The sequence below is a fragment of the Solanum dulcamara genome, chromosome 11, assembly GCF_947179165.1.
Source record: "Solanum dulcamara chromosome 11, daSolDulc1.2, whole genome shotgun sequence".
Classification (NCBI taxonomy): Eukaryota; Viridiplantae; Streptophyta; class Magnoliopsida; order Solanales; family Solanaceae; genus Solanum; species Solanum dulcamara.
The window spans coordinates 33424350-33496438 of record NC_077247.1 but is presented as its reverse complement, the minus strand read 5'-3'; the positions used below and the strand labels follow the sequence as shown (position 1 = coordinate 33496438).

General features: G+C 34.0%; 2 protein-coding genes, 1 non-coding gene and 1 pseudogene across 4 annotated transcripts; all 4 read left to right on the top strand.

The window, feature by feature from the left end:
- Positions 1 to 17536: 17536 nt before the first annotated feature.
- LOC129874311 (phospholipase D delta-like) lies at positions 17537 to 28691 on the top strand. Its single transcript, XM_055949572.1, has 10 exons — positions 17537 to 18702; positions 19612 to 19728; positions 20258 to 20452; positions 23048 to 23350; positions 23432 to 23500; positions 23637 to 23784; positions 24378 to 24526; positions 25057 to 25203; positions 27089 to 27289; positions 28102 to 28691. The coding sequence occupies exons 1-10, from the start codon at positions 17776 to 17778 to the stop codon at positions 28396 to 28398; spliced, it is 2553 nt and encodes an 850-aa protein (XP_055805547.1). The 5' UTR covers positions 17537 to 17775; the 3' UTR covers positions 28399 to 28691.
- LOC129875353 (U6 spliceosomal RNA) lies at positions 28419 to 28519 on the top strand. Its single transcript, XR_008763152.1, has one exon. It is a non-coding gene; the product is annotated as a U6 spliceosomal RNA (small nuclear RNA).
- Positions 28692 to 34664: 5973 nt separating the features above from the next.
- Positions 34665 to 46919, top strand: LOC129872934 (serine/arginine-rich splicing factor SR45a-like; annotated as a pseudogene). Its single transcript, XR_008762619.1, has 7 exons — positions 34665 to 34788; positions 34909 to 34928; positions 44736 to 44870; positions 45187 to 45286; positions 45556 to 45705; positions 46318 to 46387; positions 46474 to 46919. The product of XR_008762619.1 is annotated as a serine/arginine-rich splicing factor SR45a-like (transcript).
- A 6856-nt stretch (positions 46920 to 53775) lies between these two features.
- Positions 53776 to 58488, top strand: LOC129874119 (ankyrin repeat domain-containing protein, chloroplastic). The gene is made up of 7 exons (XM_055949345.1): positions 53776 to 54661; positions 56509 to 56585; positions 56828 to 56926; positions 57093 to 57191; positions 57537 to 57635; positions 57743 to 57841; positions 58081 to 58488. Exons 1-7 carry the CDS (start codon positions 53917 to 53919, stop codon positions 58192 to 58194), a joined length of 1332 nt encoding a protein of 443 aa, XP_055805320.1. The 5' UTR covers positions 53776 to 53916; the 3' UTR covers positions 58195 to 58488.
- Positions 58489 to 72089: the final 13601 nt, after the last annotated feature.

Sequence of the window (72089 nt, the reverse complement as noted above, 5' to 3'; positions counted from 1 at the left end):
ATTTAGTGATGCCATTTGGTCTGTCTTCAGAGAGTATTTGAGGAAATTCACATTGGTGTTTTTTGATGATATTTTGGTGTTCAGTTAGAATTTATCTGAACATTTAATTCATCTTAGGATAACATTTGACTTACTAATGAAGCACCAGCTCTATGTGAGACAGTCTAAGTATTTATTTGGGGCTAGTGGAGTGGAGTACTTAGGGAATGTGATATCTGTTGAATGGGTATCTACTAATTCTAAGAAGGTTGTTGTAGTTAAGGAAGGGCCTAAAACCAAAATTGTGAAAGAGCTAAGGGGATTCTTGGAATTAGCAAGGTACTACAAGAGGTATATCAAATATTATAGAATAATCAGCAAGCCACTAACTGATTTATTAAAGAAGGATATGTTTCAATGGTCTTAAAGGGATACTCAAGCCATGGATGAATTGAAAGAGGCACTAACTTCAGCATCTATCCTTGCTCTACTTAATAAATTATGTTGTTTTTATTGTAGAAACAAATGCTTGAGACTATGAAATTGGAGTTGTTCTAATGCAAGAGGGTCACCCCATTGCTAATCTTAGCAAAGGGTTTTCCATAAGACATCAAGGGTTATCTGTGAATGACAAAGAGTTATTGGCTCTAGTTCTAGCTGTTACTAAATGGGCTCAGTATTTGATGGCAAGAAATTCATTGTGAGAACTGATCAAAGGGCTCTGAAGTTTTTATTGGATCAAAAACTCTATATAGGGTCTCAAATGAAATGGATCTCCAAGCTAATGCAATTCCACTTTGAGATAAAGTACACAAAGGGAAGGGAGAACAAGACAGCAGATTCCTTGTCTAGAGTGCAAATAGGTAAGGTAGAATCAATATTTTTAACTCATGGGGCCAGTGAGTTATTTGAAATTATCAAAGACAGTTGGTGGAAGGATCCTATTACCAAAGCCATCCTAGTTAAGGTGGTATCTCAAGAGGAAGGACACAAGGAATTTACATTTGTGAATCAAAAACTAAGGATGAACGGTAAGTTGGTGGTAGGGGATGAACCAACTTTGAAGAAGAAGGTCCTCTTCATCTTGCATGAAAAGCCCGTGAAAGGACACTCAGGAATTGAGAACACTTACAAAAGGATCTCAAATATTTTTTTACTAGAAGGGACTCAAGAAAGATGTAACTATGTTTGTGAGGCAGTGTGCAACCTGTCAGAGGAGCAAATATGATAGTGTTGCTTATCTAGGCCTTCTCCAACCATTAAAAATACCTGCTGCAGCTTGGAGTAGCATAAGCATGGACTTCATAGATGGGTCGCCAAAATCTAAGGGTAAGACAACTATATTAGTGGTGGTTGACAGACTTAAAAAGTATGGACATTTCCTCAGTGTTAGCCATTCTTACACAACCACTTCTATAGCTCAGTTGTACTTGGATCAAGTCTATAAACTCCATGGAATGCTTGAAAACATCATCAGTGACAATGATCCTATATTCATGAGCAAAGTCTTGCAGGAACTATTTGCAATGCAAAGGGTTACATTGAGCACCTATACTGCTTACCATACTCAAATCGATGGCCAAACAAAAGTGCTCAATAGAACAGTGTAGACATATTTGAGATGTTTATGTATTGATAGTCAGAAGGATTGGGCCAGCTATTTATCCCTGGCATAGTGGTGGTATAACACCACCTTTCACTCAGCAATCCAAACAACTTCTTTTGAGGCTCTTTATGGGCAATTACCACCTCTCCACATTTCATATGTTCCTGGGGATTTTACAGATGAGGAGGTGGATAGAAGTTTGATTACTAGGGAAAGGGGAGATGCTCAAATTGCACATAGCCAGAGCTCAACAAAGAATGGTTTTTATGGCCAATCAACACAGAATTGATAGGCAGTTTGAAGAGGGAGATTGGGTGTACCTAAAGATCCAACCTTATAGGTAACTCACTATCTCCAACCGTACCTTTTTGAGGTTGTCAGCTAAATACTATAGCCCTTATCATATATTACAAAGAATTGGTCCAATTGCCTACAAGTTGTCTCTACCATCTCACGTAGCTGTCCATCATACATTTCATGTATCTCAACTGAAGTCTTGTCATACAGTGCCAACAGATTTTAATCTGTCACGACCCAAAATGAGCCATGAGTGGCACTCACACTTAACCTCCTAGGTTGGAGAACCAATGATACAAAGCCCAACTTATAAAATATAACAATAACGCGAAAGCTCAATTTATGAGAGTAAGAAATAATAAAACCACTAAAATTTATAAGATATGTTTTTCCAAAACCTGAAAGTCATCACATAAAGGACATCTAGATTCTAAAATTAAGTCTGAAATTATCACACACTAGAATAAACAAATAACATAATGTGTCCAAAAACTAAGAATACCATGCCATGACTGAGAGAATCTGACGCGAGCTAGAAGGATATCTCACCCTGTAATCCAATATACTGGAGACTAACTAGAGCTGAGGTCGAGTCAAAGTCGATGAAATACTCGCTGCACTCCACAAAATAAAATAAAGAAAAATACAATTAAGGTTCAGTATAGGACAACATGTACTGAGTAGGTATCATCGACCGACTCAAAATAGAAATCAATATGTATAAAGTAATAGAGGGAAACCAACCATAATACTTAACATGTGACAACCAACAAGATCAAGATCAAGTGACAACACAATGAGCAATTACATAACTAGTCAACAATATCAAGATCACACATAAGAAATCAGGCCTCCACATCACGCTCTTTTGAGAAATGAGTTATTTGAGATTGGGTAGCATTAAGTCATTTTAATTTGTTTCCCTTTAATATTATCGTGCCGAAATATGACACACAATGCAATAATATCATATCGGCTCGTGACACCCGATCCAAATATCCTGTGTTGGAACGTGACACCTGATCTAATAATATCGTGTCGGCTCGTGACACCCAATCCAAATATACTGTATAGGAATGTGACACCCGATTCAAATATAATTAATTTATCATTCTTTATTATTACTTTCTACTTTATTAATAATGTTTCATCAAACCTTCTTTATTCAAGGCATCACTTTTGATGGGGCAAGTTCAAGATTGGATTTCACAGTCTTGGAATTTCAGACCAATCACAACAACATACCAACCATCCAAACCACAATAATTAAATGCATGGTAAACTTCACACATTACTCAATGACTATCAATCGCTATTAAGAATCTATCTATGATATAGAATAAACCATAACCTTAGATACTCATAAGTCGTTATTACCTTACCGAATCTATTTTAATCGAAAATTCTCATCATATAGTTGCATCACAATCACAATCACAATCTATTACTAACTTTTGTTACCATTATGCTTAGTATCCCTTGCCATTAACCCAAGTCAACTTTGTCATCGACATGATACTTCAACCCAGCTATACCAACCAAATCCAAAAGACTAACCCAATTCTATACGCACGTTCTTAGTAAAATCTTCAGTTGACTTTACCTTAATATACTCATTGGGACTTTCTTTACCTATAATCTTGTCGTTTTTATATCGATCCACTCACTTGGAGATTATGATGAAATCACCACTCTTCATTTAAAATTTTCGGAATACGCTCGACAACCTAAACGCATTAATCATATCAAAAATCCACCACTAAAATCTTCTTTATAAACAATGCTTAACCCAAGCGTCAGTAGTAACAAACTAGTTGGTTTCTCAACTTTGAATGCAACATCGAATCCATTATATGAGCATGTGATACAACTAAAAACTCTTTAAGTAGCTAGTATTTACACTTGACAATCAAAGTATCCATTTCCATATGCCACTAATACCATACCATGAAAGTCCATTAGATCCACCACTAAAATGCGTTATACCTATCGAGAATATTGTACCTAAATGGCCCGAACATTTCTACCGATTGATTAGCTGCAAAACATTACCAAATCCAATATGTTTCATCTTTAGCCCAAACAATATGCATTTTTTCATAGATTAGGTCGCTAGAAAAAGTAACATAATCCATAACTCTAACCAAATATGCATGGATATCATTGTAGTAGTTATATCATGACCCTCTTTGATATACACTCAATCTATGAAACCGCAGTAGAGATTCTGACCTCAATCCTTTCACAAAGCGGCAAAATCTGCTCTTCTAGATTGAAGCAAAGTTGAGTAGCATATTTTGGATAAGGCACGAAACATGGCCTCATAAGCTACAATTTCCATCTTCTCTTACTCTATATTCAGGAACTCATCTCTCCTTTTGTCCCTCAAGGTCCGCGGGATATACTTTTCTATAGAAAAGTCAGAAGACACTGCCCAAGCATACAGAACCTCTAACAACACTATAAAAGTGTTAGATCAATACTATGATTGTAAACAACCCTTAAAACTGACAGAGCTAGACTCAATGGTCCCTACATTCAATCACACAAAGTTGGGATGTGACCCTAATGACTAGATAAATCTTAAGACTGTGGGGCAACTATAAGTATTCATGGTAGCTCTTCTATATATTCCCATAAGCAAAGTGGTACTTGTAGAACCATTGGTATACTTCAACTATCCCAAACAACACCAAATGTGTCATTACTCAAATGCCTAAATTTGCCCAAGGATGTCACTTTGCCAAGATGACAATCATAGGATCAGTACACCCGGTCCACCACTAAAGAATCACCAATAAATATGGAAACACATGCGGGCATATGTAGCAAGCCATACTCCAAGTCATATCCAAAATAAAGTAGCATGGTCATATGGAAAGTTATTATTGTTGTTGCTCTAATTCTGAACATTTGCGAAAATAGAGTGAAGAAGGTCAGATATCAATTTGTATCACCTAGATACCAATTGGATTCAAGTAATAGCACGAAACAAGGAAGGAAAGAAGTTTTTCTAAAGTCCTGTAGCCTCTCGAAGAAAATTAAAGGCGTCTCCATATTATTCCTCAAGACTCTATTAGACATGTCCTTGTGTGATGAGATCATCACTGGAATAGAATTGAAAAGATCTAGAGTCATAAATAGAAGGAATTAATGGGATATAGTTTAACCTTCGGAAAGAGGCAAGAACAAAGATCGTTACTCTGATTGCAAGGCCAAAGAAGTATCTTTAAAAAGAGTAGAGAATTGGATTTAGAGACACATGGTTTCATCTGTTTTGCTCTGGTTATGGTGATAGTATTATGTGTCATTTATATGGGTTAAAAATTGTTGGATAAGATTTGAGAAAGAAGTCTACAGGCGTTTGGCTCGAGTGTGGTGATACATTTTTTTTTGTAGTTTCAAGTTTGTAATTGGTACAATTGGATTTTTAACGAAAGATATAGTAATGTCGATGGAGCGACGACCAATGATAAGCTAAGATATGTGAATTCATAAAGATTTTCAAGGTATAAGCTAATGTTGATAAATAAGGGAATGAGGTGACACGGTTAGAATCAGAATTCAAGTTTTTCATTATGAGTTTATGATTGTGGTAGTAGGTTTCACTAAGGTATAGATTGATAAGGTGAGAAATAATCAATCGCATTAGGTATTGGGCAATTAAAAGGACTTGTGCAGGGTTTGGGTCATAGAGTTTGTTACTTTTGATTGTTAAAGGGTCTAAGGAAGTTCTCCACTTAAATTATTGATTTAGAGCATGAGTTAAAATGTCATGGGTTGTTGGTAAAAGGATAAGGTTGATAAGTGAGTTAGCAAAAGGAACAAGAGTCTGGTATATTGCAGATTTCAAGGTATTTGGAAATTATGTCATGAAAAAGATCTAAGAAAGGTGCAGGAATAAGACATCTCGTATAGACCCTTGGTTCAGAATTGAAGGTTGTACGGATTTCTTACCTTTGAGTTCCGATATGACCATGCAATGTGAACTAGTTTAGCACAGACTTACTAGGGGTTTATCAGTGACTTTTATGAAGTTTGGGCTTTGATTTGAGTGACAAGCAGTGATGTATGGAAGATGCTGAGTTTTTATGTTAGTTTGGATTGCTTGAACTATGGTAGATGACTTATGGGGGCGCTACGGTATGGACCTACAATTCTACGTAGTAATTGAGATTTTTGATGGGATTGAAACTACTGTATTGATGGAACTACACAGACTATTGTGATGCATTATAAAGGCACTTGATGGTAAATAGAGGTTTTGTGCTCATAGTATACAGAATTATTGAGGTGACCAAGAATCTCTTTAAGTTTTGGCACGAGGTATATGATGATTTGATTCAGACTATTTTTGTAGAGGCCCTCAACTCGAGGTACTTTATACATATTAGTGCAACCAAGATATATCATCATCTGAGACAACATTATTAGTGAAGTAGAATTAAGCGTGACATTGTTGATTTTGTTGCCCATTGTTCAAATTGTCAGCAGATAAAATATGAGCAATAGAGGTCTGGAGGGACGCTTCAAAAAATGTCCATTCCTGAATGGAAGTGGGAAAGGATTGCAATGGATTTTGTGGTTGGTCTTTCAAAGACATTGGGTAAGTTTGATTTGATATGGGTGATTGTTGACAGGTTAACTAAGTCTTCACACTTTATTCCAGTTAAGGTGACTTATAATGCAGAAAAATTAGCCAAATTCTATATTCACGAGATTGTTCAATTGCATGGAGTTCCGATTTCCATCATATCAGATAGAGGTATGCAATTTACTTCTAACTTTTGGAGGACCTTATAGGAAGAGTTAGGTACTAGATTTTATCTTAGTACCGCATTTCATCCTCAGACTGATGGGTAGTCTGAGCGCACAATTCAACTGTTAGAGAATAGACTTTGTGCGTGCATGATAGATTTTGATTGTCATTGCAATCAGTTCTTACCCTTGATAGATTTTTCGTATAATAATAGCTATCACTCAAGTATTGATATGGCTCCATTTGATTCATTGTATGGTAGGAGATGTAGGTATCCCATTAGTTGGTTTGATGCATTTGAGGTGAGACCTTGGGGAATTGATATTTTAAGGGAATCGTTAGAGAAGGTGAAATTCATTTAGGAGAAACTTCTAGCAGCTCAGAGCAGGCAAAGGAGTATGCGTACCGAAAGGTCAGGGACATAGGTTTATGGTGTTGTTGAAAATTTCACCCATGAAGGGTGTGATGGGATTTGGTAAGCGAGGTAAGCTCAGTCCGAGGTATATTAGACTGTCTGAAGTTCTTAAACGTGTTGGAGAGGTCGCCTATGAATTGGATTTACCTCTAGGTTTGTCCGGAGTGCACCCAGTGTTTCATGTGTCTATGCTAAAGAAATACCATAGTGATGGAAACTATATTATTCGTTGGGATTCGTTCTAACTTGATGAGAATTTTTCCTATGAGGAGGAGCATGTAGCTATTCTAGACAGGGAGGTTCGCAAGTTGAGGTTTAAGGAGATTGCGTATGTGAAGGTCCAATGGAAGAATCCTTCGATTGAGAAGTCCACTTGGGAGACTAAGGTGTAGAGCATTGATGATATCCACGTTTTTCGTCGAGTCAAGTATCCTTTCTACCCTCACTCTTCTTTTGACCGTTCGGAGATGAACAGTGGGTAAATTGGTATCTATTGTAACGACCCATTAGGTCATTTTGAGTACGAAGTTTTTTTTTATTTCATAAAAGACTTATTCCGTAAATTTTGGATGGAATTTTGGACTATTTGATAAATATGGTTATTTAGTTGATGGGTAAATTTAGATATTAATTTAACTAGTGGACTAAATTAATAATTTATTTAATACCCTATACTATTTTATTTATTAAAATAAGTTAGTAGGATTGACACTTTTGGGTCAGAATTTAAAAGAAAAACAAAAAGATAGTTCAGCGAGAACTCTCGACTTAGCTGCGGCGTCGACAAGGAATATTTATGTGCTTCAGGTAAATCTTTAATCTAAATGTGTATTGATTTCTAGGATAGTAGTTCGCTTTATATTGTTGCAAGGTGTTTGTTTGGTTGTTGAAAGAGTTAGTTAGTGAACAGTATGATTATCCAAAGTAATGATTAAGTCATCATGGGGCAAGAGAAAGATTGACATTTTGTTCTATAGTAATGTCTCAAATTTTAGATTATTTTGAATACGTGCAGGGGGTTAGGTTTAAATGTGAGGGTCAATGGATGGTGTTGGTTTAATGGTTGTCGACACTAGTTTCTTGATCAGTTGGTTCAATTTTAATTAAGTATTATTTTGTTATCATAGTATAAGTTAAGTTTTGATATATTGAGATAGGTAATTAAATATTTATTATATTACATTATATGAATACAATTAGAGTTGTGTTATTTGGATGAATTAAGACTTAATCCTATGCTTGAGATTAGAAAATTAATTAAAAATTTTGGTGAGATTTGTGTCTAGGATAGACATATAGTAATATGGGTTATTACGGAATCATTTGCTTACAAATATTGTATATTTCATAGATTGAAAGTGTTTTGAGGCATTGAAGAAATGGAAATCACCGTTGAATTAGCTTTTCTTGACTTTGGTTTTTCGGTGGAGGTAGGTTATGATTTTATTCTATATCATAGATAGACTCTTAATAACAATTGATAGTCATTAAATAATGTGTGAAATTTACCATGCATTTAATTATTGTGGTTTAGATGGTTGGTATGTTGTTGTGATTGGTCTGAAATTCTAAGACCGTGAAATCCACAGTCTTGAACTTGCCCCATCAAAAGTGATGTCTTGAATAAAGAAAGCTTGATAAAGTATTATTAATAAAGTGGAAAGTAATAATAAAGAATGATAAATTAATTATATTTGGATTGGGTGTCACATTCCGACACGGTATATTTGGATCGAGTGTCACGAGTCGATATGATATTATTTAGATGGTTGGTATGTTGTTGTGATTGGTCTGAAATTCTAAGACCGTGAAATCCACAGTCTTGAACTTGCCCCATCAAAAGTGATGTCTTGAATAAAGAAAGCTTGATAAAATATTATTAATAAAGTGGAAAGTAATAATAAAGAATGATAAATTAATTATATTTGGATTGGGTGTCACATTCCGACACGGTATATTTGGATCGAGTGTCACGAGTCGATATGATATTATTGGATCGGGTGTCATATTTCGACACGGGATATTTGGATCGGGTGTCACGTTCTGACACAGTATATTTGGATCGGGTGTCACGAGTCGACACGATATTATTGGATCAGGTGTCACATTCTGACACGGGATATTTAAATAGGGTGTCACGAGCCGACACGATATTATTGCATCGGGTGTCACATTCCGACACGCTAATATTAAAGAAAAACAAATTAAAATGACTTAATTCTACCCAATCGATGTGGTGGCTTGAGTCCTCATGTGTGATCTTGATATTGTTGACTGGTTATGTAATTATTTATTGTGTTGTCACTTGATTTTGATCTTGTTGGTTGTTACCTGTTAAGTGCTATGGTTGATTTCCCTCTATTACTTTATACATATTGATTTCTATTTTGAGTCGGTCGATGATACCTACTCAGTACATGTTGTCCTATACTGACCCCTACTTGTATTTTTCTTTGTTTTATTTTGTGGAGTGCAGCGAGTATTCCATCGACTTCGACTCGACCTCAGCTCTAGTCAGCCTCCAGTACATCAGATTGCAGGGTGAGCTATCCTTATAGCTCGCGTCGGATTCTCTCGGTCATGGCATGGTGTCCTTAGTTTTCGAACACATTATGTTATTTGTTTATTCTAGTATGTGATAATTTCAGACTTAGTTTTAGAATCTAGATGTCCTTTATGTGATGACTTTCAGGTTTTGGGAAAACATATCTAATAAACTTTAGTGGTTTTATTATTTCTTACTCTCATAAATTGAGCTTCCACGTTATTGTTTTATTTTATAAGTTGAGGTTTGTATCGTTGGTTCTCCATCCTAGGAGGTTAAGTGTGGGTGCCACTCATGGCCCATTTTGGATCGTGACATAATCATCCTCAGACCGTTGATTTGTCATCTCCTAACTGTGTGCAGCCTCAAGAAATTCTGGAAAGAAGGATGATAAAAAGGGGAAATAAGGCCATTTCTCAAGTTTTAATTCACTGGGAACAAATGTCAAGAGATGATGCAACCTGGGAAGACTATTCTACCATGAAGCTAAGATTTGAATAATTAAATATATTAAGACTTTGCTTCGATCTCTTCTATTGAACCTACTCAAAAAGACAACAATAACTCTCTGCTAACTTTGTGTTAATTTCTCGCACAATCATCCCATAGTGTGAACATATGTTCATATTCTTATTCGACTTCAATTTAAGGTGTGTTTGGTTGGGAGAAAATTTGAGTAAAAAATGTAGCAGAGGGTAATTTTAGCAAAATAAAAGGATGAAAGTATATTTAGATCTTTTAAGATAATTTAGGGGTACTTTAAACTCCTTTTTAAATAAAAAAATTGTACTCCCTTTTGAAGTTTGACAAACTTAAGACAATTTTTATTTGAAATATGGCTTAGTCAAGACTCAAAATCAAACATCTATCATCTATTTTTACTTGAAGTTTGCATTGACTTGCTAAGGCTAACTTTATACATATTTTTTTACTGAAGTTAAGAACTTAAAAAGACCAAAGTTCAGACATTTTCTTTTACTGACGTATGAATTTGGCAAAGTCTGATTTTAAAGTCAACTTCGACATTTTTTTGTTGAAGTTATTAGACTTGACTTCAGACAATATTGACTGAAATTATGTCCCTGGCAAGGCTGCATTAACATATAATGTTTCACTTAAGATATTTTGGCATGAGGCCATACATATATTTGGCTACACTTCTGTAACGATCCAAATCGTCGTTAGTTATAACTAAAAAGAAATCACAAGAATTTGGCTTGATTGGGTTCCACCACCCCGCCAGAGCGAGATGGTCCCGCCTGAGCGGCGCCGCCAGAACGGGAGGTCATGGTACAGAACTTAAGTCGCAAATTTCTTATTTTTCCCACTTCTCCCAAGTGGAAGTTAAAGGCGAGTGTTTCTGCAAAAACCCTCCAAAAAGGTTGTTCTTGACCTGTGGAGAAGAGGAGAGGGAATCTTTGCATACGGAAGGCTTGATCCGGTGGAATTCAATCCAGTCATGCCCGTAGAACGTTGAGAATCAATGGTTTCAACATCACTATCTCTCCATGGTTGTTTGGTGCCTAGACTTTTCTTTTCTGAATAGTAAATCTATACCTACTGTATAGTATAGAAGGGAATTTAATGAGAAATCGTATAACTAATTAAGCTGTGGGTCACAGTTCACGGGTAGAAATTCAGTTGTGTTAGTGTCTGATTCGAATGTGACCTGGTAAAAAGGTGCTATAATGATTTGGAAAAGTGTTTTGGTGGTGATATTATTGCATACAAATGGTTATTTTATAATGGGCATAGTATTGCGTACAGTAATATAATACTAAGTAGAAATTGATGATAAACCTTAAGGGTTTGTAGTGTAGGTGTTGGTTGGGTTTCCGGAATTATCTTAAGGGTGTAATTGCGTTACTTAAATTGTCTTAAGAGTGTAATTGCGTTACTTATGATATGCCTAAATATGTACCGATAAAGGAAACAAGTTAGTTTTTATATAAGTGATTATTTGCTAGCTTGTTTGTGATGAACTGTTCTGTTGATATAATGTGATCTATTTATGGTATTTTATGATTGGTTTGTTTAACTGGATCGGATGTCACGTTCTGACATATATTTGGATCGAGTGTCACGTTCCAACACATTTCTTGGATCGGGTGTCACACTCCGACACAAATATGATTGGATTGGGTCCCTGAGAGGGCCAAGTATGTGTGTGTGGATGGTCCCATGAGAGAACTTGATGATATTTGTATTTCCATGTAATAATAAGGTTAGCGGTAGATGAGCCATGGACTAAGGACCTGTAAGTGGACTCTTGAGTTGAGGTGTGTTAGTTATAAGGAATTATAATCTTGAATAAACTTATTGGTGGATAATAGAATGGGCCCTGTTAGGCTTGGATGTGATCTATATGGTATAATCGTATTCTATATTTATAGATTTAGAAGTTGAGGTTTCTAGCTGTCAGAGAGTTTTACCATTGTGATTTCCATGAGTAACTGTGGTAGAGATAGTGACTTCCTAGAACTCGGGGTGAGTTAGAAAGTATGGTGGTGAGATAAATATGCCTGGTGTTGTAAGACAATTGGACTAGGACTAGTGATGATTATGTAAAATCATTGAATGGTTAAGGATATTAGATGGGGACTGTTATAGTGAATGAACAGTAGTATGGTGGGCTTATAACTCACACGTCTTAAGTTGTAACTAGAATGGTAGTGGAACTCTGAAGTTTAGAGTGGTGAACACCTTAAGGTGGGAGTAAGGAGTGTACTTATTTAGTTGGGATGGATAAATTGATAAAGTTTAAGTATTATGATATCTCTTATTTTTCTATTCATATATTATGCTGTGGGTATCAAATTGAACAATGATAACTACCAGTACATGTTGTTTGTACTGATACTACTCTTATTATGCCACTTGACATAGTCTGATTGCAGGATCAATTATGTCTCTTAGGTGAAGACGAAGGTAATCCTCCAGCAACTTTTAATTTTTCTTCCTTATGGTGAAAGCTGAGTCATTGGTCTTTTATTTTATTACTACTCTTAGAAGCTCTTGTACCTGTTTAGACTAGTATCCGTGGGGTTTTTTGTATTATAGAGATGTTCTAAGTTGATGTAGTTTTCTTTAGAACTTTGGTTTAATTATTCAAATTTGATTTAATTTCCGTAATGTTTCTTAGAATGGTTAAGGATTCTCTTACTTAGGGTGTATAGTGGGTGCCCGCATGGCTCGGTGAGTTGGGTCGTGACAACTTCAAATTTTTGGGCATAAAGTTTAGGCGAACAATTTTTTGCTCAAAAGAAAAAATTTATTTTTTGAATTTTAATTATCCAACACGTGATTTAACATCCAAATCTATTTTATATAAACACAATTTGAAATATAAGTTTTATATATCATTAAAAACAAACTTTAATCATCAATTTTTCAAAATAACAACAAATTAACAAACTCATTTTGCAACAATGGTAATATATCATTGTTTTAAATTTTTTCAACAACACATATCTAATTTAAATTTATTTTGCATTTTTCGAATTATTATACATATCTAATTTAAATTTATTTTGCATATTCGAATTCAAGACACAATTCTTTGAAATATTATACTTCAATAACTATTATAAATTCCCAAAAATATTATTATACAAAAGAGGGAAAAGGTCGTGATATACTCCTCAACTTTGCCATTTAGAGTTGATATACTCCCGTTATGAAAGTAGCACAAATATACTCCTACCATTACACAAATGACTCACATATACCCCACCGATATAAAAGTTGCTAAATATACCCTATCATTACAAAAATAGCTCACACATACCTTTTTCATTTTAAGAAAGTGAAAAAAATATTATTTGTTTGATTCTTAATTTTTTTTAAAATTCATGTATGGGGTATTTTTTTTATGAGAAAGTAAAAAAATAAATAAATAAAATATATATATACCCATACATATAGTTTTTTATAGGAAAATTCAGTGGTATATATAATCTTTTTCACGCATGAATTATTTTTTGACTTCTTTGATTATCATGATTTTAGTTTTTAATTCTTGTTTTATTTTATTTTTTCATTCTTTGGTGTAAATAGATGAGAAATAACAAAATGTGAATGGAAAAAAGAGAAAAAAATAAGAAAAAAATTTAAAACTATTTTTTTGCAGCTATATTGTAATTTAAAACTATTTTTTTGCTGCTATATTGTAATTTAGTTTTTGTATCTATAAAAAAAATTGGGGCATGTATAATAAATTTTACAATAAAAGTAGTGAGAAAAATAAATTTGACCATCAAAATAATAAATTTAAAATTAGCCATTGAATCAAAAAAGTCAAAAAAATAAATTATGTGTGAGAAAGATCAAATATACCCCTATATGTATTATTTTTTTAATAAAAAACTTTAAGAATAAATTTAAAATTAATTTTTTCACTTCCGTTAGAAGAAAATGGTATATGTGAGCCATTTGTGCAACAGTTGGGTATATATGAACCACTTTCATAACGAGGAGTATATCAACTCTAAATGACAAAGTTGAGGGGTATATCAGACCCCTTTTCCTACGATAGATAAGAACGAGGAGTAAAAGAATAGCAAAAGTAATTTAGGTTGAAGTTACTTATATATTGATTATGAACTTCTTGAAAAATAGCAGATAAAAGTTAAATGGGGATGATCAAATAAGGTGTCCACAATTTTTTTTGTTGCATTATTCACAGGGTGTGCATCGGTCGATTTGGTTTTATGTTTTATCGATTTGGTTTATCAGTTTTCCATTTTAAAATATGTCAAATCAATAACAAATCAATAAGATTTTTTTATCAATTTTTGGTTTATCGGTTTTGGCCCTTAACGGTTCGGTTTTCGGTTTAACCAATAAAAAAATGCTCATAAAATAATTATATGACTTCTCCAATAATTTGGCGCGACAAAACAATAATATAACTTTACGGAATGCTCATAAAATAGAAACAATAGTGACTAACATGAAAAGTACTCTGCAAGTGCAACATAAATAAAAGAATTAGGACAATAATGTGAATTGAAAGCTAAAGAGCAAAGGTAATAACCAATAAGGTATTACAATTAATATTTAATATTTATTTAGGGGTAAAGTAGTAGATTACTATTGTCTTAATGAAATATCAGTTTACCCAATAACCCAATATTAAAAATTAATGTTGAATCAATAATCCAATAATTTGTTTTAAACCATTAAAAATCCATTAACCTAATAACCAATAACAATAACCCAATAATACTTTTTAAAATTAATTTATTGATTGATTCAACTTTTGCACACCCCTAATTATTCATTACTGCAAAACAAAAGCAAGTCAAAGACGTCTTACACCAACCTTTCACCAAATAACATAATATTGGGAGAAATAGTCATAAAGGGTCCCACTTTTATCAATTGGATGTTAAGTTTTTGAAGAAAAGACTACACTCATTATTATTCAAGGTTACTAAACCAAGTGTTTGTTATTCCTGTATTTCGTATAGTAAATCAGAAAACTATTAAGATAAAAAGATATGAAATTATCCGAATCACAAAAATTATTGTGTATTTTTAAAGAATTTAATCCACTTTTTGTATTTAAGATTATGGATTATTTTCTCTCAAGATAAAATGGATAACCTATTAAAGAAGTAGTAATACCTTAAATTTTAATAATTTTGGTGAACTCAAAAGTCAACAACGAAATCAGACAAAGACTCGACTTTATTTGTAAGAAAACATATGCAAAAGAAGGAGAAAATTTTATGCAGAAAATTGAGAGGAAGTTTTTTTATTTATAACCAGCAATGAATGTGAACTCACATGTTCAGAACAGACTCATCTGTTCAGAACAGGCATAATGCCTTTTGGGAAAAGAAATATCTATTTGGAAGGAATAGGTCCTTTCCGAAAGAGTTCCACAAATTTAAATTTTATTTCATTCCGCAAATTAATTGTTAATTATGTATCGCAAATTAATTAATTCAAATTAATTGCGCCAATTAATTAATATATAATTAAATAATACAGTGAATTAATATTAAGAAAAAAGAAATTAATTAATGAAATTGATAAATAAATTTGTCTAAAAAATTATCAATCATTTACCAAAGTCGAAGCCGAGCGAGCGACTATAACGGCGCGAGGGGCACCTTTACTTAACCTTTTAAGAACTAACGGAAATATTTTCTAATACAAAGACAAAACTTTTCATCTCTTCTACCAATGAAGGAGAAATGACTCTTCATTTTCTCTTTATTTGATAATACTCAAGTCTTAATTCACAGCTTACTTAAATCCAAAATATTGTAAAGTTTACACCAAAGTTATGGTATTATCACTATCAGGTTAACGTGTCTATACGGATAATATTAAAAAAATATCATGAAAATAAATTTTATACGTAATCTCTGTTGGAAGTCTTTATAGAATTCCCTAGATCAAAAATAAATTACTAGACATAAATATCAATATAAAAGAATCAAAAGAGAACTAACTTTGTTTTATTGCAATAACTTGTTTGAAGAACACGATCTTCTAAATTTTGAAGATTGCTTTGCAATATTTTTTTCTAAGATAAAGAGAGAAGAGAAAAAACATTCTTCAGATTTAGGAAACTCATCTATTTAAAGATCTTGATATGCCTTTTTAAGTTTAAAAGGTACTTTTTCAATAATTCTCGATCGACTTAGGAAAAGGTCCATGAATTTTTAAGTTATCTAAAATAAACCTTTATTAATAGATATTCACTTTTAAGGCCTAAAACTTTAATACTTTATTAGATCATACAATAGGATACTTTAATAATAGCATATCTACGTATAAAATTTTAATATGTGAGTCCACATAATAGAAATTACTAACAATCTCTTTGTAAAAGATGAATATTTTTAATCTTAGGATCCATTTGGTCAATATTTGAAATTATTGATTTAAAATCAATTTGATTTAGAGTTGAAATTTTATTTGGATGTGTAATTTGGATCTCAAGAATAATATTGTTTTCCCGTAAATATGAAATTTCCACAATTTATGAAAATTATTAAAATTTTCTTAGTTTTTATAATCTTACAAAATGAATAAACCATAATTTCATAAACAAGATATTAGAATATCCCAATGCTTCACATTAATAAATCACATATTTCTATATTCCTTTTATAAATAAATATTGTGATTACATATTATACAATTTTTCAAATAAACATAATTTTATAAAGATTCATTGGTTCAATAAATCAATTATATTATGGTATAATTATTGTTATACCCCCCCCCCCTAAAAAAAACTATTTACCATTGTATACCCATTACTTTCATACCTCTTGTTTTTAACTATCTCGCGCATTTGATATCATGAGAGTATATAATATACTCTAATGATATCAAACAGTTTCGCTGAAGCACTGACTCTTCCTTCTTGATACCATCAGAGTATAATAATTATACTCTGATGATATCAAGAAGAAACTGCTTGATAAATTGTTTGATATCATCAAAGTATAATATATTCTGATGGTATCAAAAAGGAACAAGAGAAGGGGCATTGACGTAAATACACGTTTGATACCATGAGAGTATATATATATATATTCTGATGATATCAAGAAGGAAGAGACAGTGCTTCAGCAAAACTGTTTGATACCATCAGAGTATAGATATCAAGAAGAAACTGCTAGATACCATCAGAGTATATATCAAAGAGGAGCAGTGATGTTGATGTCAGGATGACATCATACGCGAAATTAAAAAGGAAAAAGTGAGGTAAGAAGGTAAATAGTATGAGTCATGAATCTACTAATAGTTTGAGTTTGATTCAATTTGGATAAATAATTTCGAGTTATTTTATGTAGTTTTCCCTAGTATTAATTAGTTGTTGTGTAGTATAATCGTTCACAAGACACAAACAAGAGCTCTTGACGTGGAGCATGAATTTATTTTACAAAAAGTGTGCTTAAATTGCTGTTTCAACACTTGAAGAATAACGTCGTCCTCCATGCATGACCAACTCATCGTAATCGTAAAATCTCAGGAAATAAAAAGAGTGTGTGTCACTGTAACGTGCCATTATCCCATACGTATATATCAAACCAAACTCCCATCTACCAAAAACATTAAGAATATCCCTTTCTTCTTTCTACTTCTACTAACACTCGATCATCTTCATGCTATAAATAAATATTCTTTGGATTTGCATATTCTCAACAATGTCTGAACCAAAAATGATAATATTCCATGGAGATTTACAACTCCATATTATTGAAGCTCGTCATTTACCAAACTTCGACATAACTTCCGATCGTCTTCGCCGTTGCTTCACTTTCGGTGGAATCTGCGGTAAACCACATGATTCCACCGCCGACCCCGGCGGAGATGATCAACGGAGTAATAAGAAAGATCACCACCGGAATATCATTACTAGTGACCCATATGTCACCGTTTCAGTTCCACAAACCGCTCTAGCCCGTACTCGGGTCATATCTAACTCACAATACCCATTTTGGGATGAGCATTTTCTGATCCCTTTAGCTCATCCTATAGCCTATTTGGAGTTTCGGGTCAAGGATGATGACCTATTCGGGGCGGAAATTATGGGTAAAGTGAAAATTCCGGCGGAGACTATCGCAACCTGTGAGGATATCTCCGGTTGGTTTCCTATTATTGGGTCTTCCGGGAAACCCGATACGGCTCTTCGGTTACACATGAAATTTTACCCTTATGATAAAAACCCATTGTACAAATGCGGGATTGCTTCAGATCCTCAACATTTAGGTGTGAGGAATTCGTATTTTCCAGTGAGAAAAGGGAGTTCAGTAAAACTATACCAAGATGCTCATGTAAGTAATAATGTGAAGTTTCCAGAAATTGAATTGGAAAATGGTACAGATTTTGAACACAATAAATGTTGGGAAGATATATGTTATGCAATTTCAGAAGCTCATCATTTGATTTACATTGTTGGGTGGTCTGTTTTTCATAAGATTAAGTTAATCAGAGAACCCACAAGGCCATTGCCAAGAGGTGGTGATTTGACACTTGGTGAATTGCTTAAATACAAATCACAAGAAGGTGTGCGAGTTCTGTTGTTACTTTGGGATGATAAAACTTCTCATGATAAGTTCTTCATTAACACGGTATGTAATGTTGAAATACTTTCTGATAAAAGTATATTATAGTGTGCCTTCAATGCATACTTTATTCTTGTTTAAGTATTAAAGAAGATATTTAGATAGTAGTAGCATGTGACTGTCTTTTCTTGTTACGTCTTTCATGGATAGTATAATCTAAACTAGCAGCATTTAACTTTAGCAAGTTGCTGTTATTTTATATACTCCCTCCGTTTCGATTTATTTGTTTGATTTTGATTTGACACAAAGTTTAAGGAAAAAAAAGAAGAAGATTTTTCTTAAACTAAAAATATATATATAGAATGTATTGAAATGTCTTTTAACTTGTGCTCTTAAACAATTATGTGAAAAATTGAAATTAAAAAGTTGTCAAGAAAGGAAAGACACATTCTTTTTGCGGACTAAAAAAGAAAGTAAGACAAATGAAATGGTGGGAGTAATATATTTCAATTCAACTCCAACGACAACATTAGTCGTACACTCGTGCTTAACTCTTGCTGGTTGCTGTTATTTAATTGGAAATTCTTCATTTCCTTGCTTAAACTCCAATGACTATGTAGCCCTCCATAATTTCCTGTACGGCTATGTGAATGTTCTACATCCCGCTTGTAGGCATTTTAAAGGCAATTAAGCCTTCCTAGTCTCAAGGCCTGCATGTCAATTCCTTTGAAAACATTTTTCAACTAATATTGGGACGTAGTTAAACCCATGATTGTGAATGGAAATCTTTCTATGCAATTTAGATATGAGCTGGATAATGTATATTATTTGACCAAACTGAGCTCAGTGTACTGTATAATATGTATTGTTGAACAACCAATTGCTTTTGTCTTTGCTTTCCAAGATGTTGTGTCATCAGTTGTAGTTCTTGTTGCATAGCACCCTTACAATAATTTGAGATGGCATTTGTTGCAGGAAGGATTAATGGGAACTCACGATGAGGAGACCAAAAAGTTCTTTAAGCATTCAACTGTGATTTGTGTTCTGTCACCACGTTATGCTAGCAGTAAGCTCAGCATTATGAAGCAACAGGTAACTTACTTATCCTAGCCGTTTGAAATAGCTGCAAGATTAGCATTATGAAGCAACAGGTTAACTTTTTAACCATCCACCAGTTTGTCAGGTTTAAGATAGTCTAAGAACTTTGAGGTTTAGCTTCTATACGTGACTATGAAGTTACTGTCTCTGCAATAACCTTTTAATAGTTCCCGTCGAGACCCAATTCTATAAAATAGAAAGTGTTCACATAAGTTTGCTGGAGAAATGAAAAAAAGAGGTCAAAAGGTTCAGCAAGAAAAGATTGCAATGATGCATTATTTTTTGTTGTTGATGGTGAATATTGTCCTGAATAGTGGACTGGGGAAACATATTTCTTATAAACATAGCACCTCAGGCTTTGCTGGGTTGGGTGAAGCTAAATTTTGTTATTGTGTATATCTAATGATAGCATGAATATTCCGTAGAAATCTATTCTTGCTTTGACACAAAACCACTTCCTTACTATTTGGCCTTTATCTCCCCTTTGTTTTTGATATTTTGCATATTTAATTGTTTCTTCCAGGTTGTTGGAACCATGTTCACGCATCACCAGAAGTGCATTCTTGTTGATACACAGGCTCCTGGTAATAATAGAAAAATTACAGCATTCTTAGGAGGTCTTGACCTCTGTGATGGTCGGTATGACACACCTGAACATCGCTTATTCCGTGATCTAGACACTGTATTTAAAGATGATTTTCATCAGCCTAACTTTCCTGTGAGTAGTTTGTTGTTCTAAATATTTCTTTGATAATTCTGATACATGTAATCTTTAATTTGGTGTGGTTCCTACATTTATAATTGATAATTACAAGAAAGATCTTATCAAAAAAGAAAATTCAAAAAATTTGAAGTTCGTAGGTTGAATCAACCTCACAAATGCAGATGGCCAATAACCTTGTTCCTAGCAATATAATTCTCTCTTGCATAATATTGACAATTTCTTACAAGAAGCATTTTACTAAGAGTTATCCAAATAACTGTAGTTTCTATTGCTGAAACATGTATGCTGACTGTTGTCCCGAATTCAGCAAATAGAAGTTACAGGAACAGTCAGCAGGCACTGAAATGGCCTTAAGGAAATCTGCTAGTAGATATTAGGTAGTCAGGGAAATGTCTAGTATACTTTATTCTAGTTGGACTCATGGGGTATTGCAGCAGATTGATCATGATAACTAGTGGAGACCAAGTCATGTGAAAAGAATGATCTTGAGGGTTCTCTGTTAAGCTATATACCTTATAAAGTATCGAAAAGTCCGTTTCCAGCATATGAAGTTTAACCCATTTGTTAATGCTTGTGGATATTTTAGTAGTTGCTACTGCCCATGTGACTAAAACTGTCAACAAGCAAAGGGCAACCTGTAGTTCAAAGAAAAAAAAACTGTAGTTCAAAGTATTCAAGTTGTGAAGCCTTGTGTTGCTCGGACTTTCCAAAAATGATGCCGTACCCGTGTCGGATCCTTCAAAAATGCACTACTTTTCAAGGATCCGACATGCACCTATCAACATCTTTGAAGAGTCCGACCACCATAGGTGAAGTCTGTTTGATTAGTTTGGGCTGTAAAGCATGTCATCAACTTCTGTAATTGCTGTAAAAATTTTGCTCAGGATTTTTCTGAGCTTTCCATGTTGCTTAAATCAAGTGTGCTTATGTTCCCCAAGTTTAGGAGGAGTTTGGTTCCTTAAAAAGTTATGCTGGGATATCCACGGCTCATTGCGTCGAAAATGGGATATATGGTGTATAATGAAAAACAAGTATTTGGTCTAAAGCTGAATAATGTTTTCTTTACAATTTTACCTTTATTTTAAAAGTATTTTGGTCTTTCTGTTTTATCTAAGGATTTGTAGTCCCGGTACTAGAATCCCCGGTTAAATCCGGTATAAAATAATACCATAGTTTTGGTATAGAATAATTCTGGCATTTCTTATACCGGGAACAACCCAACCAAACGGGATAAAATTATCCTTAATTTTACACTGGATTATTTTTGTAATCCCGATAACCAATTGATCCAGAGTTCCATTCCTTGCTGGAGTAGATGCATGAAGAGGTTCCTGTCTTGTGAATTTCACCAGCTTTAACTCTGTTTCCGAACGGAATTAGCAATCTAAAAGGGTCTACTTTTTTATTTCAAACGCCAATTGGGGAAATGTAGCTTGGAAAGAAGTGCTAGTAAAGTATTAGGAGCTATTTTTTTTTGCTTGAAGGCCTGAAGCAATTACGCCTCGGGGCATCCTGTTAATTACTTATCATTCTTTTTTATGAAGATTTCAGATATAATTTTTGTATATATATATATACATACATTCTGAATTGATCAGTGGTTTTCCATGTAGGAGACACGGTCACTTTAAATAAATCTGTAATTTAACTTTATTTTGAAATACCACAAGAATAATGTCTTTGTATCTGCTTACTATTTGAAGTGTCTGAACTAGTTGGAGCCAAAATGAAGACTTTACCTACAAGCTACTGTTGTCCCAAACTATTTTAGCTATCAGTCTCTTGCATTTTTCATGACATGTATCATGGGAAAGTGGTCACACTTTGATGAAGAGAAAGAAAAAAGATTCTAGTGCTAATAGAAACTTCAATCGAACTGACACTCATGTCCTTGGAATTTAAGTATTCAGGTGAAAGTTTGTATTTTCTTATCTTGTTATTTTAATATCATTATTACTTATTCGCTTTGGTATTGATTTAAATTAGTTTGAGAGTTGTACTTTGTAGACTGGTTATTGTATAGTATTTTGTCATCAGCCTTAATTTACTTAAAAACACTAATAAAAAGCATGCAATTGTCTCACTGTCAAGATGATATTTTTACTGAAAATAAGTCTTAGTTTAAAAAATACGTTTTGGACTATTGTAAACCAGAATTATTGAAAAAGATTGTTTAATACATAAACAATGAGATAAGAATTTTTCTAGTATTACTGGACATTCAGTAATTCATTGACATACTTCGATGTTATTTGACTTAAATTTCTCAACAACTTTATGGAAGTTTAATGTGTTGAATAATATTCATTTACATTATCAGGCATGTCCAAGGACTATGATTTCATACATTAAACAATGAACATTCAACTATCAATCAGAATAAGGTTATTTAGAAGTTCCCCAGGTTGTTATGTTTGATATGAACCAAAGATGGTGAAACCCTGCAGTTTCATCATATGATTATTGCCAGCCACATGTTTATGTGACTTTCTCTGCCTTTTCTACTGTGATAATTTCGTTTTTTTTTATCATGGCTTTCTAGTTGATTATGTGTTAACAATTTCCATTTACTTGTACCACATAAACTAGCCAGGGACCAAGGCCCCGAGGGAGCCATGGCATGATTTGCACTGTAGAATTGATGGACCTGCTGCATATGACGTGCTTATAAACTTTGCTCAGCGATGGAGGAGAGCAACAAAATGGAGGGAATTCTCTTTTCTTAAGAAAACGATGTCCCGTTGGCATGATGATGCAATGCTAAAAATTGAGCGTATCTCATGGATACTCAGCCCTGCCTTTGCTGTTTCCAAAGAAAGGACTGAGATTCCAGAGGATGATCCCGAACTATATGTAGCTAGGGAAGATCACCCAGAAAATTGGCACGTGCAGGTAGATGTTTTTTTGTCATGCAAATGGTATACAGAATTCGCTGAATCACTTTTAACCTCGTCGTCATTTCTCATATTGCAGATCTTTCGTTCCATTGATTCAGGTTCAGTGCAAGGTTTTCCCAAGAGTACTGATGTTGCTGAGGAACAGGTACAGAAATCATAGCTTATTATCATAATCTTTTCATAGTTCTGCAAAAGTAGCTATACTTTATGGAGAATTTAGCAGAAAATTTATCTGATTGCCCATCACTGTTCACTATTTCTGGGCATTATGTCTTCTGCAGAACCTTATTAGCTCAAAAGATCTGGTAGTAGACAAAAGCATTGAAGCAGCATATATCCAGGCGATAAGATCTGCTCAGCATTTCATATATATTGAAAATCAGTATTTTCTTGGGTCATCTTACGCTTGGCCATCATACAAAGATGCAGGTAAGTTTATTCTGTTGCTGTATTATCGCATATAAATGTAAAATACATGACACTGTATAAACAAATAAATAAATAAAAGATATGATTCTCAACCAACAAATGTAGCTTGGGTTTTATATTCACAAGTGAATTGTTGAGCCAATTTACATTTGCTACTTCAGTGCATTTAACTAATAGGTAAATCCAGATGGTAAAGTCAGTTGTTACTTTAACTATCATATTTTACATGGCCATCATACAGATAAGTTGTGTCCTTGTTAATAATTGCATCAGGAAGTTGCTGTAATCCTTCACATCAAACGACCCCTAACAGGTTTCAATGTTTTATACTTCCTATTCCTAGAAAAAAGTAAGAAAAAGGTTGTAAAATTTTGTAACTTCCAGTTCGTCTCCACTTTATTTTCTTAAAGTGTTTCATTTACAGAAAGTCTTGAAAGTTTTCCATCTCTTCCTGAAAGCAGTAATAAGTTTAATAAGATCATTCAGTCATCAGTTGAGCTGATCAAATTTTCTTGTTCTACTTCGATTTAATAGCACTGGTTCTTCTTTCTTACCAGACTTGAAATCGTATTCCTACTATTATTTTTTATCAGGAGCTGATCATCTGGTACCAATGGAGTTGGCACTGAAAATTGCTGATAAAATTAGATCCAAGGAACGGTTTTGTGTATACGTTGTTATGCCCATGTGGCCCGAGGGGGATCCCAAGTCAACTACTATGCAAGAAATTCTATACTGGCAGGTTAGCTGTTTCCTGGAACATCATTATCTGCATATTGGATTTCATAAATGTAATTTCATCCAACATTGATTATGTGATACACTGAGCACAGTGGGCAGCCAACATCAAAGGCTGTTTTGGAATAACAGAAATGCCAGCTGTTTGGGTATCCGAATATCTTAATTGCATCAGTTATTGTGTGGATTAGCATAAAAGGGAATGGAAATAGCTGCCCAGTTTCTAAACATTCTCATCCTTATAAATTGGTATTTTATTTCTAAAATACGTAGGGACACAAAACCAAGGAACAAGGACTTTGAGAAAGGATGTCAATGGGAAAATCTTGTGTATTTAAGGAACCCAGCAGTATGAATGAGAGGATAATTTTGATAACGAACGCTACCTTTAACTAAAATATTTTATGTTGTCTCAAGCTTGTGCTATTTTTGTATTTGTTTTTGATGATTTAGTATATTATGATATACAAAAGATGCGTCAGACACAAGAATCTATTGGATGTGCTTTATTGAGATTTTGTGTGCTTTCAACAGAGCCAGACAATGCAGATGATGTATCAAGTTATTGCAAGGGAGCTCAAGTCAATGCAGCTTTTAGACTCACATCCACTGGATTATTTAAATTTTTACTGCCTTGGCAACCGTGAAGCAAATGCTCAATCTTCTTGTGATGCTGATAAGGTAATATCCAAGTGCATTTGTGTAGTTTATGTTAAGTGAGCATATAAACACGGCACGCACTTGCCGTGAAGTGGAAGGTCATCATGAGATTGAAAAAATTGTGCTCTTTACTCATAGATATAGCTTGTTGGCTTGCTGGTGTCTAAGAACCGGTCACTTTTTCATCTAATCTAGTAGGTTTTATATTTAGCCCATAGTATGTCTGGATAAGGAGTATATATGGATAAACTGTCTTCTTCATAAAGGTGTTACGTTTCTTTATCTATCTTCCTTTCATGTCACTTCCTCTAGTATTTATCCATGCACTCTGTAATTTCGCCAAATGCATGCATTTAGACAGAATGCTTCATTTGTACAATCCATATCAGCCACTGCCCTCATAGTATAATTGTTCAACTCTTCAAGGTCGTCAATGGAATTGTCACAGAATCCTTAAAATGAAGACAGAACTTCCTCGTCTTTGAACAACCTCACATGAAAAAAGCGCTGTACCCTCTACGCACTCCTAATTTTTTGCTTCTCCATTCTTAGTTTTCCCTCTATTTCTACGACACAGCAACATACCCATTTGTCATACCCTAGGGAGTGTTGTTTTTTTGTCCCCTTAGTTGTGGTAATGGTGTGTTTCAACCATTTTGCACTAAGAGATGTCCCTACATTCTTTGATATAAGTCCTTGTTATGAGCAGTGAATACTCGTACTAATGAAAATGTACGCCCTAAGGGAGAAATTAGCATTAAGCCCAAACCCTATGCAGTGGTCCATTTTCCTGAGATAAGTTTACTGTCACTGGGAGTTCACTATCAAGATGCTTCTAGATACAACAACAACAACAACCTAGTGAAATCCCACAACATGGGGTCTGGGGAGGGTAGAGTGTACGCAGACCTTACTTCTACCAAGGTAGGACGGCTATTTCCTGGAGACCCTCGGCTCAATAAAAGCATTAAAAAAATGTCAGATAAGGCTAAGAAATTAAAAGCGTTATGGAAAAATAAATAACGAAAGTGTCACACATAAAATAGAGTAATCAAAATATAGAAAGTAGTAAATAATAACAGAAATAATAGAAATAACAGAAATTAGAACACACGAAGTTGTAATGCGCTAATGCGCCTACGAATAGGGAAAAATAACGAGACTATGTACTAGCCTTCTATCCTAATATGGGTCCTCCACACCCTCCTATCTAAGTAGTTAAAGTAAATTAATGCAAAACAAACTCTCAAAATGGTGGTGAGAGCTGTAGAATACATGAGGTGCAAAAACTCAATTACTTGTTGGTAATGTAAGAGGAACAAAGCAACTCTAGCAGAATATTTTTTTCATAAGCATGGACAACCCTAAACCAAGAAGCTAACATTATACATTTGTATTCGACTCTAGATATTGGTTTGAGATGAGTTTAAATAGAGTGACATGGTCAGCGGGGATTCATATAGCGGACCTCAACTTGCTGGGATTTAGACACGGTTGTTATATTTGCATGTGACGCTAAGTACAGTTATAATTTTTTCTTCAAAATATCTTTTTCTCCTTTCCCTCCACGTATCCCAATTCCCAAGGAATGCATTCCAGTATTGTTTCTCTTTGTTTTAGAGCCTTAGATCCTCTTCTATACCAGCGTTGAAGTAGTTCCCAGTTGTCCTTTGCATAGTCCACTTTTACTCAAGGTGGTAAAAAGCAGGTTCCATAATTGTCTGGTAACTTTATAATTGAAAAACAGGTGATTTGAATGGTCAACCTCCATTTCACATAACAAGCATCTGCGAAATGCAACATATATTGGCAGATCATGTTCATGAAATTGTTTTGACGGGTTTCGATTCAATTAAGCTTGGCAAATTTTTTAAGGCATGTTTTTCAATCTTTGTCATGCTACCAGGTCTCGGATTCGTTTAAATTTCAGCGTTTCATGATATATGTGCATGCTAAAGGAATGATAGTAGATGATGAATATGTCATTCTGGGTTCTGCCAACATAAATCAACGATCTTTAGCTGGGTCGAAGGACACTGAGATAGCTATGGGTGCCTATCAGCCGCATCACTCCTGGGGAAAGAAGCAGCAGAATCCACGGGGACAGGTTAGAGTGTTTGATAATTTTCCCTTGCAAAATTCTTTATTTTCTATATTTATTATTTGAAGTTAGAGAGAAAAGTTGATCTTTGGATGACATTTTATAGACATGGAAGCGACCAACGGATTTAGTTTTAGAGCCCGTTTGGATTGGCTTTAAGTTGGTCAAAACCAACTTAAAGCCCCTTTTTAGCTTTTGGACGTGTTTGCCTAATGCTGACTTTAAGCCATAAAGTTCTTAAAGTCAGTCAAAAATGAAAAGTTAGAATTCCTAACTTTTTTTTCCAAAGTGCTTAAAGTCATTTTCTTTGACCATGGAAATTACTTTTATATCCCTTATATTTTAACTAAATTCTCAAACTACCTTTTTTTATTCTTTTAATCCTAAAATTCACATCATAAGCACTTTTATCCAAACACTCAACTGCTTATTTATAAAAATAACTTTCAGCACTTCAAAGTTCTAAAAGCACTTCATACATAAAAGCTACTTTTTTTAAGCCCATCCAAACGGGCTCTTAGTTGGAAAGTTACATGCAAATTCGAAAGAAGATACTATGTCTTCCATTTTAAAACCAGGGCAATGAACTTTTTCATTTTGTCATAAAGTCATTTACAGTGGATTCTCTATCCTTTAATTTTGTGTTCATTTTTTTTTTCAAATGACTATTAGTACAAATAGTCCGAGCTGTAATGATATGTGAATTTATTGAAAAGAAGGAAGCAAGACTAGTCTACTGTTAGAACTCAAAAAGTTCATTTACTAAAGCTCTGATGTTTAAGTGAATCATTTCTTTTTCATTTTGTCTTGATCTCCAGATCTATGGATATAGAATGTCTCTGTGGGCAGAGCATCTCGGAACGTTAGAAGATTGTTTCCAAGAACCAGAAGCATTAGAATGTGTAAGGAGAGTGAATGCAGTTGCTGAAGATAACTGGAAGAGATACACAGCTGATAATTTCAGTGAATTGAATGGGCATCTTCTCAAGTATCCCATACAAGTGGATGCTGATGGCAAAGTAGGTTCCTTACCTGAATTTGAATGTTTTCCAGATCTTGGGGGTAAAATAGTTGGAAACCCGTCCCCTACCATCCCGGATGTTTTGACCACTTGATTTTCAAGAATAGCCATAGTGTCCCTATGGGGACCTCCGATAAAACTGGAACAATACAAAGAAGATTAACATGACCCTGTACAAGAATGACACGCGCAAATTCAACAATTCTCATGTTTCTGAGTCTCCGTCAATGTAAAGATGGAGCATGTAGCTGTGAAATAGTATATTCTCATTCATATCTATTTATGTCGTAAATCAAAAGGTAGAAACAGTACTTGAAAATATTGTAATCCCTGTAAACAGTTCCTGGACCTTACTTGTTAAAGAAATGGAAATTTGATTGTCAATTACTTCCTTTCTGTTAATTCCTATTGGTTTAATTATTCTTAAACCACTACATATTTTCATTTAACTTTGTCCTTAAAGTGGAAAACTTTAACACAACCAGAATTATACTTGTTGCCTGGCTTGCATTCTAACCGTTTCAAAGAAATGCTAATTTCATTTTCTTATAATCTATCTAAACTTTTTAAAGTCAATATTTTTTGTTGACAAAGAAGGATAGCTTGTCTTATTTCTTTGTGTTCTTGCTATTGCATATTATTATTTGGATAGAAAATAGACCCAACTGGCCTCTTTTTGGTTCAGCCAAAATAGTTTAGCGGAGTTGTAAATTTCACAATTCAAACTCGAGGACAATCTGAAATTTCAAAAACATGTTTATCAAGAAATGATTAGCACTTTGATTTTTCCCCCCTATGTTTAAATTTTAATTCATCAAAATGAAAAATGATTTGGAAGATTAATAAATTCAGAATTTTTCATTATTAACCTCTCCGTAATTTAGCAATAGGTCGTGCATGGGACTTCATTAGATGAAATAATAGTATAGTATAGCAATAGGTTATGCATGAGACTTTTTGTATATAGATTTATTGATTGACATGAAATCAGAGGTGAAATTAGAATTTGAAGATAGGGTGGGGATTACTATTTTTAATATACGATTCTCTTAAACTCAAAAAATGCAAAAAATTATGGATAAAGTATAAATTTCAAAATGAACGAATGTCATTAATTTAGTACTAATATAATAAAAGTAGATCATCTATTCATACTTGACATCTACATGTTTTCATATTCTGAAAACGGCCAATAGAATTGTTACAAATATTTACAAATATTTTTTTTTCGATATAACAAACTAAACAATCATTTAAAAATTCATCACCAAGACTATTACGTAGTTCATTCTTGATATGCTTCATGGCTGAAAATGCTCTCTCCACAATTGCAGTAGCAACAGTCAACTTCACAAGTATACAAGAGAATAAATCTCCACAAGATTTGCATCAACCAATGCTTTTGCCAAATCACCAATTCCTTTCAAATCAGAGAATTGTAGGATAACCATGCCACATGTGTATTATGAAAGTATCAAGTTGATAACTAAGATCTCGAAGCTTTAGTTCACCAAACTCATCTAGATAATGCTTGGCCAAAATCATTATTTTTTCCTTATCAAAATTAGCAAAAGCATTAGCCGGATTCATGCTTGCCATACCAAGAAGTAAGTTACCATTCACAATATTAAAATGATTATTAAGCTCTTGAAGTTGCAGGTCAATTATAGCATAAAAGAGCTCAACACGCAAGTGATGTGAATAAGTAACACTAGAAGGCCTATGCTTTGACTTTTCAAGAATATAAAATTCATCCATCTTAGGTACCGAAATTTCATGTTTATCACAAAATGAATCCAAGTTTGGGGCGGTATGAATAAAAGATGTAAGTGTTTAAGCATTTTAATATCAATATTGAGTAATATTAATTTGCATAAGTGACATATGTTATTATTCTCTCTTTAGTGCATAAAAATGTCTTTCATTATCATCTTTAGTTAGTGCAAGACTAAATCATTTCATTATGTATTTTTAATCTAATTATCACTAATAAGTGGTGCACTAAATTATTCCATTATGTATTTTTAACATAATTATCACTAATAAGTGGTGCACTAAATCATAATGGTGCACTAAATCATAATGGTGCACTAAATGATGATAATGATGGCATTCCATTATTTTTTCATCTTTGTATGATTTTCTCTCCTATAAATACAGAGGTCTTCTTTGTTTTGAAATGGAAGAGAAGAATTTTTTTTTTGAGAGAATTAAGTTTGTCTAAAAAAAGAGCTCTTATTAGTTGAAGGGAGGTGTTCTTTGTGTGGAGCTTTAAACTCAACTCTTGTTCAGAGTTTGTTGAGTTACATTTTGTGATAAGGCTGTTGTATCCTAGAGGGGACAAGTCAAGAGGACTACTGCTGGACCAGTGAAATGATTTACTGCAGTGGGCTTGAATCTCCTTAAAGAAAGCGAGATATCCGCGCCTCAGCCAAGAAGTGGAGTCAATTTCTTTATTTTATTTTTCAATTGTAATTTGTAATCTTATAATTTCACCAACAAAAGAACTTCCTATGTTATGCTATTTAATTCTCGGCGATGAATTGATTTGATAGTTTAGATATTATTATTCATGATATTGATCTGATTCAAGATCATCGAGTTGAATTTACAGGCTAAAGATTTATCATCTCTATGGGATTAAATCCCGAGTTATTGCGAAGTAAAAAATTGCTGAAATTATGAAAGTAAATATTCTTTTATTTATTGCTACTGCACTATTTATTCTAGTTTCTACCTCTTTTCTACTTATCATTTATGTAAAAAAGTCAGTCAAAACGATTAATTATTAACTAATTTGAATGAAACTTCATCCATCATCTCTCAAGAATTGCAATTTTATTTTTAGTAATGTCAAGAAATACCATGGCATTAACAATATCTTGCTCCTTCCTCTATAATGCTACACTCAGCTCATTTGACATCACCAATATTTTCAACATCAAGTGTAGTAAGAAAAAAAATTCAAATTCATTAATCATATCCAAAAAAGCTCTTGCTTGCAATCTATCATTTGGGTTAGAACCTCCACATTTAATTGCATCAAGCACAAAAGCTATAGATGAAAATAAAACAACAAAGTCATCCAATGTTTTAAAATGAGATCGATCCCCAACGAGTGTCACCTAAACTTTGAAGCCCTCGTTCTTGATTTAAACCCTTTCCACTTTGAATTTCACCGCTTTCTAGTAGTTGCTTCAACATTTTTGCTTGATGATCCCGAAGTTGATCTGTACACTAAATGATGCTCTAACCACATTCTACACATTAACAATTAATAATAGTAAAGAAGTTATTCACAAACAAATATTTTTTGGCAAGGGTTACAAGTGTCAATTGTAATTGGTGAGCAAAACAATGAATGCAATATGCCGATGGAGTTTTTGCAAAATCAAAGCTTTAAGACCATCCATCTCTCCCTGCATGTTACTAGCCCCATCATAGCCTTGTCCACATATTTTAGATGTACTCAAAAAGTGTCTCAAAAGCAAAGAGCATATTATTTCATTCAATAATTGTGCTGATGTAACACCAATACGAACAATAGTAATAACTCGCTCATTCACTTTGCGTTTTTTGTTAACATACGGCAAAGTAAGGGCCATTTGTTCATGGTGTGATATGTCATTGGATTCATCAACAAATATCCCAAAAAAATCACCATCCAAGTCATCAATTATAGCTTTTACAGTTTCTTGCGCAAGCACTAACAATCTCCTTTTGAATTTTTGAAAAAATCATCATAGCATTTTTTGGAGCATGTTTTGAAATAACACTGTTCACCTCCGAATCATTTTTCCAAGCCATTTCAAAAGACCTAGAAAAAGACCTTTATTTTTTGAAGATTCACTTTCATCATGACCTCGAAAAGATAATTCAAATCTAAGAAGAACCTTGCCACATTAGTTGAAGCCTTTAAACGAATCTAGTGCTCACTTCTTATTTTCTCACATTTGCTTGTCAAAAACAACTTGAATGGTTTGAGATTGATTCTCCAAATCTAGCATATTACTGAAACATCTATTGTGGACACTATTTACTTCACTAACATGTAAATCAAATCGTTCCAAACCGTAGTTTCAAGCCTTAAAATTGATTTTTCGTGAAAAAATCACATGCATTTTTCTTTACATAGTCATTTTTAAATAAGTAACAACATAAATAAAATGCAGCATCTTTCTTCACACTGTACTCCATCCACCTAGAATACGAACTCTTAAACCATGTAGAATTAAATCGACGCATTTTTTTCCAAATCAAGTTGGAGGAAATTCAGTATTATCCGATTGGCAAGGCTCTTGTTCAATATAGTGTCTTCTCACTTCATACCGTATTCTAGGGATATATTTATCAATTGATATTCTTTCTCCAAGATCGAGTTTAAGTGACTGCAAATCAAACTCATCTATAAGACAATGAGAATTGTCTCTAAAACTAGAACTTGATTGAGAAGAATTATATTTCTTCAAATATCTCTCCATTTCAATTCAAAAGAATCAACAACAAAATCCTACAAATAAAATTTCATCAAACTATAAATAAATATAACATTATTAATAGGGGAATGTTAGAATGACACCCTTCCTTTCACAGCACAACAAAAACAAAATATAGTGATAGAGGAATCACACCTTCACAAATCACAAAATAAATAAATAGACACAACTATTTCAATCGTGGAATCACATTCACACCCCTCCTACCATAAAACAACAAAAATAATATATAATGAAGGAATCACACTCCTTTTATAAATCTGTAATAAATATAAATAAAATAAAAACAATGAAATAAGAGAAAAAATAATTGAATAAGAGTAAAACCTGATTTATCCTTCATGTACGGTGACTGATGAGTCTTACAAAATAATAGGACTCCAATTTTACTTCTGCAGTGAAGAATAATTCTTGTGGTTTCTTAGCAGTGAATTGAATTATGAGGAAAAAATTATATACTTTGTTTAGAATTGTGCTGGCCTTTAGAGATTTTATTTATTTTTAATTTAAGTAAGGAAATAGGTGGGGTCGTGGGGGCAGATGAGGTGGCTAGATTTTATTTGTTTTTTGTTTGAATAGACACAGGTGGGGGAGGATAGGTGGAAAAACCCTTGGCCTGCCTTAAAAGAAAAAATATTACCCTTGAGTTGCAAAGTCATATCTTTGACCAATGCACCCAAGCACATTTTGAAAATGAAGGTGCATAATTAAATATATAATTTTTTTTTAGTTTATCTATTTATATATACAAAAAAAAAAATTAAAAAGTTACTTGGTGTACGTATACCCTCATTGGACCAAATACATGTACAAAACACATACACGAAACTAATTTGTACTAAAATGATGAGAAAATCACACAGAAAAGGTGGAGAAAGATAATCCCATGAGTCCTTGTCACCCGACTTAGCAAATAATTCAGGACGTTTGGTAGCTGATTAGAGTTATGCAAGTATTAGTAATGTATGAATTAGTTATTCGTGGTTCTATACTATACAATAATATATACATTTTTTCATAACTTATATATGTATGATTTATGTGGGTGTTTAAATTGTCAACCATACATCATATTACTTTTTTATTCATGAATAATTTATTTCTTATCTATCTACCAAACGTCGTATAAATTATATATAAATTAATAAATAAATAATCTATTGGACAAATTATACAAAATATCAGCCCATAAACTTAATTTGCCAGTTTTTAGCCCAAATTTTAATAATTACTTAATATGACTAGCTTTGTGAGCTATTTGTGGGGGTATATGTGAGCCATTTATGTAACAGTAGGGGTATATATGAATTACTTTCATAACGAGACATATATCAATTCTACATGACAAAGTTGAGGGGTATATCAGACCATCTTCCCTTCTTACTCCTCCACCTTTTTTGTCTTCGACTTCTTCTGCTTTGCCATTCTTAAGGTCCCCTTCTTCATCTTTTTTTAACATTTGATATATCGAAAGGTGAATCATTTTGAGTGAATTATATATAAAAAAACTCGAAACATCAAGAGAATTTTATATTTATAATTTGAGACTATTTTTAGGTAATTTTGAGTTGATCGAGATTGAATAGTTAGTTGTATGTATACTTCATGTGTAGTTAAACGATATTCAACATTTTGAGTGCATCATAATATATATGTAAGCTATATTGTAAAATCAGTATATCTTTTTTTATGACTTTTAACTATTTTAAATATAAATAAAAATATAATTATATTTATTGTAAACTAGTTAATTTATTGTATATATTTAAAGCTTATCCCAATTTATTTGGCTACCAAACGATTCATAAGGGTGTATATGTAATTTAACGTGTTTCACCTAACTATCTTGTATATGTTACGAATCTAGAGCATAATTACTACATCACATCACATCACATCACATCCCTTTCCCCTAAGAAGCTTCTGGCAGCAAAATCGTTTTCTTCCCCGTTTTGGCGATTTAGGGCTTCCTCGCATCCTGGGAAATGGTGAGCTCCCTCTCTTCTTACCTGCCAATGCATCTCTTTGCGTGTGTCAGTCTTTGTTTTATGCATTGATCCCTTTTCATCTGATTGTTGCCAATTGATCTTACTTTCGATTCCTTGCAGGCTCATTCTCCTCGCAAAAGGTTCGTCTTTGTTTCTATCGCCAATTATACATTTCATTTTTGTATTTGTTGAAGCATCTTGCTCTTAAAAATTGGTACTTGTATTTCTTTGTTGTACGTTACGGGTTTTGACTAGTCCTTAATGATCGAATGTTTAGGTTAACTTGTGTATGACTCTTGTGGGAGATAGATCTCGTTGGTTATGTGCTATAGTGGAGGAATATATGCAGCTGGGACCATTTGAATAAGCTATTGGATGATTATAGTTTCAATTTTGACATAAATCTATACGTTTTTTGAAGAAAAAAGTTGACTAAGAAAATATGCATTCAGACAGAGCCAATCGACAGACTTTACTTTATATACAACTATATAACAACAACAACAAGCCCAGTATAATCCCACTATGTGGGGTCTGGGGAGGGTAGAGTGTACACAGACCTAACACCCACCTTGAAAGGTAGGGTGACTGTTTTCGAAAGACCCCGGTTTAAGAGAGAAGAACAAGAGAGAAGAAATAAGGAAAACAAAAGCCAAAGTTAGATAAAACCAAGCATATCGAAAACAATATAAAAATATGCGTACTAAGAGCGAGAAAGTCAGGGACAGATCAGAGAGAAAGAAACATTCACTACTATAGATGAATAGGATAACCAAAATATACCCGACCCGCAAATGTAAGCAGTAATCAAATGCAGAAATCCAAAGTTAATAAACAAATGAGCAAAACTACGATTACTATGGTAGATAGATAAGTCACCTAGCCTACTATCTTAATTTTAGTCCTCCACAACGTCCTATCTAAGGGCATGTCCTCGGTGAGCTGCAACTGTGCCATATCATGTCTAATCACCTCTTTCCAATACTTCTTCGGCCTCCCTTTGCCCCTCCTGAAACCATCCATAGCAAATCTCTCGCACCTCCGCACTGGAGCATTTGTGTCTCTCCTCTTCACATGCTCAAACCATCTCAGTCTCGCTTTTCGCATCTTGTCCTCCACCGATGCCACTCCTACCTTGTCTCGGATATCTTTATTTCTGATTCTATCCATCCTAGTGTGCCCACACATCCACCGCAACATTCGCCTTTTCGCGACTTTCATCTTCTGAACATGAAGTTTCTTGATTGGCCAACACTCCGTCTCGTATAATAAAGTTGGTCTAACCACCACTTTGTAGAACTTGCCTTTGAGTTTTGGTGGCACTTTCTTGTCACACAGCATTCCGGAGGCGAGTCTCCATTTCAACCACCCTGCACCAATACGATGTGAAACATCGTCATCGATATCCCCATCTTCCTGTATAATAGACCCAAGATACTTGAAGCTTTTTTTCTTTTGAATGGCCTGGGCACCAAGCCTCACTTCCCCGTCCGCCTCACGTGGCAAGCCACTGAACCTGCACTCCAAGTATTTTGTCTTGGTCCTACTCAATTTAAATCCTTTAGACTTCAACGTCTGTCTCCAGCCCTCTAGCTTATCATTAACTCTGTTGCGAGTCTCGTCAATCAGGACTATGTCATCTGCGAACAACATACACCAAAACACCTCACCTTGTATTTGTCTCGTCAATTGATCCATCACCAGGGCGAATAGAAACGGACTAAGAGTTGATCCTTGGTGTAACCCCATCATAACAGGAAAGTGTTCCGAGTCTCCTCCTACTGTCCTGACCCTGGTCTTTGCTCCATCATACATGTCTTTAATCGCTCTAATGTACGCCACAGGTACACCTCTCGCCTCCAAGCATCTCCATAGGACTTCTCTTGGCACTTTGTCGTAGGCCTTTTCTAGGTCGATGAATATCATGTGTAAGTCCCTCTTCCGCTCCCTATACTGCTCCACCAATCTCCTTACAATATGAATGGCTTCTGTAGTCGAGCGCCCCGGCATGAATCCAAACTAGTTCTCTGAAATAGACACACTTCTCCTTACCCTCATTTCCATCACCCTTTCCAACACTTTCATAGTGTGGCTTAGCAGCTTGATACCTCTGTAATTGTTGCAGCTTTGAATGTCTCCCTTGTTCTTGTACACGGGAATCATTGTACTCCACCTCTATTCTTCCGGCATCTTCGATGTCTTGAAAATGACATTAAACAACGCAGTCAGCCACTCCAATCCTACCCTACTTGCATTCTTTCAAAATTTCCTAGGGATCTCGTCAGGTACGGTCGCTCTTCCCTGCACATCCTACGAACAGCTCCCTTAACCTTCTCCACCATTATCCTCCTACAATACCTAAAATCGCGACGCCTATCCAAGTGCTCCAAGTCTCCCAACACAAAGTCTCTGTCCCCTCCTTCGTTCAAGAGTTTGTGAAAGTATGACTGCTATCTCTGTCTGATATGGGATTCCTGTACCAGCACTTGGCCATCCTCGTCCTTGATGTACTTCACTTGATCCAAGTCACGTGTTTTCCTCTCTCGCGCCTTGGCGAGCTTAAATAGCTTCTTATCCCCACCTCTCACCTCTAGTTCAGCATAAAGGCGTTCAAAGGCTGCCGTTTTAGCCGCCGAAACTGCCATTTTCGCTTCCTTACTCGCCATCTTATACTTTTCCCTATTCGTCCGCTTCTCTTCATCATCCTTGCTATCTACCAACTTCACATATGCCTGCTTCTTTGCTTCTATCTTTCCCTGGACTTCTCCATTCCACCACCAATCCCCTCGGTACCTTCCACGGCGGCCTCGTGAGACCCCCTATACCTCTCTAGCTGCTTTCCTAATGCAGCTAGCTGTCCTATCCCATATACTGCTTGCATCCCCCCTATTATCCCACACCTCCATAGCCGTTAGCTTCTCCCCAATCTCTAGGGCACTAGACGGAGTCAAACGACCCCACCTAATCCTCGGGTGGTCATCTACTACCCTCTTCTTCTTCTTCCTTCTTATCTCCAAATCCATGACCAATAACTTATGTTGGGTCGTAAGATTCTCACTTGGTATGACCTTGCAGTCCTTACAGAGGTTTTTATCATCTTTTCTAAGGAGCAAAGAGTCTATTTGCGTCGCTGCCTTCGAGCTACGGAAGGTTACCAAGTGTTCCTCCTTCTTCGAAAAACTGGAGTTGGCCACCATTAATCCAAAAGCTTTTGCAAAATCCAGGAGTGAGGCTCCTCCACCATTCCTGCACCCGCAGCCAAATCCTCCATGCACCTCGTCATAGCCCGTCGAAACAGACCCAATGTGCCCATTAAAATCTCCTCCTATGAATAGCTTCTCAGTATACTGGCCACCACTTTGTCCAAGTCCTCCCCAAAACGCCTTTTTTATCTCTTCGTCCAACCCCACTTGTGGCGTGTAGACACTAATAATGTTCAATGTGAGCCCTCCAACGACTAACTTAATCGTCATCATCCTATCATTGATCCTCCTAACCTCTACCACCTGATCCCTAAGTTCGCTATCTACTAAGATCCCTACCCCATTCTTATACCTCGACTTGCCCGAGAACCAAAGTTTGTACCCGTCCACCTTCTTAGCTTTAGGTCCTACCCATTTAGTCTCTTGGACGCAAGCTATATTAATCTTCCTCTTCTTAAGAATCTTAACTAACTCTATGGACTTTTCCGATAAAATCCCAATATTCCAAGACCCTACTCTCAATCCAGAAGCTCTCTCAGCCCCCCCAACCCTGTCCCTCGATCCCAGCCGAGAACATGACCCTAGTCTATCATCGCTCACTAAAGCCAGAACAACAGATATATGCTAGTAAAAGGATAATCTAAGATAAACGAAGAATCAATAGTAGAGCACAGGTTAGCAATAGTCTAATAGCAGTGAGATATGTAATTAATTAGGCGGAGCAAGCAAAATTTATAAGGCTAAAATATAGGAAATGGGCTATTGGAGGTACCAACTCCAAGTAAATAAAACCTGTTCACTCGCCGGAAACTGCCGAAATACCTATGCAGAAACTGCCCGGAAATCCACTGGTGGGGGGTTTCCGATTGCAGTCAAAGAGGGAAAAAAAAACACAAAGAAGAAGGAAAGAAGAGATGAAGAGAGAGAACAGAGGGGAGAGAGAGATCTGGCCGGAAATACTCTTCGCCGATGGCCGCCTGGGGAGGTGGTGGCCTGGGGGTAGGTGGAATGGGGTGGGGGGAGGTACTTACCGTTGGAAGATGAGAGGAGAGAGAAGATACTCAGACCAATCCCCCCATCATGATTCATGATTGGTGGCGACTCGGATGGCATCTGATTAACTAGCGCGTGATCCCACAAGTGGGATCTAGTTAGGGTGGGGTGCACGCGGGTTAGAGAAATTGCTTCCGATAGACCCTCGGCTCAAGAAAAGTGTTTTACTTCATATGCTTTACTCTATATATCTCACTTAATTGCACTTTCTCAATGTTTTGTTCATATGCTTACCAAAGCAAAGGTAAGTTCCATAGAATGGTTGTAAGACCAACAATGTAGGAGTGGATGTCAGGCCTCTGAATTCTAACATATCCACAAGGTGAGTGTTGTAGTGAATGCTGGGATGGATATGTGGTGATACAAGATTAAAAGTAATCATACTCCTCAGAACGTTCTATTAACACACATAGAAGATAAAATGGGAGACTGTTGCTTTAGATGATTTGGTCATATCCTTACTGACCTCCAGATGCACCAGTTGGCAGTTTATAGCTGCGGAACCTTAAAATCATATGTAAAAGAAACTTGGCCGGAAGATATTTCTTGGAGTCTAGGAAAAGTGTGGTTCAATGAAAGAAAAATGTCTATAAAGGTGATATCAGTTAGTTAGGATTAAGTTTTAGGTTGAATGTTTGCTCGTAGTCTTTTAGGTTTGTTAGGGTTCATATATCAGTAGAAATGTGGAGAACTTCTAGTGCTAGTGAAACAAATTTTGATAGTATTGGACAGAGAGGGGCTTAGATGGAGTTACATAGACAGCAGGATCCATATAGCCCCCACTTGTTGGGTTTGAAGTGTATTTGTACAATTTGAAATGGTGTAAGAAAATCAGCCATTAAGTTTAAGTTAGTTAGAAATGTTTCTTTCCATCTCATTCAGAAAACGAATAATGATTTTGAACTCGGTTAACATACTTCTATTTTTTGATAACTGAAAAATCCCCAAGAGCTGTTTGGTGCAAAATTCTAAACTTTGTGTATAATCCTCTACCTTTCTCTCCTTATGTATCTGAATTCCACAGGGAAGGGCACGTTTCTTAAACAAATAAATTAAAAGGGCGCCTTCTTTCTGGGACAACTCAAAAGACTCATTTTGCTTAACAATATGCGAAATGTTAAAGTTTTACTTGAAACCGTTCAGTTTGGGGCTCTGATTTTTTTGTTTTTGTTTGTAATTCGCATTCCGAAGTTCGAAAAGTATTCATTTTTTCTTCTTTTTTTTCCAGTTCGCCTGGCATTTTGCAAAATGCTCTATTATCATTTAAAAAAAAATGCTAGATTGGTGCTTAGTTAGGTGAAATGCCCCTATACTTTATCTCTTCTTCTTCCTTGGCTACTGCGCTGGCAAAGCAATATCCATTTTCAAACTTCACCCAAATTTTTTTTCCTTCCCAACCTTCTAAACTTACTCCAAATCTTTTTTTAGATAGTTCTTAGGTAGTTCGTTTGGTGGTGCTGGTACTGCTTGGACAATCGGAAGACCATACCATCGACATAACACCTCATTATCGCACTGCTTGGAGTATAACTCCACCCATTGTAGTACCTCTCCTCATTTGTCCACTCCAGGAGACTTGTAATCATATTAATTGGAGTTGGACTGAGTTTAGAAGGAAGGAAAATTTAGGTTAAGTTTGAAAATGGCTACTATTTTGCCTAAGCACTAGACGGGGAAGAAGGAGAGATAAAATATTGGGGCATTTCGCCCAAAATCTGCACCAATCAGGCATTTTTCAGAAAGAAAATAGGGTGTTTCGCATAATGCCAAGTGAACAACAAAAACTGGAAACTTTTCCATTTCAGAATGCAAATTACAAAAGAAAGAAACATTTTAGTTTGCATACTGATATGTGAAATCCAATTTTTAAAAATAAATTGGGGCCCATGAACTAAAGGGTGTTAGGCAAAACTTAAACATGTCGCATACTATTTAGCAAAATAGCCCTTTTGGTTTGTACCAGAAAGAAGTTGCCCTTTTGGTTTATTTGCTTAAAAAACATATGCTTTCAGCCCTCTGTACTCCATCACGTGCCACACTATTACCAACTAGAGCAAAGCCTCGGGGCAATTTGTTTAACACACTTCTTGTTGTATTTTAATGCCTTTTTCAATTCAATTATTTGCTTTTTCGTTGCACCTTACTACCTTTCTTCAATAAAGTGAAAATACTTAAAGTCACATACCTTTCACAATTTTCTAAATTTTACATGTTTGAATATTTTGATCAAAGCTTCAAAAACTTTAACCAAGTCTCTCTCTCTATATATATATAAAATATATATATATATATATAATAATAATAATAAATATAATATTCGCCCATCACTATTTGTCATATATATATTTCCGCCCATTCTTATTTAAAAAAATAATAATATAACATTCGCCCATCACTATTTGTCATATATATATATATATTTCCGCTCATTCCTATATAAAAAAATAAAAAGATATATAATAATAAATATAACATTCGCCCATCACCATTTGTCATATATATATATGCAAATGTTATATTTATTATTATTATTATTTTATTTTTTATTTTTTTAATAGGAATGGGCGAATATATATATATATATATATATATATATATGTTTTCGTTCATTCCACATTATTTTATTTTTCTGTCCATCCTGCATTATTTTATTTATCCGCCCATCTCGTATTATTTTATTCATCTGCCCATTTTGCATTATTTTATTCATCCGCTATTCCCTATTATTTATTTCATCCGCATATTCCTATATCTAGGAAGGAGGAAAACGGGGACAGAAGACTTAAAAAAAAGCCTTACGCTCTGATTTTGAATATTTCTTGAAAAGAAATTTAGAATTCTCTCTATCGTACTTGACTTTGCTTGAAGAGTAAGGGTAGATTCGTGACTGAATAAATTTCGTTCACTGCCCTGCAACGGGTAATAATCACTCCATGTTCCTCTGTTTTCGTTGTCATTATGATAAAATGTTGTCTCTGCTCACTTTAGCTATACTAAAAGCAATGTTTTAAAATTTATTTGGGTCTAGCCCTGGTCTTTTAGATGCCCAAAGTTGTGTTTATTCCACTTTTTTGCCGTCACGAGCTTAAATATTGATAATTTCGTTTTACAAATAAATATTCACGTGAAATCAGTTTCTTTCCAATTTGCTAATTTATTCAATATTTTTATATGTGGAAGAAACTTTCAATTCAGGTGTTCCTTAAAAAAAAACATGTCATCTTATGACTTCACTTGGAATAATTAGGTGGCGACTCCTTAAATTAAATAATTTAGGAATAACCAATATGTTGTACACCGTTTGACCTCGAGTTAAAATGGGGTATAACAGCTTGGCAACACCGCTGTGGTATAGATCCAAGTGAAGTGATAAGATGACATGTTTTTTTATTTTTTTTAAGAAACACATGAATTGAAAGTTTCTTCCACATATAAAGATATTGAATAAATTAGCAAATTGGAAAGAAACTGATTTCACGTGAATATTTATTTTTAAAACGAAATCATCAATATTTAAGCTCGTGACGGCAAAAACGTGGAATAAACACAACTTTGGGCATGTGAAAGACTAGAGCTAAACCCAAATAAATTTTAAAACATTGAGTGAGCAGAGACAATATTTTATCATAATGACAACGAAAACAGAGGAACATGGAGTGATTATTATCTGTTGCACGGCAATGAACAAGAATGATTTGGTCACGAATCTACCCTTACTCTTCAAGCAAAGTCAAGTACGATAGAGAGAAAATTCTAAAATTATTTTCAAGAAATATTCAAAATCAGAGCGTAAAGATTTTTTTTTAGTCTTCTGTCCCCGTTTTCCTCCTCCCTCCTAGATATAGGGATATGCGGATGAAATAAATAATAGGGAATGACGGATGAATAAAATAATGCGGAATGGGTAGATGAATAAAATAATGCGGAATGGGTAGATGAATAAAATAATACGGGATGGACGGATAAATAAAATAATGCGGGATGGACAGAAAAATAAAATAATGCGGAGTGAACGGAATTATATATATGACAAATGGTGATGGACGAATGTTATATTTATTAGTATTTTTTTAATATGAATGGACGGAAGTATATATATATATATATGACAAATGGTGATGAGCGAATGTTATATTTATTATTATATATATTTTTATTTTTTTATATAGGAATGGGCGGAAATATATATATATATATATATATATGACAAATAGTGATGGGCGAATGTTATATTATTTTTTTTAATAGGAATGAGCGGAAATATATATATATATATATATTCACCCATTCCTATATAAAAAATAAATAAAAAAATATATATATTTCGTCCATCACTATTTGTCACACACACACACACATATATATATATATATATATATATATATATATATGCACACACATTTACCACAAAAAATTTAAACATGCTATGAGTCCCAAAAAGGATTTAATTTATGATTTTTAGTCCCATAAATTTTAGCATGCACGTAGAGATAGAGATGTTGGTTCCGATAGACCCTCGGCGTAAAATAAAGCATATCCAAGCTGCTAGGATAAGGAAATGCAGAAATAAGCAGTAGCAAGAACAAATTACACCAGGTTTGTTGTTGTTTAATCCCATAAATTGGTTTGACACGTAAGTGTAAAAGGTTAAGTTAGCTTTAAAATGTGACATAAGTCTCTATTGCTTATTATTTTGTGGATAACATAACTTAAAGATCAAACATTTAAAATCACAATACCAGTGGTGGGTTTGACTCTTTTACCATGATAAGAAAATGGACCTTGGACCTAACTTAATTGCAAAAGCTAGCTCATTTAGTGAGGGTTGCCCAAGGCCATATAAAAAAAGACAAAATCCCATTCGGCACTTTTAAGTGTTCATAGAATAACTATCCTACTCCCTCCGGAAAGTTCAGATTTGTAATTGTCCACTCCCTTAGTTTATACTTTGATGTTCCACTTTTTATGTCGACTATAAACATTGCAATTTTTTTTCCGGACTCATGTTGAGTTTTAGAAACTTAAAGTGAACAGTAAAAAGTTGTTAGAAGCTTACTCAAATTCTGTATTTTCAATAATTATAATTTATAAGTATGGGGTCAAATCGTGTTATTTCATGGTGAGTAACTGGTTTCGTTGGGTGGTGGAAGACTAACGGAAATACACTTCAAGCTATATTTTGAGGTTTTTGGCCAAACTGTAGGCGTAATTGCTGGAACATGATATTTTTGAATTATTTACATTTATCCAATCATACTGCTGTTGTTTGGAGTGTCATTTCCTTTTCTAAGTATAATTCTAAGATTCATTCCGAGCTCTCTAGAAACGTATTACAAGCATTGAGTTAATATATAAAAATTACGTATTTTAATATACGTATCAACTCTTTTCATGCTTTATGATTTGTATGAATTTCACCTGCAAAAAGATGACTCCATTATTTTAAGGGTCCCTTTTAATACATGTTTTTTTATGTCAATATATTTTGTTTTCCTTGTTTCTCTTCCCTTGTTCTTCTCTCTTAAGCCGAAGGTCTTTCGGAAACAGCCGCCCTACCTTCAAGGTGGGGGTTAAGTCTGCGTACACTCTACCCTCCCCAGACCCCACATGGTGGGACTATACTGGGTTTGTTGTTGTTGTATCTTGTTTATTGTTGAAGTTGTTTGATCTTCATATATTTCGGATGTCCAGGTATTCACGCTCTCCTTCTCCTTGGGAAGAAAAGTCGAGATCTAGATCTAGATCAAGGTCTAGATCGCCACCTGGGTCATATTCAAGGCCAAAGGGAAGATCTAGGTCCAGATCAAGGTCAAGAAGTCGTGGCAGGTCTGTTGGAACTTCAGCTTTACTCTACCTTGGCATTTATTTTAACAGTGGTGTCCAAGCACCTTAACTAGTCCACTAAGTACTTGCTAAACTCTGCTCACTAGGCAGATGGGAAGAAATCACCTAATGTTTTTGTCTCTGGTGGATTTTTACCAACACCCACTTCATTGATCATTAGGACAGTGTCCTTGGGTACAACTTTGCCTTATATTTGTTATTGTAGTGATACATGCATATTCCCTGGAGTTATGCCCGTGTTGTTTGTTGATTGGCTTTTTTTAAAGCTGTTTTTGTCTTCCTGTATGACTTATTTCAGGGAAGAAGTTTCTAATCCAGGAAACACACTTTATGTGACTGGTTTGTCTACAAGGGTCACTGAAAGGGACCTGGAGGAGCATTTCTCAAAGGAGGGAAAGGTTGGTTATTTTTAGTTTATGTATTAGTAGGTTATTTTCTCTTTCCTTCTCCAGTTCCCTCTCCTGCAGCTCTTCCTAGCTCACAGAAAGGTTTTTGCCCTCCAAATCATGCATATTGTGTTTTTCTTCAGGTTTATTAATAATAGAGTCTGGTCGCTGTGTAAACCAACAGATTGATTTATGGTGTCATCTTGACCTAAATAGTGTCCCATTACCCTGTATTGATTACTTTAATTTCTTCTGTCTTTTCTTTAAATTTTGTACACTAGGTGAAATCAGTTTTTCTTGTCATGGAGCCGCGTTCTCGGATTTCTCGTGGTTTTGCTTTTATAACGATGGATAGCATGGAGGATGCTAATCGTTGCATTAAACACCTTAATCAGTCGGTTCTTGAAGGCCGTTACATTACAGTGGAAAAGGTTAGCTTATTATACTGATTATTGAAACTCGTTTGTTTCCTATTTGATTGCACATCTGTCTTCTTAACTTGGAGATTTTCTGGCTACATTCAGAAAGACATTGCGTCAGCTTTGTTGGCAGCAATCAAAGATGATCAGTTCTTCCCTTGCAACATTATTTTCACTCAGCTTGATCAATCGCTCGCTAAAACAGCTTTTCACATGCATCTGATCAACTAAACATAGCAACTATATTACCCAACAACTATACTACTTCAGCAAATTCTTTCAACTCTCAACTAATCAACGGTCATTATCAACAATCTAATCAGGCTTTTATGGTATTGGATACCTGGCATTGGTTTCTATCTTCCATCCTTCCTGTGATAAAACTAGTAAAAATAACTAAGCTGCTCTGTTTACACAAATTAGATGGTATTTTCATGTGCTTGTGCCACTCATTCATGAAGTATTGAAGGAAAAGTAAATGAATCTGATTTCTTTGCCCATATGAGAGAATGTTGTGTTCATTCTTTATTACAACAGTGATTACATTGTTTGATCCTAGAATTCTGTATGTAAATGTACATTTTGTTCAGATCTCCCATTTTGAGACATATAAGTATTTTTCAGTCTCGAAGGAAACGCGCAAGGACTCCTACTCCTGGTCACTATCTAGGGCTTAAGAATGCAAGGGGTGACGGTGAGTGTTTCTAATACTATATAAGTTTGTATGGCATATTCAGCATAACTGTGGAAGTTCTTAACTACTGGTTGCTTTGTTCAAAGGTTATCGTGGTGATCGTGGAGACCTTGGTAGGTATAGAGACCGTGGGGACTATGGGTACCGAAGATCTCCAAGGCATTCACCATATAGAGGTGGACGAGATTATTCTCCTAGGCGCTCGCCTTATGGGGGAAGGTCAAGAAGGGAGCGTTCTAGGTCATATTCTCCTTATGGAAGGAGCTATCCTCGTGGTCCCAGATAGGACTTCGGCAAGTCGTCTGAATCCCCAGTGGCAATGGAAAACTGCTACAGGGATCTATATAGTGTGGTGTATCTAAGTTAGGAAGGATGATGATATTAATGAATGAATGTTTAGTGTGTTTGTGTATTGTCCTTATCGCTAGCTGACTTCCTTACTGTAGCTGTGTTTGCAACAAGGTTTAAGTAGTGAACAAAATGAAATTACTAACCATGGGAAATATAGTTCTCTACTGCTGATTTGATGGAACTCTGATTGAAAATTTCTGATTCTTGTATCCTAGTTTGCTTTATTTCAAGTGGGGATCAGTATTGTTAGAATAGAGGGTATTTTTGACCCTTTAAAAAATGAGTCAATAGGACCAAAACTTCTAGACCACCCTAATACCATCATAATTTCTAGTTGCTTCTATTATCATATGCGCCATTTATATATCTATAATAAAGTTAGGCATAGAGGAGGTGATGTGATATCTTTCTGTGGTTAAATTGTTATATATCTTCTTTTTATTTTAAGTGAAATTTTTTCTATTTTTCTCATTTTCTGATTAAAGAATTAGCTATAAAGTCATTTAATTCATATCAGTTGCATATGTTTATTGTTTTCTATAATTAATAAGTATTATTTAATTAGCTGATCATTTGGGTTTAGAAAGGAACCTCTGAAATATTATAAACCAAATAGTTTGCTAATTTCAACGTCTTTAGCAACTTCCTACTTCTTGTAATAGTGCAAAGAGGTTTGCCCAAAAAAATGAGGAGAGAATGAAGTTGGGAGAAGGAATCTGAGGAAGCCATTTTTGCATTTTGGAAGTTGGGAGTAAGAGTGTACATGGATCGGGTTGGTTCGGATTTTTTACAAATCAAATCAAACCATTTGTGTCGGATTATTAAATTTATAAACCAAACCAAACCAATAAAAGTCGGGTTTTTTGATATCAATTTTTCTCGGGTTTTTTGGGTTTTTTTGGATTTTTTCGGGTTTCTCAAATTTTTAATAGTATCTAATAAAAAGCACAGAGCAGTGCTTCTTAAAAAGAGTTCTAGTACAAAATATCAACATATAAGATGGAGGCAGAACACTGTTTGAAGATTTAACTTTATAATAGAAAAAAATACTAGGAAAAATACCTTTTAATAAATAATTATTGATTTTAGCGATACTTTTTATTTATTACCAATATATAGCAATATTATGATATATCTACTATGTATTAAAAGTGAATTATGTATGCAATATAAATGTATTATAAGTGTTTTAAAATATATTATACTTGTTTGATAAGAAATTGATACAATGTATTATAAGTGTATTAAAGTATGTGGTAAATATATTATCCATGAATAAAACTTGTATTATATGAGTTTTATAAATTATTCTCGCTAATATGTATTAAAATTGTATTATAAGTATTCAGTGAAAAAAAATATTATTGCTATAAATGGTAAATATTTTCTTAATATAGTACATTTATGTAAATTTTTCTTTATAATATAACTTTATAAGATGAGTCAAGTTCAAATCTAAATATAAGAAAGAAAACAAAAATTATGAAAAATTTTTAAAAAATATTTATAAATTATATTTTAATAAATATTTTTATGTATAACATAATTTAAAAGTAGTATATCTATAATCGAGTCGGTTTGAATTCGATTTGACATTTTTTAGTTAAAACCAAACCAATCCTATAATGGTCGGATTTTTTTTCCAAACACCAAACCAAGTCAAACCAAACCACTAGTCGGGTTTTTTTTCTGGTTTAGTTTGGTTTGTCGGTTTGGTGCGGTTTATCGATTTGCCCTGTACAACCCTAGTTGGGAGACGGGATTTGAGGCAGTTCAAGGTGATGTTGTAACGTCCATTATTGGACGCATTTGTTGACCTTACTTAATAATTCAGCTGTAAATATTTTAATGAATTTTTTTTGAAAGACAGAGTCTGGCACACTTTAAGCATGATAGATCAATCAATTCTAAAGGTTAAATTCCTTGAAGAAGATCAAATGATCAAGATAATCATATCAATGATGCAAGTGCTTTGAAATAGCACCACAATATATTACTTCATAAAATCTTGAAAAAGGTTCAGATACCTAAAATTAATAAAAAATAAATTTAGATAATTGCCCTAGACCCCCATTTTATATTCTACCCCTTTATGTTGTATTGAAATCGATATCAAATAACCGTCGATAATATTTTTGATGTAATATAGCGCTCAACATTATAAATCATAATGAAAATTATGATTTTAATTTGTCAAATGGTGTGGAAAAATAATTGATTGACCAAATAAAACAATCTACATATATTTTATTTCACTTGGAAAGTGATATTATGGACTTCTAATTCATATACCAAGATATAATGTCAGTGGTGTACAAACGAATTATAGTACAACAAGTAAAATCGTAAGATACAAAGTATGACTTATACCTAGGGTATAAAAAAATTTCGTAGAAGTGCTGACATTATTGTATGAAGATGTGTTCTCCCACGGTAGATGAAATGAGATTTTTTTAGTATGGCAACAGATGAAAAGCGTAAGTACGTATAATAATTATTTTCACGTCTAAAGACCATATGAAAAATCCTTGAACGATTTAAAAGGTTTTAAATCGATTCCATTGAATAGTATGTAATGATTGTGAGATCGCTTAAGATAAAGAAACTTCAGTTTCAATCTCATAAAAAATGATTAGAAAGTATCATATTTTAATAAAATTGGTGCATATAACACCTCAAAAGTTCCTAAGTCCAAATCAGATCTTGCAAAGTTTAGAAAATTCAAATCTGCAAAATTATTGAAAACTACAAACAATGTTTACAAGTCGTAAAAGAAAGTACGGCTTGTAGAAGCAATCTGTAGATGAGACTTCAGAAATAGGAAATTGATCTAAAATCTACGAGTTACGTTTACGAATTCTAAACCCTTTTACAGGTCGTAGACTTGAGTCGTAGATCAACTTCAGAGACTTGGACTTTCATCTAAACATGACGAGCTTGGTTTACGGGTTGTATAATATTTTACGGATCATAAATTGGTCTGTAGATCAAAGTCCTCATACTCTGTTCCAGCCTCATTCTTATGAACCCCTTTTATGAATCGTAGATTGATCTACAGACAGTAGATGAATTTCGTAGATTAAACTTCAGAAACTTAGATTTTTACCCTGATTTCTGATGGACCACAGATCGTAGATGACTCTCATAGAGCCTGCATACAGTTTTTCTTTCAAGATAGTTTTGGCCTTTTCCCACACTTTTAATTCTTATACTATGTCGTTTTAGCTTATTCTAAGTAGGATTAAGGGTAATTTAGTGATCCAAAACCCTCCCTCTCACACACAACTCCCCAAAATCATAATCGTTTCTCTCAAGGTTCCTCTCAAGCAACAACTAGGGTTCCAAAGTTTCAAATCTTAATTCAAGAAATCAAACTAATGTCTTCATTCCAGATATGTGAGCTTTTATTAATGGGTATCCTCTCACCCATTGATTCCCAAAAAAATCTCAACTTTTCAAGTTTATGATTTCTACAAAATCTAGGATTTCTATGATTTTATGGGTTTAATTTCATTGTAATCCAGTTCTTCTCCATGAATAACTTTTAATTGCATGTTTTACTTATAATTTCATACTTTAAATGGTATTTTCATGAAACCTTAACATATAAGTATTTTCATGACTCAAAATTATTATTCTTTCAAGATGCATGTTTCAGATTATCGGGTTTCATGATTTAAGATACTTTCAGATTAAGTATCTTTCAGATATTATCAATATTTATGATGATTCATGATCTACTCAGTTATTATCAGTTATCAGTATATTTCAGTATTATCAGATTATTAATGTCTTTAGATTAACTGAATGTTTTCTGTTGGTTGTGCTACTTAGCACTGAGTGGATTTAGGGATGAAGAGTCAGCGTCCGCGGAGATCTTTAGTAGCAATCTCTAAGTCCCAAAACTACGTGCCACCATAGGATTATAAGGGTCGGAGGCATGACTCATTAATCTTTTACAAACATTAGCGTAGTGGATCCACCTTAACTCAAATCAACCTTTATACCTTGACAAAGTATATGTCGTTTTAGTACCTCCTACAATTCAGTCTTTCACTTATTGAATGACCAAGCATTCAATTATTTCGGTACATCATTTATTAGAGTTCATGTTATTTACTTGGTCAATGCATCAGTTTATTCTTACAATTCAACATCTTCAATTATTATGTTTATCATGCATGTCCTACATACTCTATACATTCAAAGTATTGACCGCATATTTTCTGCCTATATTATTTGATAATATAAGTTTGGACGTTCATCACTCAGCTCACGGTTAATATGATTTTTGACCAGCATAGTAGTTTGTTGGTGAGTCCTCATCATTCGATTGAGGACGATTTTTATTATTTATTTAGTATTTACTTTCAGTTTCAGACAACCGGAGTTAGCTAGGGGCTTTTCCTAGTAACTCATATTAGTAGGGCTTTTAGACAATTAAATTAGTTCAAGCTTATGTTTACTCAGTATTTGATTTTTAATAAACTTATTTCAGTTTAACTTTCACATCAACGTTTTGATTTCTTATTGTTCATGTTAATCTTAGTGTCATGCCAGGCCATGAGGTTAGCTTAAGGCCACTTGCGGCTTTAAGCACAGTGCCGCAATTAGGGGATAACCTCGAGTCATGACATGCACTTATGCATCCTACTATTACTATTCATAAGGAGACATTTTTTACTAATGTGCGAGCAAGATATAATTTCACTTTTATGTGAAAATATTTGAGTGAAATCAAATATTCACATGAATTTATTATTTCTAACTAATATTGTCAAGAGATTGTTGATTATGCAAGTCCAGAAAGATATTTGATTTACATTGTATATTTGATCGTACATAAGTTGTCTATTTACACGTGAGGATATTGTCAGATTATCATATTCTACAAAAGAGGCTCAAATTTGTCATCGAACTTTTAAAAAAGACTCATTTATGTCATCCGTTAAAAGTTTGACTCATTTATGCCATTACCGTTTGAGAAAAGGCTCATCTATGCCATTATTTTTTAATTTTGATTTTGCAAAATCACCTAAACAACTTTTAACATTATTTTGTTGAAATTTTGAATCAAATATACCATTTTTGCTTCTTCTTCTTCAAGAATACCAAGAACACATGAAGAACACCAAGAACTCCAAAGTTCCAACTTCTTCAATTTTTCACGAAATCACCTCAAATTTTAATAGTAGCATCCCTCCGAGCTAAATATCAAAACTCAATATCTTTTAAGCTCGAATTCAACCTAATCCAACGAGGCACACTTCAAATTTATTCAAAGTTTTAAAATTTTAACTCCCTTTAATGGTTGAATTTTCGCTACAACTCCAAATTACTTCAAAATTTTGAACATAGATTCAAAAAATACTATGTTAAAGTTCATTATGTCTATGTTCAAAATTTCAAGTGATTCGGAGTTGTAGAGAAAATTCTACCATACAAAGGACGTTAAAGTCTTGAAATTTTGAAGAAATTTTAAGTGTGCCTCGTTGGATTAGGTTGAATTCGAGCTTAAAAAATATTGAGTTTTGATATCTAGCTCGGACGGATGCTACTATTAAAATTTGAGGTGATTTCGTAAAAAAATGAAGAAGTTGAAAATTTGGAGTTCTTGGTGTTCTTCATGTGTTCTTGAAGAAGAAGAAGCAAAATAGTATATTTGGTTCAAAATTCCAATAAAAAAATGTTAAAAGTTGTTTGGGTGGTTTTGCAAAATCGGAGTTAAAAAATAATGGTATAGATGAGCCTTTTCTCAAACGGTAGTGACATAAATGAGCCAAACTTTTAACGAATGACATAAATAAGCCTTTTCTGAAAGTTCGATGGCAAATTTGAGCCTTTTTCCTTGTCTATTTGCATGTGAGGATAGTATTGAAAGTGTTTCTCTTTTTTTTTTCTTTGCTTTATATATATATTTTATTCACATGTATCAAAATGGTTTATCGAAAACAGTTGTTTGCATGTACTTCACTCTCTTTATATTTCACATGTGAAATAATAATGGGTATGTTCTTGTTGTAATGTATGTTGAAATTTCTTGGACATGTTTAATTTTTACAGCATTCATACTATACATATTTGTGCAAGCCTATTTTGAGCCAATTCGAGTCAATTTTGGATTAGAAGTGATATTTTGACTTACGGTCATAGTATAGATACATATTTTTTATGATAGTGGTGTACAGATAACCTTTCGTGCATCTCTACTAATTCCACGGGATATATACCACCTCTCATCAACAATAGATATCAAGTAATTCTGTCCATCAAGACTAGAACAAGTAGAAAGAATCATCTAATATTTTTTTTTATCTCCATTGAATCATAGTATGGATATATTTTGAAACTCATTTTAAATAGATTTTTTTACAAACAAAAATTATAAAGAAGGTAAAATACCGATTCACACACAATTATTCTTTCTTTCTTATGTGATCTTGTTTGAAACATATCATTGTATATATATATTTGTGTTTACGTGACACTCACATATTTTACATACAAAAGAGATAAGTGAAGAGTAAAAAAATTATATTTAAAGCCACATAAATTGTTCGTAGTATCATACTTATAACTTATAAAGTAAGTGACTCAATATATAAGATATGTGTGATAATCTTTAAAAAGATGATTTCAATATTGTATTAACTAATATATCGAAGGAAACCAGGACATTTTGCCAAAGTTTTGTTTTGGACTTCAAATGTATATTAATCTTTAAAAAATAAAGTAATTCTTTCATCAGTAGAAGTAAGATATTTGTTTTTTTTGATCAAATTTTCTCTTCTTCAGGTCTTGATCAATGGGTTATAAAATATATTATTTATGTGAATATTCACTAAATGTAATCTCCATTACTCTTCACAATTATGTTCCATCTCATTCATGATGTCAAATCTTTAATTCCATGTGTTCCCACGTCCTTTATAATCTCCCCTCTTAATTTCATAATTATGTCATTCTCACGAGAAGTCCTATTGTAGATATACTTAAACATGCCTATTAGAAGAATAATAAAACTCTCATGTATTTGTCTATTATTTTCTTGATACATATTGTTACTCTTAATTAGCTTTTAGTTTTACTTGAGAAAAAAAAAGTATGATTTAGGCAAGTACATTACTTGTTAAAAATCAAAATCCAGCTTCGTCTTCGTCTTCGTTTTCTATCTCACCATGTCACCAACAGCTACCCTAAACCCTCAAATCCCAAACTTCACTCCATTTCCTCTACACAAACTTCAATTCCTCAACATACCCCTTTCATTCCCCATAAAGACTTTTCGCTCCCAAATTCCTCCCCATTCTCTCAACTTCTCTCTTCAAAATCAGTCACAGTTTCCCCTCGAAGACGAAGAACACGTAATCGGCGACTGCATAGTGTTTGAAGAAGGAATTTTCGACGACCCATTTGTACAAAATAAACCACAAAACAACAACAAAAATAAATCAGCAGAAATTGAGGCAGAGAATTTAATTCCTGAAGAATGGGTTGAAGTTCAGAGGGAAATTAATATTACTAAGAAGGAAAGGCGTAAGCTTTCACAGCAATTGGAGTTTGGGCAACGTGCGGAGAGGAGGAGGCTAGATTTAATGCCAATTGGTAACAACAGTAATGGGAGAGGCAGTAGTATTGAGGATTATTTGAAAGCGAGAGAAGAAAAGTTGAAGCAATTGAAGCCGCTTGTACTTGAAAACCCAGATTTTTCAAAGGTTAAAAGGGATAAGAATGAGAAGAATAAGAAGAAGAGTGATGCTGAATTGAGCGAAAGTGAAGAGGAGAACTCCGTTATGAGGGTTTCAAGTGAAAGGGTATTGCCCAGAGATCCTAGATCAGCGGTTTATGGTGGTGGATTGGAAGATATTAAGGAGTTCTTCAACAGTGGGATTTATGAGGCCAATGTGGCTAAAAGCCCCGAAGGTATGGTTTTCTTTATAAGTATTTAGGCAGGTTGAATTTGTGGAAGCGATGGGAGGAATCTGTTGTGCATAGTTTTGGTAGGGTGAATGGTGAAAAACACACCCTTAAGTTTTCATTTTTGTGTATAATTTCATACCTATTTATCAAAATAAAGTTCAACTATGAATTATTTGCTTTTCTATGGGATTGATGGTGATATTTCAAGTAGGAAAATGGAACAACTGATAGTTGAGGTGTGTTTTGATAAATAGTTGATGATAGTTTAGGTACGAAACTCGCACACCTAATAGTTTAGGTACGAAACTCGAAAACCGGAATACTTAGGTGTGTTTTGACCATTAACTTCGTTTGAGTACTAAAAACATGTTCTGGTTGCAATTTGGACATCCATTTCACAATTTTTAGGAAATAATGTGTGTACATTTCTGCAACTACACAATGTGTACTAAAAATTTCAGTTTTGAAACTTGAGTATATTTAGGTTGTCAAAGAGAACAGTGTTTGATTCTCCAAATAGTGTTATATAAAATGGGATAAGGAGTACCAAACTTGGGCTCCTCTCTGTTGAACCAAAGAGCCGACTGGTAGTTGTTGAAAGAACAGTTTCTCTCCAAATAATAGTATCGTGTAATACACGACTGAGAAGTTTTAAATTCAGGCTATTCCATTGAACTGAGCGAGATAGTTTTCCTGTCAGCTCTTTAAGGCAATTAACCTTTTGGACAAAATGTATATTGAATGGATTACTTATTTTTTTAGACCTTGTGAAAAATGGCTTGTGCACAAAATGTAAGAGTATATACTTATTTTTTAGATAATGTTAGTAATAAACAATTCTAGCGTTACAGACTAGCCTAGCAAAACATCTGATAACTGATCGAAGTTAATTGAGTTTAGATTTTAAAACTATTGAATATTTTGTTGGTTAAAGCACTGTTAATTGAGTCGAGTTGATTCTTTCCAACATGAACCTTTAAAGTATGTCAGAAGTATAAAGATAAATGTAGATGCTGAATATTCGCAAAGGCCCTAATCTTGATTCGTGTGTTTTATCATAGCATATAGAATATTAGGTTAAACCTCATTTCCTTTCTTCTGGTTTGTTAGTACTACATGTATATATTGTTTGCCAGTGGTGATATAAGCATCAATTACCATATTAGTTGGGAGTTTGAAACTGTTAAATCTTGAAACACTAGAAGCTATTTTCCTGCCAATATGTCGGAGTATATTGATGTTTCTAAAAGATGAAAATATATAGATGAATTGATCCAGAAGTACTAAAGTAGATGTCTATGGCTCGCTTGAAGCTGTTATCTCATGCTTGTAGCATTTTTCCCAATCCCATTACTTGAATGGAATTTAGCAACTGTCAGAAAAGAAATAAGATTGTGGACATGATGCAAATCTGCTTAATTAAGGCTCCTGTTATGTCATAATCTACTGACTTCTCAACGTTCAGCCTGAAGAAGTTTTGAGGAACACTATTTTTGAAGAAATTCCTCTATCCACATTGCTTTATTGTTGTTTCCATTTGAAGATACAAATCCCTTTCAAGCTTATATTGCTTAAGGCTAATATTTATTTACTGGTGTCCACTAATTGTCATGCTATGCATAGTGCATATTATATGTTTTTACCCTGTCATTAAATTGGACAAATTCAGTAGTGGTGTACGCCTTTTTTTTTCAAACTCTTTTCCACAAGCTGATATGACCTTTTGGTCATATAATTGAGATGTTATTTGTTCCCAAATTCTTACCTTTTTTTGATAAAGTGCTTATTTGTTCCCTCTTTTGGGCATCATTCAGAACTCTTCAATGTCTTTGGTATACTAATCTGTGTAGGTCCTCGTAAGCTGTTCACTAAAGAGGAAAAGGTCCTGCTAAACAAGCGGTTTCCTGATCTGGTGTCTGCTACCTCTGTAAGTTTCTGCCTTATGTGTCAGCTAATATATTGGTGTTAGTGAAATGTATTTATTATGTTTTCTACTATATTTGCTATTCTCACTTATGCATTGTGTTGAAGCTGATCATTTTATGCTGTTCTATTTCTACATTGTCATTCCTGTGCAAGCTTGTTTCAGTCTTCAATGCACTTTGTGCAAGTAATCCTCGTATTATAGAAGGTTTATATTGATTCCTGAATTCTACCAAAACCTTGCAGGCAAAATGGCAGCCTTTACATACTTTAGCTGCCTCAGGAGAGTTTTACCTTCTCACCTCTTTGTTGAAGCATGTTGTTGATATTAATGTTCCAGACAAGGTACAAAATGAGTGACATGTACCAGTACAATGGTCCTTTCCGTTCTGCCATATTTGTTGTTTTTATTAATATATTCGTAATTATACCGAATAATTCTATAGCTATGAAAGCAGCGTCTTCTTTTTCTAGCTCCTACTGAGTTGTTGTTTTTTCTTTTCTTTTACAGGATGGATTGACAGCTATACATAAAGCAATTCTTGGCAAGAAGCAGGCCATTTTTAACTTTCTTTTAAGAGAATCTGCAAATCCACTTATATGTGACAAAGTGAGCACAAGCTTGTACAAATGCTTGACAATTTACATTCATTATTGGTTCTTTTTCATCAAGTTCCATGCAACCATTATCCTTGTGTCAATTTAGATCGAGTGTGTTTTTGTTTTTCTTCTATCCACTTGACCAAGATTTTGTCTCATACTAAACCACATATCGAGTGTCCTTTTGTTCTCTTTTCCCAGCATTGTCCGATCAGTCCATACTGAACCACATTTCAGTCTTAAGCTTTGTTGTCAACCATAAGAATTAGCTATATGATTTCCGTTCTTTATGAACTTATGGGTAACCTGTGTTGCAGCTTGGCATTAGTTTAATAATCTTCTTGACTTATTACAGGATGGAGCCACCTTGATGCACTATGCTGTTCGAACGGCATCAAGTCAGATGATAAAAATCCTTCTCTTGTATAATGTTGATATAAACCTCCAAGATCATGTATGGCTAACTAATTCTTAAATGTTATCTTGGAATACATTTTTTTTTGGTGTACTCATATGTGCTCCAGCACAGGTTTATGAACATGGAATAACTTTCTCTTTCAGGATGGATGGACACCTTTGCATCTTGCTGTTCAATCCCGTAGAACTGATATAGTGAGGCTTTTGTTAATTAAGGGAGCTGACAAGACTCTAAAGAACAGAGTAAATTCTATTTCTGCTTCAGCATTTTGAACTCTTATGTTTTAATGCTTTTGCTTTTCAGATCTCATAGCTTTGGTGCCTATCTAGAATGTATACGTCCTATTTGATGTTTTAGAATGTAGGGAAATCGAGATGATATATTTTCTTGTATGTATGGTTTCAGATCTAGTTTGTTTCTTTTCTTTTAAAATCTCATGGCCTTTGCTTTCATTTGAGAAAAAAACATGGTTATGTTGCAGGATGGTCTAACCCCACTTGACATTTGCCTCCATTCTGGTCGAGATATAAGGACGTATGAGCTTATCAAATTGTTGAAACAACTTCCTAAGGTTTCATTAGTTGATCTAACCTAAAAATGTAGCTGCTAGCAGGTTGGAAGTGCCAGATTTGAGTTTAGCTCTTTTATGTCGCACCTGAGAGTTATTTGTACAACACTTGGCCCTTGAGTGGACCCGAGAAGCGGATTCAGATTTATGCTTACGCTGGTAGGGAGGAAATTTCTCTTTTTAATTCTCACATTGTACTACACTCTACCATACGCACCATAGTATGTGTAAATACAACTGTATATTGTTACTTAGACACTGCATTACACAACATTTTTGGATTTCAACTCTCTCTGACAATAAAAGTTGTAACAAGAATAACCTATGTTTTTTGTACTACTAAATGAAGATTTTTGAGATTGTCGCGGGACAAACCAAAACTGCAGAGTACTGTAAAATTTGCAGACATCAATTTGTTGGATCAAGAACTGGACAATTCTAACACGGAAACTTCTGATTGATAACTTTTTAAAAACATAATCTGTGAATTTAATGGTACAAAGCAAAAATTACTTATATGTGATGCTTAAGATGTTGGCATGATATTTATTTCTTTTATCTTTTCAATAGTTGCATCAAACACCTTTGACTATTTATTGGTTACCTACATTCGCTTCTTTGTCTTCTATGACTAGATATGGGCTCCCGTGCGTAGCACGGGCCCAATAATATTATTCATTTTATCTTAATTTATATGGTACAAATAAAATTGAAAAAATTACTTGATTGAGTGTTTTTTAAAAATTAATTACTGATTTTAGTGATATTTTTTATTTATTACCATTTATAGCAATACATAGCAATACTAAGATTTGAAGAGTCAATCGAATTTTGATATGATTTTTTAATATTTTAAATTATTAGTAATTGCTGTGATTTATTATAATTTTTTTTTTGTAATTTTCAAATAATGTGTTACCCTCCGTGTCGCAATTTATGTGTCATTGATAGAATTTTGAGAGTCAATCATTTATATGTTTTTTAAATATTTTCAGCCGTTAATTATTATGATTACCATACTTTTTATGTAATTTTCGAATGATATATATTACTCCCTTTATATTTTTTATGTTATTTTCAAATAATCCATGTTACTTCCTCTGTCCATTTAATGTGGTATCGATAGAATTTTCAGAGTCAACCAAAATTTTTATATATTTTAAAAATATTTTAAATTATTAATTGTCGCTTCGCTTTGTCTAAATTTATATGTTACATATAAAATTTAGAAAGCCAATAAAGTAAAAATGTTTTTCATTTTAAGTTGTTTTTACGATGTATCATAATTTTTACGTAATTTGCACATACTTTTATATACTTTTTAAATTATTTTAAATAGTTAATTATTGTGACTTATAATAATTTTGACGTAATTTTTAAATATATACAAAATTAAGAGAAAAGCATTAATACATTAAAGTATTATCTTTTTTAAATATTAAAAAATATAATAAATATCAGTGTAATTTATTTCATTGGTCGTTAATATTTAATTACTTCGATCAAAAAATTACAATGTGTGTTGTTACCTACTAATACCTGTTTTTAAAATAATTATTCCTTATATATATTTGTCGTAAGATTTGATCAGTTATTAACTTTATATAAAATTAAGATTTCAAACTAAAGGAAGTAACTTTGAAAATAGTGGATCCTTTTGCTTTTCTATTTATTTATTAATATTTTGTGTACAAACGCACTTAAAGCTACCGACACACCTGTAATGATTTTGAGAGTCATTTTTGAAAATTCTCAAGAAATTATTGTTTTACTCCTCTCGTTAGTGTCTCTGAGTGTTATTTGATCAGTTTGTGTAGTTGAATGTGTTAAAGTCTTAATAGTTTGTGAATTAGGCAAGTTTTTGAGTTTTAAAGAGTTAAGTTGCTAAAAAGTAGTTTTCGATACCGACCGGAGCTACATGTCTCGGAAGGGAATTCCGTCAGTTCTATCAGCTCCGGAATGTGGAAATTGGTCTAGGATTATCTTCGTTTTTGAATTTGGAGTTGTATCGTGAAATTGAGGTCCCAAGTTGGAAAGTTTGGTTTTAAATGAGCTAAAGTTTGACTATGGTCAACAATTCGAGTTCGTAGACTTGAATTGGATTTCTGATGATTCTGTTGGTTTCGGAAAGTGATTTTAGGCCTGAGAGAGGCTTCGTTATATTTTTTAAAATTTACAAGGGCATTTTGGTCTTTTTGAGATTTATATTAGTTTAGTTGCGAGTTATCGAGTTTCGGATCAAGGAGACCTCGAATTTAAATTTTGATGGTTCCATTGCGTTCGGAACATCGAATTTAGTAGGAGTGCATAAATGAATTGTACGGGAGTCCGAACGAATCCCGAGGGTCCGATCGAAGATTTGGAACGTGGGACTTGAGCTGATGCTGGTTTGCTAGTACCAGGCCTCGCTAAAGCGAGCCTTGGTCGCTTAAGCAACCATCGCTAAACCGATCATTGTTCCGCTAAAGCGAACCCCGTGTTTTTTTTAAAGGGCCCATTGCTCGCTTTTGCGACACCTGAGAGGTCTGAAAATTGGGTTTTGGAGGTGCGATTTGTGAAGTAGATTTTTAGAGAACTTCGTTTGGATAAGTATTTATAACCTAAATCCTTTGATTTTCTTTCAATATCTTATGATTTTATCTTAAAATTCATGGTTTTGAACTCAAACTTTGGAGGTTTTTCATGAAACTTTAAATGGTGATTTCTACCTCAAATCTTACTCCATTTTTATGGGTTTTTTCAATCATGAGTTCCTTATTACTTGTAGAATGTGATTTTACAAGAAATTTTCAGATACCCTTTTCAAAATTAATTAATTTTTGGACTATTTTACCCCCGATTCTGAAATCTATCAATACGGGTGTCATTGGACTCCTTATGATGTGTATGTTTCTTTGTTGATAGTGGATTGTCAATTAGGATGTTATATTCGAGGGCTGATCATCTGGTAGAAGTGCCCGAGTGTGGTTTCGACAATTGAGGTAGGTTTGACTATCCTTTTTGGGGCTAAGTTGGGGTAATTAGTCAATTCTATGTTGTAGACTTTGGGATGGGGTCGTAGTATAATTTGGGACTATTAATTTACTTTGAGATGTCCATGAAGGGGCTTATTATATTGTGATGCCCGTGTTGGGGCTTATATGTGTTGTGTAGCCAGTGTGGGGGCTTTATTTGAAATCTTATTTGTGTTGAGACTATGGAGTCCATGACTTAACTGAGTTAGAGATGTGAAAATGTTATTTGACTTGAAATGCTCGCATGACGGGTTGAGTTAGGGGTTTTAAGCATCCCTGAGTATTGAAACATTTTCGAAAAAGGGTGAACACTAGAATTGAGGTATTTTCCTTCCTATTACTGTCTATTGAGGCTGAATATCATGTTTAGGTTAAGTTTTGAGAACTTTGAACCTTATACTACATGTTGAGTTGAATACTACCTCCATGCCTTACATGTTGTGAATGCATTCATTCTCATTTATCATATCATTGATCATTGGGAAGTTGAGAACTGTGAAAATTCTTTTTGAGAAAGAAAATGTGACACCTTTTTATATATCCTTGACCACGGGTTAGATGTCAAGCGGATGAGATATTCGTATCATGGGTTGGGGCCACGAGCTAGGTGGTGAGGTAAATGATACATTGAGATTGTGATGAGGTATATGGTCTGCGAGACCTCCATAGGTCCTTCTTGGTAGCACAGCTCAGCAAGCGTATACGATAGGATGTGCAACAGCCTTGATTCCACCGTATCATCATATCATTGCATTATCACATTGCATTGCATTGATATTTGTGATACTTGGCCTATCTGATTAACTATAATATTGAATTGTATTAACTGTAATATTGAATTGTATTAACTGTAATATTGAATTGTACTTATGTGTTTATTTTAAATCGCGTCGTTCTATATAAATTGACAGCAGCGTAGCCGAAGTGGGACTTTTCTGCGTTCAGGTGGAATCGTTCCTTAGTTTATTTCATAGATTTGATTAATTCCTTATACTCAGTAGGTTAAACCTACTAAGTACACGTGGATTATACTCAACCCTACTTTGTGTCCCTTTTGATGCAGATTCTACCCAGGGTATTCAGCGCGACATTTGATTTCTAGCAGATATACTACCATCGGATCAGTGGTGAGATCTTGAGATCCAGATCGCCACTAGTTCCATCTTTCATTTTTCAGTCTTTACTGTATTCAGAGACTTATATTGTATATTCAGAGTCAAATTTGTATTAGATGCTCTTATATTTATGACACTATATTTTGGGATAATTTCGTTGTTGTCATTTTATTGCGTTTATTTGTAGCTTGACTTCCCTTTGGGAGATTCGCATGATTTTAATTTTAGGCTTACACATCGAGATGAGATTTGAAATCTGTATCATCATGACGTCAATTTTTGAATCGTGACAAAACTTATGCTAAAAAATGCTCAGGAGAGAGAAAAAAAAAAGCAAGAGCTGTTAAATAAAATTTTGACGGACCCACTTTATTTGATGAGTCAATTTAAAAGAGCTTCATAATCAGGCATGTGTTAAATATTTAAGCTATTGTGAGAAGCAAACATGACGATAGAACAGATAGGTGAAACACCTCAACTGGGAGTAGTTTTGAAGGTATGCTTTTATAGCTTGAGATCAGATAGCGGTGAAACAACCAGGTGAAGCAGGTGGGAATTAATTTTGTTGGATATATTGAATAATTGCCACACAAGCAGACACACTGGTCAAGCTGTTAAGTGTGGCTTCTTATATAAGGAAATATTCGCTGCAATTTCATCCACACTCTGGAGTGCATGTTGGCATGATTTCCATCTAATTTCTATCATCCAAGCAATTTCTAACTAGTATTTGACACCAATTCTGTTGATTGACACAATTTAACGAAGGAGATGTCTAGCGTAAAACTTTAGTGGTCATATTACAAGTGATGGTTCCAAAGTTAAATTTTGCATCAGTCTATACAAGATATAAATGAGGTATCAAAAATTATTGGCGGAATGACCTAGGAGACCCTTATACTTGGTTTTGTTTGTCAGTTGAACCCTCTTACTCATTGTTTTGCCAACTAAATCCTTAAATCCATCAGAACAAAACATTTTAAGCTATTTTCACCTCCGGTCAATGCGTGTGTAATAAACTCGATTACACGTGAAATTTCACGTCATATTTTAATGCCACATAAGAAATTAAGTGTGAAAAAGAATTAAAAAAATCGAATAGATCAATTTTGTAATTTCTGATTTTTTTTAAATAGCCATCTTTTTTATATTTGGTTACAAATTAAGCACCAAATTTATACTCAATAATAAATAAAATTTTTTCAATTTAACTTGTAAATTCAACTACAAGTTCAACAACACAAATCCAATGAACTCCAATCAATTTTTTAATCTTATCAACGGAGTTTAAAATTTTCAATACTCACAATCACCCTTCACATCATCCACATCTCCTCTTTTAACCAACTAATAAAATAATGACCTCAATATTTTTAAACTAAAAAAATAAATCAAAAGGGGTAGGGGTGGGGGCAGAACGAAGGGATTAGGGATGACCAATTTGTATAAAAAATTAGAATGAAATGGAGAAGAAGAAGAGGAAGAGAAGAGTGGATGTGGTGGTAAATTCGATGATTAAAAAAATAAAGGGCCGGAGAAGCAGGGGTTTAAAATATTATATTCTGATGAGTTTAAGGGTTTAATTGACAAAGTGATAAATAAGAGGGTTCAACTGACAAGCAGAGCCAAATACGAGGACCTCTCAGGTCATTCTGCCAAAATTATTATTCTCAAGATTGAGTGACATAACAATGAGTGATAAATAAGAGGGTTCAACTGACAAGCAGAGCCAAATACGAGGACCTCTCAGGTCATTCTGCCAAAATTATTCTTCTCAAGATTGAGTGACATAACAATGAGTCATGATTCTTCATCAAGCACGTGACTTGCACGTACATTATAAAGAATTTATATAAATGTTACATCCAAAAAAATCATAATATTTCACACCATATCTTTTTATGAAACATATATTAGACATATATAACATGTCGTACATATATTAAACACAGTTCATAACAGGTTAAAGAACATGATGTTCACTTTTTTTCAATTAATAAACGCCTAATTTATATCTTGTTCTTATTGAAAGAGTGAAGTTTCATGAAATGAAAAAAAATCAACGACTATCCATTTTTGTCCCATTTTTACAGTATTACAATTGTTCACTAGCCACCTCAACTCCACCTCTTGCGATCGTCCTCCTCATTCTTCAGATCAAATTATCACTACCAACCACCACATCTTTTTTAGCTTGATTTGATAAGTCTCATGTATCACCACTACTACCTCTTCCATCATTTTTTTTGACTAAATCATCAACGTCATCGTTATTGTTGCACGTACTCTACAAAATAATTATTATAAATGTTAAATTAAAATTGGCTTCGTATGCATCCACCCCCTTCTATATATTTGACCACCACCATCTTCTTTTTCAAATTCGAACATCATCACCACCACCTCTTTTTTCATATTAGAGCAACATCACAACTATCCAAAAAGAATTCTTCAAAATTTGGATAGCAACACAACCTCATTCTTTTTCTTTTCTTTAGATTTGGGCAACATTACCACTAGTTTTTCCTTTTTCTTCTTCGGGTTCGACCATTACTATCATAATCATTAATGTCACATTCTCCTAATCCTCCCTTTTTCATATCAAGCCACCACTATCATAATCATTAATGTCACCATATGAAAGAACGTATTTTTTACTTTTTTTTTTTCAACTTATAAAAGATTAAAAGTCTAATTTATGTCTTTTCATTGACAAAAAATGTAAAACTTTACGTGAGACAAAAATACAATGGCTATTTGTATAAGGAATTTTAAAAATCTCATAAAAAGATAGTCATTAATTCATTTATTTTCACATAGAACTTCATATTTGTTTTGTCAATCATGAGAAAATATAAGTTACATTTAGTTGGAAAAAAATGAAAACGGTTAGATATTGGATGTTTTCAAAGTGGAAAATGTTAGGTATTAGATGTTTTCCCAAGTGGGCCCCATTTGTAAGTGCGCAACTTACCCGCTTGGTATTTAATCATCTTTTATGCCTATATATATGAGCACTTGAAAGAGCATAATTTGACACACGAAGATAAAATCATTTGTACTCCCTCTATATTCTCTTACTCAATTTTCTTTATTAATTGCCAAGTCATTTAATTTATAACACGTTATCAGCACGAGGCTCCGGCTATTTTTTTTCAAGGTAACAAAAAGCGGTAAGAGTTTTATTTAATTTTATTTTCATAAAATGACAAATATTTTAAAACTTGAATTTGTGGCTTTGGACATTTCTGGAAAAAGGCTACTCCTCATGGGCACTAGATGTCGAAATTCATCTAGAATCGATGGGTCTGGCAGACACCATCAAAGATGATAACATGACATCTAGTCAAGACCGTGCAAAAGCTATAATTTTCCTCCGCTATCATCTTGACAAGGGGCTCAAATTACAATATCTTACATTAAAGGATCCCCTGAAATTGTGGAAAAATTTAAAAGAAAGATATGACCACCTGAAGTTGGTCATGCTTCCACAAGCACGTCATGACTGGTTAAATCTGAGATTAATGGACTTTAAAAATATAACTGAATATAATTCTACCTTATTTAGAATTATAGCTCAGTTAAATTTATGTGGAGACGAAATCACTAAACAAGATAAATTGGAAAAAATATACTCCATATTTCCATCCGCGAATATGCTCCTGCAGTAGCAATATCGCGAAAAAGGTTTTACAAAATAATCTGAATTATTATCTCACCTTCTTATTGCTGAAAGACATAATGAATTATTAATGAAAAATCATGATAGTCGGCCCGTTGGTTCTTTGCCACTCCCTGGAGTGAATCAGGCAAATTATAGCCAATGAGAAAGAGGCTATTGCCCTAGTCGTGGTCAAAGAAGGAATTTTAATCATGATACTAGTTTTGCACTGAAAAATGATCAGCAATATAAAATGTAGGGTAAAAAGCCAGAAGCTTTACAGAAGAAAAATTTAGAAAGTGTATGTCATAGATGTGGAGGTGTGGGGCACTGGTCGCGGACTTGTCGGTCATCAAAACGCTTGGTTCAGCTATATCAGGCATCTTTGAAAAGGGCAGAAAATAATCTAGAGACAAATATTATCTCTAAATATAATCTTGAGCCCATGCATTTGGATGTAGCTGATTTCTTTAATTTCTAGACGACAATATGAATATTGATAGGACTAATAATATGTAAATATTTTTCTTTTTATCTGTATTAAATATGATATTTGATTTTTTTTGTCAATGTAAATAAATAAAATTTGTGTAATGTACCATGTGTTAATACTTATTTTATTTTTTATTGAAGAAAATATGGAAATATCTTAAATTTTATTTGGATCAATGACCAATCACGAGGATATTTGTGTAATTGATAGTGGAACAACCCATGCTATATTTAAAAACGAGAAATATTTTTCTAACTTGCGAAGAAGAAAAGCAAATGTTACTACAATTTCTGGTAATTCAAAAATGCTAGAAGGCTCCGGAAGAGCTACTATAATTCTTCCTAAGGGGGCAAAAATTATTATAGAAGATGCACTATTTTCTTCTAAATCCCTAAGAAATTTGTTATGTTTTAAAGATATCCGCAGAAATGGATATCATGTTGAGACACTAAATGAAATAAATATTGAATATCTTGGTATAACCAAGAGTGTCTCAGGCCAGAAATATATTTTGGAAAAATTACCAACTTTGTCCTCTGACCTATATTATGCAAAAATTAGTGCAATTAAAGCACATATGATCGTAAACCAGAAGTTTACTGATCCAAATACATTTGTGCTCTGACATAATCGAATAGGTCATCCTGGATCAATAATGATGAGACGAATTCTTGAAAATTCAACTGGACATCTGTTAAAGAACCAGAAGATTCTTACAAATGATAAATTTCCATGTGCTGCTTGTTATCAAGGCAAATTAATTGCTAGACCATCGACCCTGAAAGTTGGCATCGAATCTCCTGACTTTTTAGAGCGTATACATGAAGATATATGTGGACCTATTCATTTACCTAGTGGATTGTTTAGATATTTTATGGTCCTAATAGATGTATCATCTAGATGGTCTCATGTGTGCCTGTTATCATCTCGCAATCTGGCGTTTGTGAAGTTGTTAGCACAAATAATAAGATTGAGAGCGCAATTCCCAGATTATCCAATTAAGACCATTCACCTTGATAATGCTGGAGAATTTACATCCCAAGCTTTTAATGATTATTGCTTATCAATTGTGATAAAAATTGAACATCCTATTGCTCATGTTCATACTCAAAATGGCCTTGCAGAGTCATTTATAAAGCGGCTACAATTGATAGCAAGACCTCTACTAATGAAAACAAAATTGCCAATTACTGTTTGGGGTCATGCTATCTTACATGCAGCAGCACTTGTACGTCTCAGACCGACACATTATAATAAATACTCTCCATCACAATTAGTATTTGGACATGAGCCAAATATAACTCATCTAAGAATATTTGGTTGTGCGGTATATGTGCATGTAGCACCACCACAACGTAAAAAGATGGGCCCTCAACGAAGGTTGGGCTTATATGTTGGGTTTGACTCACCCTCCATAATTTGATATCTTAAACCGTTGACTGGAGACTTATTCACTGCTCGATTTTCAGATTGTCGATTTGATGAAATAACTTTTCCGTCATTAGGGGGAGAGAAAAAGGAACCCGAAAAAAAAATTGCATGGAAAGTTTTATCACTATCTCATTTTGATCCACGTACCCGCACATGTGAGCAGGAGGTCCAGAAGATCATCCACTTACAGAAAATAACAAATCAAATGCCAGATGCATTTACTGATTTAAAACGGATAACTAAGTCACATGTCCCTGCAGTGAATGTGCCTATCAGGATTGATGTCCCAAAAGGACCATCTACCAATATCATAGCTTCTGAATTCCAAACACGCCTAAAACGTGGTAGACCATTGGGTTCAAAGGATAAAAATCCTAGAAAGAGAAGCATGAAAAATAATAAAGAGGATATTACACAAGAACCTTCTGAAGAAGGTCAACATTTGAGTAATCCTGGTATTCCTGAAGAAATCAGTGAATCCGAGGCTCAAGTGAATGAAGAACTTTAATTAAGTTCTATCGGTGATGAGATAAATTTAGATCGATCAAAAATTATGATGGATAATGTTTTTGCATATAATGTTGCAATTAACCTCATGCAAGATAGTAAAAGTCTTAAGCCTAAATCTGTCGAAGAATGTCGACGTAGATGTGATTGGCCCGAATGGCAAAAGGCAATTCAATCAGAATTAGACTAACGTGCTAAACACGAGGTTTTTGGACTTGTAGTCCAAACCCCTAAAGGTATAAAATCAGTTGGCTACAAATGGGTTTTTATGCGAAAACGAAATGAGAGAAATGAAATTGTAAGATACAAGGTACGCCTTGTTGCACAAGGATTCTCTCAAAGACCCGGAGTTAACTATGAAGAAACATATTCACCTGTTATGGATGGAATAACTTTTCGATATCTCATCAGTTTAGCTGTACATAAAAATCTTGAAATACATCTAATGGATGTAGTTACAACTTACCTTTATGGTTCACTTGATAATGACATTACATGAAAATTCCAGAAGTATTAAAATTGCCTAAAGTATGTAAAAGGTCTCGAGGTATATACTCAATAAAATTGCAAAGATCATTATATGGTCTGAAATAATCAGGGCGCATGTGGTATAATCGCCTAAGTGAGTACTTCATAAATGAAGGCTATATTAATGATGTTATTTGTCCATGTGTTTTTATTAAGAAAACGGAATCAGAGTTTGTTATACTCGCCGTTTATGTTGATGACATAAATCTCATTGAAACCCCTGAAGAGGTCCAAAAGGCAATTGAATATCTAAAGAAAGTGTCACGCCCCGACAGGGTACCCTAGACGTGACCGGCACTCAGGAACCATTTCTGGCTCCCAAGCGAACCACATAGCCTAATCACACATTCGTTCATTCATTCAATCAGCGGAAGACTTAAAATAAAGAGAATATTTGGTGGACAAATCCCAAATCAACAATCTAACTCAAGAAAGAAAGGTCATGGGCCAACCAATCAAACTTCAATCTTTGTCATTAAAATAGTCTAACAAGAATATTTCAAAGAAAGAAAGTACTCACTCGACCCATCACTATCTAGTCTATGAAGCCTCTATCACTACTATCTAATTGGTGCCAATGACATGTTCATGGCTACCTCAAATCAAAATAAAAAGGGCTAACTCGATGCAAGAATACATAAGCGGTGTCCTCCGAATGTAGGGAAGGACTCACCAATACGTTGAATGCGAATAGATCCCCAATGATGCTCCTATTAACAATCTCTTAAACCTGTCTCTGCATCATGAAATGATGCAGGTCCAAATGGACGTCAGTACATGGAATGTACGAGTATGTAATATGGCAGAATGAAACATACCTCAAGGTAGAATAACATTGGTTCAAATATCTCAAATCAAAAGATAAGAGAGACTCAATCAAAGTGTCATAAGTCTAAAGTAAAAATACATTTTAGACAAAGACCAATCATATACCATACAATCCAATCCAATCATGTACAATACAGTTCAATCAAATTATTTACAATTCGATCCCTTCCAATCATGTACAATCCGAACCAATCCAATCTAATCACAATTCATCTAACCCAATCCGATCATATACAATCAACTCAATAATCAACTCAACAATCAAATTCAATCTAATCACATACCATTCTATTCAATCCAATCACAATTCATCTAATCCAATCCAATCATATATCGTCTAATCCAAGCCATATCGTCTAATTCGATCCAATTATACACAATCCAATCACAATTCATCTAACCCAATCCGATCATATACAATCAACTCAAAGGACTCAACTCAATAAATATGTAAATTAAATTATGCAATATTTTACAATTCAACTCAATCATCTACAATCATAATCAAACCAATCATATCAAGCACAATCCATTCAATTGGGAGTTTCTCTAACCGACAACTATCACCATATGAGCGAGTGATAGTACAACAAACCGACGTTGTTGCCGCATCCGTTCATACTTTGCCAGGATATGAACGAATCAACCAATCATGAATCCAATCCAACCAAGTCCTATCATGTCAGGACAGTAATTTAGGAAGCATCTGACTTTAACGGTTCAATCCTCTCCTATGTTTGGCGACGTAGTTTATTGGTTCGAGTATGGACTATACTCTTACCCAATTCGGTGCTCGATACTCCTCCCAAGACTCAATATGCTCATATCTATCAAGTGAGTAAAGTACTCAAAATACTCATTTAGTCTCATTGGACTCTTTCAAATCAACTCATTTAGTCTCATTGAACTCTTTTCAAAACTCAAATCAAATCTGGCCTCATTGGACCTTCTTTCAAATCGACTCATCTCAAATCATCAAACTCTTCTCTTTAAAATTTATACAATCTCAAAAATTAACATTTTAAAGTAAAAATGCTAAACTCATTTATACTCACAATGCTCATGTTCAAAAATAATTAAAAGACTTCTCAAACTCAACTCATGCTTAAACTCTTTTTAAATTATAGATGAAAATAATCATTCTTTAAACTCAAAAAAAATAGTGTATAAATAGTTTATGCAAAAATGTTCACAAATCATTTATTTAAAACTCTTTCTCAAAAGATCATTTATTTTAAAAATGTTCATAAGACTCCAATCAAATCAAATTATGCAAATCACATATCACATAATCACATTAGACTCCAATCCACTTCATCACACAACATCCTCATCAACATAACCTCTTCATTCACATCATCGTCAAATATCATCATTCACATCATCATCAAACATCATCATCAAATATTATCATTCACATCATCATCAAACATCACCATCACATCATCGTCTAATATCTACTCTGAAATCCTTATTTAATTCTATGTTCAATTCATAGAGACAAAAGGACATTCTAACTCTACCAAGATTTTATTTCTTTTTATGCCCTTCACATTTATAACTATCCCAAAATTCTCATATAACTAAAAATCAATTCCATCAAACTCATGTAAAAGAATACCTTATTTTACTATGAAAAATCATATTATTTTTATTATACATAAAAACCATCAATCTCATCCTCAAGACAAATTATGACCAAAAAGAAATCTCATCTTGGATTCATGTGAATGAATACATGAATCCATACTCTCAACAAAGTCAACTCAAGAACATCATTAACACATTTTAGTAATATTCTATAGTTTAGGAAATTTCAAGAAAAATCTTCATAAAAGGTTCAAATCTTTCACAACTTCTATCCAACACATCTATGGACATATGGAAGAACTCAATCCATATTTTAGGTTAGCCTTACATACCTGGAAATTGAAGGAAATCAAGACTTGAAGGAATGACTTGAAATCTAACTCCTCTTCTTCTTCTTCTCTAATTTCTTCTCTCCAAGTCTTCTATGCCTAAAATGAGGAGAAAACCCTCCTTGGTGTGATGAAGAACTGATTTTTTTGTCCCAAAATGGCTAGGGTTATATTTGGGATGGGTGGGGAAAAGTCCGAAATGCCCTTCATCAATGAAAATCTGGAAAACGGGTTAAAAACCTCGCTGACGCGTCGCGCTAGCACCCAAACTACTGAGGCTAGTTTGTCTGAAATTTCTGCATTGATAGTATGCGGTATAATGGTCATAACTTTTGACTCCGAACTCCAAAAAATGCAATCTTGGTGGCGTTGGAAAGAAGACTCAAAGACCTTTAATTTGATAGGTCATGGGTCACCCAGTTCATT

Bases quoted from the DNA above. Each gene is read 5' to 3' on its own strand.
- LOC129874311 (XM_055949572.1), top strand. From the start codon at position 17,776: ATGTCTGAACCAAAAATGATAATATTCCATGGAGATTTACAACTCCAT. The intron at 23,785-24,377 runs GTAAGTTTATTC...ATTTTTTATCAG, and splicing joins GCCATCATACAAAGATGCAG to GAGCTGATCATCTGGTACCA. The intron at 27,290-28,101 runs GTTAGAGTGTTT...CTTGATCTCCAG, and splicing joins AGCAGAATCCACGGGGACAG to ATCTATGGATATAGAATGTC.
- LOC129874119 (XM_055949345.1), top strand. From the start codon at position 53,917: ATGTCACCAACAGCTACCCTAAACCCTCAAATCCCAAACTTCACTCCA. The intron at 54,662-56,508 runs GTATGGTTTTCT...TAATCTGTGTAG, and splicing joins TGTGGCTAAAAGCCCCGAAG to GTCCTCGTAAGCTGTTCACT. The intron at 56,586-56,827 runs GTAAGTTTCTGC...AAAACCTTGCAG, and splicing joins ATCTGGTGTCTGCTACCTCT to GCAAAATGGCAGCCTTTACA.